This window comes from Pipistrellus kuhlii, unplaced genomic scaffold (genome assembly GCF_014108245.1).
Source record: "Pipistrellus kuhlii isolate mPipKuh1 unplaced genomic scaffold, mPipKuh1.p scaffold_m20_p_7, whole genome shotgun sequence".
NCBI classification, from domain to species: Eukaryota; Metazoa; Chordata; class Mammalia; order Chiroptera; family Vespertilionidae; genus Pipistrellus; species Pipistrellus kuhlii.
The window spans coordinates 30,016,186-30,085,774 of record NW_023425573.1 but is presented as its reverse complement, the minus strand read 5'-3'; the positions used below and the strand labels follow the sequence as shown (position 1 = coordinate 30,085,774).

The 69,589-nt window shown below is 48.9% G+C and overlaps 3 protein-coding genes across 4 annotated transcripts; all 3 read left to right on the top strand.

The window, feature by feature from the left end:
* The first annotated feature begins 1,134 nt into the window (after positions 1–1,134).
* OTOS (otospiralin) lies at positions 1,135–2,580 on the top strand. Its single transcript, XM_036421131.2, has 4 exons — positions 1,135–1,252; positions 1,504–1,612; positions 1,717–1,743; positions 2,341–2,580. The coding sequence occupies exons 2-4, from the start codon at positions 1,540–1,542 to the stop codon at positions 2,523–2,525; spliced, it is 285 nt and encodes a 94-aa protein (XP_036277024.1). The 5' UTR covers positions 1,135–1,252; positions 1,504–1,539; the 3' UTR covers positions 2,526–2,580.
* A 2,258-nt stretch (positions 2,581–4,838) lies between these two features.
* On the top strand, positions 4,839–9,408 carry COPS9 (COP9 signalosome subunit 9). Of its 2 annotated transcripts, none has more exons than XM_036421133.2 (3): positions 4,839–4,970; positions 6,512–6,584; positions 9,180–9,408. In XM_036421133.2, exons 1-3 carry the CDS (start codon positions 4,842–4,844, stop codon positions 9,215–9,217), a joined length of 240 nt encoding a protein of 79 aa, XP_036277026.1. In that variant the 5' UTR covers positions 4,839–4,841; the 3' UTR covers positions 9,218–9,408. The 2 variants fall into 2 exon arrangements, with proteins under 2 accessions (XP_036277026.1, XP_036277025.1); XM_036421132.2 differs by lacking the exon at positions 9,180–9,408 and adding an exon at positions 7,294–9,168.
* A 10,010-nt stretch (positions 9,409–19,418) lies between these two features.
* Positions 19,419–48,635, top strand: NDUFA10 (NADH:ubiquinone oxidoreductase subunit A10). Its single transcript, XM_036421130.2, has 10 exons — positions 19,419–19,574; positions 20,887–21,055; positions 21,756–21,971; positions 23,462–23,548; positions 26,898–27,019; positions 28,059–28,138; positions 29,874–29,928; positions 32,081–32,166; positions 40,734–40,842; positions 48,220–48,635. The coding sequence occupies exons 1-10, from the start codon at positions 19,500–19,502 to the stop codon at positions 48,286–48,288; spliced, it is 1,068 nt and encodes a 355-aa protein (XP_036277023.1). The 5' UTR covers positions 19,419–19,499; the 3' UTR covers positions 48,289–48,635.
* Positions 48,636–69,589: the final 20,954 nt, after the last annotated feature.

The window sequence follows — 69,589 nt, the reverse complement described above, 5'->3', positions numbered from 1 at the left end:
GGAGAAACCTTCCTACCCATCTGGGGGTCAGTCCCCCCTCACCTGAAGAACCTGCATAGTTTCCCCCGAAGTACTTGTCTTGCAAGGGGCTGCTGGTCCCCCTTGGCCCAGCCCATCATATCTCTGCTTGTAGATATAAGACCAGCTCCTTGGGTTTAGAATTGACCTAGAAGATGAGGGACCCAGAGTCACAACATGTGACCATTTATGTGAACAGAAACCCAGGGAACAGATATGGGGGGCCAGGGTGGAGGTGATATAATACTGCATGGACCTGAGGGTTGGCTTTGGTCCGCTCAGCAGGGATTCTGAATTTCCTTGTGACAGGGAGTGGCTCATTGACAAGGGGGCCGATGCAGAAGGAGGCTGAGAGGCCAGGCTGTTTGCCCCTGGAGGGGCAGGTGCCCAAATGCTTGTGGAGCCCAGGTGTGTGCTGGATGGATCTATCACCTGGGACCTGCTTGCCACCCTTCCCCGCCTCCCCCAACAACATGCCGTGCACTGTGGCTGTAAGAAGCACGTGGGTGAGGGAGCCCTCTGTGTGACGCACTGATGCTGGGGACTGCTGCCCTGGACGTGCTCCTGGACTCAGTGGGCGATGGGACCCCTTGGGCAGGGCGAGGAGGCGTGGCTACCATCGTGGGTTTAATCAGAGCAGCCGGACCCACAGAGACCCTGGGACCGCTACCCTCCCGACACAGATTCAGTCACTGCGCTTACATAAGCAGGAGGCGCCGGTTGCAGATGCAAAGTTGGGTTGCACACCCCCACTTCCTGCCTGGGACTCTGCTCAGCCTGTTCTGAGGGGGGGTCCCTGATCCAGGGCTCCCTGGGGGTCCCGTCCTGCCTCCCGGCCCCCAGGCCAGCTCTGTGATTACCCTGCTCCTGTGGGGGGGGGGGGTGTCAACCCCAACGTCAAACTCAGAACATCTTCCTCTCTTGGCACAGAGGGAGTGGATTCATGAGTGCCAGGGTTGAATTCATTCCTAAAATCCTCCAAAGGGGCCTGTCCAAGGATGTTTTCCTCCCAATTTCATCTTTGGATGAGACTGCAAAAGTGCCCCCGTGGGAGTCCACTGCCAGCAGGGTCACAGAAGCCCTCAGTCCTCTGGCAGGAGATGAAATAAATTTAGTTTGACGGTTCCCGTAGGTGACGTCTCCGTCCTTGTCCGGCCTTTTATAAAGAGGAGCCTGTGTGCTGGTGGCTGACGCCCTCGAGCTGTGGACGGAGGCTGAGGGACGGAGCGGCCAGGTAACCTCGGACAGGCAGCTGGTTGGGGGGGGAGGGGCTGCAGTTTTTAAAATTGTTAAAATTAAATAAGGCCAATGAAACATGGGCTAGTCTCTGAATAATGGCTGGAAGCCACTGAAATTGCTGTGAAAACACTGGGGACTTGTCCTTTCACTGGAGCTTTTTTCCAGGAGCTGCCACTTTGGGGGTGGCGGGAAGAGCTGGGGGTCTGGGGGTGGGTGGCCCCACCTCTCTGCTTCCTCCTGCGGCAGGTGGACCTGACCCAGTCCTTCGGTCAGTCGGTGGGGATGTGCCTGGGGAAGATGAAGACCTGCCTGGTGCCTGGGGTGGCCCTCTGCCTCTTGCTGGTGCCTCTGGTGGGTGAGTGGCTGCTCTGTCCCTCTTCGTGCCCCTCGGGGCAGTGGGTGCACGGCAGGGCCCTGCTCGGAGGCGCTCCTGCTGATTGCTCTCCTTTTTCTTTGCAGGGGCCAAGCCTGTGCAGGATGAGGGAGGTATTGCATCTGCCTCCAGTTTCTTTTCTCCTGCTGGTGGGGGCGGGGGGGGGGGAGAGAAGGGTTGGGTGGGCACTGCTTCTTATTCTGAGAAGATGAAGGGGAGCCCTGAGTCAGCTGGAGGTAAAGCCCTGTCCCTTCCCCAGACTGTGCCTCCAGGCCTCTGGGGACACACCAGGAAGGAGGGAGCCAGACTCTGCATGGTGTTGTAACCCTCCAAGCCCCTGAGGACGCAGACATTTCACCCCAGTACAGTAGCATACAGACTCTGAGGGTGGGGATTGGGGGTGGTCTCCTTTGATATCCCACCAAGAGTCCCCCACAACCTCACCACAGTGACCCCTCCTTGCTCAGTATGTTTGGGACAGGGGCCAGACTCCCCTCCCCCTTTCCCCACTCTCCTCACCAGGAGTCAGGGCAGGCTAGCTCATCCCGCACCAGGAGGCCCGGGATGACCTGGGCTGTGCTCCTAGCTGGGAGGGTCTCTTCACTGCACTGGCCCTGCTGGGCACCTCCACCTGCCTGAGGCCCCCCCTGGAGGGCAACCAGGGCAGGACCAGGCACAGCCCCTGAACCAGGCTGTCACATGTCTTGCAGACCCATATGCCGAGCTGCCGGCCATGCCCTACTGGCCCTTCTCCACCTCTGACTTCTGGAACTACGTGCAGTACTTCCAGACACTAGGGGCCTACCCCCAGATCGAGGACATGGCCCGCACCTTCTTTGCTCATTTCCCCCTGGGAACCACCCTGGGCTTCCACGTCCCCTATCAGGAGGATTGAGGGGTTCCCAGCCTGGTGCCCCGGCCTCATCAATAAACTCCTGGCTTAAAATGCACAACACATGCTGTGGCTTTTTTTTTCTTTTCAAGACACAGCTGCACTCGGTACCCTTTTGCCTTCTCACCACATCAGAAACCGATCTAACAAGCAGCAACTAGCTTTTCCATTGAAATAAAATAATAGAAAGGACTATCTATTTAACTGTAGATACTAGTATTTGGACCAGCATCTAACTACAGAAATTGTCACACCCAATCAGAAACGTAGGGCTCTGTGAAACGTGTGTGTTATGTGTCATGTTGGGTGGGATGGGTGATGGAACATGATTTCATGCTCCGAGAGGCGTGGCAGGTGGTTCTTTACGATCACGGCTGCAGCTGCCGCTCTGAGCCTCACACAAGTTATCTCAAGAAGCTGGGAGATTGTTGTGTTAGTTCTCACAGCCACAAGGGCGGGGTGGGAGGGGACTCTCCCGGGATCCAGGCATATGCTGTGAGGGACCTGGAAAGGGGAAAGGGGCATTGGGCCCAGTGTGCAGGCCTGATGCCTCCTGTGGCCACTAGCTCCATACCTAGCTCCATACCTCCATGGGGCTTCCTGCCCTCTCACCTTCACCTGTGACTTCTCCTCCCTGGGCTCAGGTTAAATTCTCCAGAGGAAGACTCTGTTGGCCGAGCTGATCCTGTTGGGAAAAGCTCATACATTCTTTGTCTCTCTTTCCCTCCCTTGAGCTAGTTTGAATTTGGTTTCTGTAAATTAACTGCAAATTTTTTTTTAAGTCCTAATTCCTATGACAGCTGGACATGAGGGTTGGTCTTAAATTCCTACTGGGGACAACTAGGCCTCAACCAAACATATCAGAAAAAAGACATCCTGACAGGAGTGTCTCCGTACCAATGACTTGCTTATCAATGTGTGTGTGTGTGTGAACATTTACGTTCCACCGAAATTCTTGTATCCCCAGTTAAGACAAGCATTATGGAATGGAGTCCCCAGCTGCCTCTCCATAGGCTGCCCTAATGACTGGGAGCCTTTCCAGGCAGACTCCATGGCGCCCTAGCCAGAACTATGCCCCCCATGGGGTGTCAGCAGCATCCCAATTGCCCACAGCTGGGCTGCATGTATGGGTTGTAAAAAGCCTTAGCAGACCCTTCTTTTCTCAGAGGAAAAAACCTCCACCCCCAGGTCACTCTCAGCAGATCTCTCCTTCCTCCCCTCCCTACCCCTGCCAATAAATAGCAGGCTGCCTACCTCACAGCCCATTGGGATACCTCACTCTGGTGTTTAGGACTGAGATTTGGCTGTGACCCCCTCTTCATCCTATTTCTCATAACAGGTTCAGTTTCCTTCTATGCAACCCTCTCTTGGTTTCCCTGTTTAGTCAGATCCACCTCCTGACCCATGTTCTCAGCCCCCTTCACCCCTCAACATCACTGGTACCTGATGGCTGTGGGGACCATAATCCATGGTGATGGTTACCTGAGCTGCTTCTATGTTTAAGCTATTGTGATTGATGCTGCTGTGAATATGGGTGTGCAAATTATCTCAAAACTCTGCTTTCAATACTTTTTGAGTCTATACCTAGAAGTGGAATTGCTGGATCTCACGGTAACTCTGATTTTAATTTCGGAGAACCTCCATACCCTTTTCCACCACAGCTGCGCCATGTAGGTTCCCACCAACAATCCTCAGAGCTCCAGTTTCCCCACATCCTCCTGACTCTGTTATTTTCTGGGGTTTTGACAGCAGCCATCCTGATGGGTGAAGAGGTATCACTGTGGTTTGATTTGCATTGGTGATCAGTGCTGTTGAACTTCTTTTCATGGGCTTTTGGCCATCCTTGTATCTTTTTTGGAGAAATGTCTATTTAGGTCCTTTACCCATTTTCAAAGGGGGTTATTTGTTGTTATTGTTGCATTTCAGTTCTCCATACACCTGATTTTAATTCTAATATCAGGTATATAGTTGGCAAATCTTTTCTCTCATTCTGGGCTGCCTTTTGACTCTCTTGAGAGTCTTGACCATCCACATTCTTTAATGAGTATTGCTTGGGCACTCTGTGCCTGACCCTTTGGGCTGACCTGTCTGTGGCCGTGGGCTACCTGGATGTCACTGAGCAGCTCCCCTTGTGCCCTGACAGGCAGGCAGGCGGGAAGGCCCATCCACTTCAGCGGGGACTCAGGGCCAGTCCTGTGGGCCCATAGGGAAACATAGAGTCGGTGGTCCTCCAATGTCTAGACATACCAGATCAAATGGAGGGAAAGGGAAGGGGGAGGGGAGAAATACCATAGAGTCGAGCTCCTTCGGCGTCTAGACATGCGTACGGAAGAGGCGGTCCGATGCCCGGAAGTGGGCCAGGGACACCCGGAACGCCTAGGGGAGATGAAGCCGGCGGTGGACGAGATGTTCCCCGAGGGCGCCGGGCCCTACGTGGACCTGGACGAGGTGAGGCGGGTGGCTGCGGGGCGGAAGTCGGGCTGTGGGGCGAGAGGAGGCGCCGGTCCAGTGAGAGGTGAGGGCCGTGCGTGTGTGCGGGCCGGCGTCCCCGGACCCGACCGAGCTCTCCTGGCTGACGACCGCCGGTGCCTGCAGCCAGAAGTCGGATCGCCCTGCACGACTACGGAGGCCGCACGCGCGGGGCCGCGGGGCACGCGAGGGCAGTCGGGGTGACGGAGGGCGGGGCTGTGCTGTCGGCAGATCTCATCTCCTGGGCGGGAGACCGGAGTGAGCCTGGTACCGCACGGGAGCTGGGGGAAGGGCTGTTTAGCGTTCAGTGACTCTGCCCTTTGATGGGACGGTCTGCTCCCTGACCCTCTCCTGCGATTATACGGGGTATGAAGCAGCCTTGCGCGCGTATCACCCCATCGCGGTGATCTCGTCTTCTGCCCGGCGCAGTTCCCGCCGCCGGAGGTCAGAGCTTCATTTTTTAAAAGTGTTGTGGGAAACACGTGACACCCCCCCCCCAACCATAAAATTATTTTTGTTGCTACTTCATAACTGTAATTTTGCTACTGTTAGGAATCGTCATGTAAATATCTGTGTTTTCCGATGGTCTTAGGCGACCCTGCTAGCGGTTCTCAACCTGTAAAGCCTAAGACCATCGGAAAACGTAGATATTTACATTACAGTTCACTAACAGTAGCAAAATTATAGTTATGAAATAGCAACGAAAATAATTTCATGGTTGGGCGTCACCACAATGTGAGGAACTGTATTAAAGGGTCACCGCATTAGAAAGGTTGAGAACCACTGCGATAGGTGGAGATAGGGACAAGCCTCACACCGTGCATAAGGGGCAGAGTCCACATGGCTTGTGGTGATGGGGGAGGAGGTGGAGAATCCTGGAAATTTCTTCCTGCCTACTGAGAGCCAGGAAAGGTGCAGCAGAAGCCCAGGGGATGTTGGGAAGCCAGGCACAGCAGGGACTGGGGGCCAAGGTACAGAATGCTGCCTTGGAGTTCTCTCCAGCCGTCACCTGCGATGCTGAAGGAGACTGCTGATCCTACGCTCATCAGGTTGCCCAGCTCTGGTTGTGGCTTGGTTTTCCTGCCACCAGAGAGTTCTGGCACTTGGGGGTTCTGAACCCGTCAGCAGGTCGGTTCCCGGGAGGAAATGGTTTAGTTCTCCGAAGGAGCAGAGAGCAGTCCAGAGCAGAGCAGTGTTCAGACTCAAGCGTTGTGGGCTTCTGGCCTCTGTGGCAACGCCCAGTAGGATTTCAGAATCTCTGCTGGAGGTTTAGGGAGAAGTGGTGCTTAAGGCAATGGCAGACTCTGAAGGGCAAGGGGGAATTTAGGAATGTAGGCCCAGAGAAGACCAAAAACATTCACACCTCCATCCACATACACTTCCTTCACCTGGAACAGAATTTGGACTCTAGCCTGGGCACTTCTCTGTTCCTCGCCTTCTCTTGTGTGGAGTGGCACAGGCCCGGAAAGACCGTTCTCTCCGAAAATGCTGCTGTCACACCTGATCTCTCCCTTCTGCAGGCCGGAGGCAGTACTGGGCTTCTGATGGACTTGGCAGCCAATGAAAAGGCAGTTCACTCGGACTTCTTTAATGGTAAGGTGCAGGGTTGGGTGCCAGTTTTAATCAGGACATTTCTTCTGCAAGCTGTGCAGTGGAGCGACTTGGTGACACAAGTGATTTAGATCATGGAACAGTAAAACCCAGATTCTGTGCCATTCTCATAACAGCACAGTTTATATAAAATAACAGTGTGGCTGTTACCACTGGCAGTCAGCCCTGTTTTTCAGAAGAGGAAAAAAAAAAAAAAGCATAAAATTGCTCCCAGTCTTACATTCCAGCCATTGAGTTTGAGTCATAGATACACTTTTGCACACACGACGGGCATCTGGGTTTGGACAGTGACCTGAGTTGCAAGGCCTGAGGACCTGTCTGGCTTTCTCATTGCACTGTCTCCGGATGGCTGGTTTTCCCGCTTGTTTGCCACTGGTCCTATCCCTGCGCTGCTTCACAGAGAAGCAGCCACTCTCCAGCCTCACCCACCCCAACCCCAACATCAGAGACCATTGGTATTTAGACCTTCGTGGCCAGGTACCACAAGCATGTATGCAGTTTTAACAAAACACAGTGAAGTCTTTATATGAGATCTTCAAGTACATTAGAGGAGCTGCTTTTCTTGATCTCTTTGAGTGTTCCTAAGGTTATGTGAACTCTTACTGAGGGTTCAAGTCATCAGGAGTAACATATTATAGTTACTTAGGGGGTGTGAGTGGTGTTTTCTCCCTTTGTCATCCTTTATCCCAAGGTGTGTGCTACTACAAAGAACTTTTTTCATTAGTTAGTGGCAATTAGGACATTATCTTGTCCGTCACATTGGTTTACAGGGTATTAAAGGCCCTCAAAAGCAGAGTCCAGGCTATTTTTTCTGGCTCCTTTTGAGCCACCCGTTGCCTGAAAGGAGAACTAGTCTGCCTAGTTAGGTACAGACTTCCCAGGGAGCCTGGCTGTTCCCCTGAAGCAACGTCCCGGCTGCCACCAACTCGTGTTGGAACTGGGGGAAGTGACACTTGAGCCGGGCCTTGAGAACAGAGTAGCATTTGTCTCAGTTCTCTAATCACGGGGGCCTGGGAAACATTGTGGGAGGCGGGGCCTTTCCTGAACAGCCTGGGCAGAAATGCCAGCCCACGGCATGGCCCGGCTTCGGAGGTCCCTAACGCTGGCCCCGTAGAAGTGTAACCTCTGACTCCTAACACCACTCATTCTGATGACCTCCTTCAGAGCCTGATGCATCCCCCACCAGCCTGTAGCTGTAAACATCATGATGTTTCAGTGTTCAGTATTTCCAAACATACTTCTGATGAGAAAGCATCTGTGAGGGCCCCAGGCTGCCTTGCCAAGTGGGCATTTATCAACAGCAATTTAGGGCCCTTACATCCTTGAGTCAGGCTAGAGAAGAACATAGAAGGGCTTGTGCTGTGTCAGAGGGCCCTCCAACTGTTCACAGGTGCACACTGCCTGTCAGCTTGTGAGCACCCCGTGCTAAGAAGCCATCACTGTAAGAGGGCCATGCGGGCTTTAGATGGGGCTTCTGAGTCCTTTCTGCTCGCTGACTGAGGTTCCGATGGCCTGTGTCCCACAGGCAGTGGCGTCTAACCATGGCCGAGGCTCATCCTCTTTACTCACTATTTCACAAAACAGCAGCACCAGACGGGGCAGGTAGGGACAGTTCCATGACAAGAGCCCTGACAAGGGTGGACAGCATTGTTTCTAGGAGCTGACACCTGAGCAGAGGTTCGGAAGGTGTGAGGGTTAGGTAGGGTTGACGATGCGAGCGCTCACAGCTGCTGGACATCCTGCAGGCCAGGCAGTGAGAGAATGCAGGCATTGGTGGGACTGACCGTCAGGGTGGCTGGAGAGGCATGAACGCAGGGTGAGGGGATGGGAGTGGGGCTTTAGTCCCCTGGCACCTCGCCCACCCTCTCTAGCTCGTCACCCCTGCATCTTTTCAGTGCATAGGCCACATGAGTGGGCTTTGCACAAATTTTCCCCGTTGCAAAAAGATACATGTCTGTGGTAGGGAATTTAGAAGAAAATATATATTAAAGTAAGTGAAAGGGGAAAACGAACATGGCTTTGTCCACCTATCGCAGTAAGTAGTGTGCTGTGAAAAGGCAGCGTTTCTGCCTATGGGAATGGGGCTTAGACTGTTTCTCCAGCTTGTCTTCAGTCTGACTCCTTTAAAGAGAGTCATTCTCACATGGCTCAGGCCTTCCACCACCTCTCTCCCCATTTCCTTCTCATGGAGAGCAGTGGGGGGCTTGTGCTCTTCAGCTGCCTGGCCTTACCTCCATGTCACCAGAGTGCGGCCTTGGCTGAGGTGCTCACAAATGGGTGCTGACATGTCCTAGTGCTCAGTCATGGCTGGGAGATGGTCACCTTGTGGTCGGGAACACACCCTATTGCATTTCTTCAGCTTGTCATCTGAATAGAAACATGAAAGGTTGCGTTCTAGACAGCACTGCCCTTGAACTGCATCTGAGCCTGGTGGGTAGAATCGAGTCTGTCCTAGGAGAAGGCCCTTTATGTTATTAGATTGTCCAGTGTTTTCTGTGTTTGAATGACTACATAATTCACTGTGAAGTCATCTTTCACCTGTGCCCAACTGACGCATGGTTTTGTTCATTTATGTAGATTTTGAAGATCTCTTTGATGATGATGACATCCAGTGAGGCGCTGTCCCATGCTGTGTGTGGTCAAGCCTTTGCTGCGTGAGCGTGTGGTGGACCCTCAGGACAGTCCCAGTGGTTCTGCAGAACGGCGGGAACACCTGAAATGAGGAGATGGTTAACTGAGAAAGGACGGTTTCAGCCATCTGGGTGAGGTCATTCCTCACTTCAATAAAAAAAAAGCAGTCATCACTGCAGGGTGATTTTCATTCTCGCATTTCTGAGTGAACATTGCAGACCCTGAAGCTCCCTTTGTGCATGTGCGTGCACGTGTGTGTTGGCATGCTGAGAGGAATGCGACGGTGGCACAGAAATCAGTGCACTGCTTCCTGTATGCAGTACTGAATAACTTGGATGGTTCACGGAGGGGGAGTTAGTGTGAGACCCGTCAGAAATTTAGGGCATGCAGTGGTCCTAGTTGCACTGTTGTGACAGGCTCTCCCTCTCCCCCAACCAGCACGTGTGCCACCTTCACATTAGAGCAGCTGCTGTCCCCAAACCTGAGGTCTGAAAAAATTAGGACAACTAGCTAATGACAGAAAGAGATACCTTCTACATGGGAAATGCGTACATTGGTCTATTACTAAGGAGAATGTATTATAACATCTAAGGGGATTAAGTTATTTAAAGTTTCTTATTGGTCCAGTTCAGCAATTCATAATGACTGTAAAAATTAAGATTGCTATTTCAAATCAATCTCAAAGTAAAGACATTTCTTCGCTGGGAAATACCCCTACCACAGGACTTAGTAGTCAGTCCCTATGTTCAGAGTTAAGCAGAGCCACTTAATAGGTGAGTCAGATACACCAACCTTTTCTATGAGAACGTACTGACAGCATCGCCCTGATGGCCTCTTGATGTGAGACATTCTCACTGGAGAGGAGGGGAGGTTTTACACAGGGAAGTGTTACCTCGGCCTCATCTGTGAGTGCTGAGTGAGCTTCAGTCTGTCCTGTGACAGTGCACCTGTCCTGAGAGGCCGTAGCAGCCCCACGCCCTGGAGCAGTGCGGACTGTGTGTCTGAAAACCCTTCACCTGGAGCTCACTTTGCCCTGCCTGGGTCGCAATGGAGATTGCACCTGTGTCGGTCTCCCCGTTCAGACTTAAGGCTGGAGTGTGCAGCCTGGTTTCAGAGAGCGGCGATTCTCAGCCGTGTCTTGAGGTTACTTCATGAGCAGTTTTTACAGTTTCCTAATTGGGTTCCCAAAACAGGCCTAGGAGATTTGGTAGGGGAGCAAGTAGGTATTTGGGTAAATTCCTTAGTGACCAATGATTACCCTATGGCAACAATTTTCAACCTTTTTCATCTCATTGCACATAAACTAATGACAAATTCTGTTGCACATCAAAAATGTTCTTTGCTGATCTTACAAAAAAATGGCTATACAGTAACTTTGATTCATTCACACTGGATGGCTATTGATTGTTGTGTTTGCTGTTGTCTTTTTTTTTTTTTACTTGAAAAGTAAAAGAGGTCAGTGCCCTGACTAAACAGTCAGGTATTGCCTGCTGTAAAAATTCTTACGGCACACGGTTGAAAATCGCTGCTCTACGGTCATCATTGGGAAATTTACAAGAGTCTGAGAATCTTGCACTGCACTGTGGATACAACTCAGACCTGCCAGTGGCCCCCATTTGTCCTTGTGGGGTCCTGGGGATCAACTCCCTCCTGCTTGAGCCTCCGTTTCCGCATTGGTAAATGAAGCTCTTGGCCCGGGAGGTTCCTTCTATTCAATAGTTCCCGGGCCTCTTGTCTACGGCAGGAAGGAGTGATCAAGGCCCTGTGTTTCCTGTCCCAAGACTCCGAGTGCTCATCATTCTCACATCAGCGCACTGGACCTCCTAGCGTCTGCCTTGGGATCACAGCATTGTGCAAACATGCCCCTCTGCTGGGGCTGCCCCCCCCCCCCCCCCCCCCCCACACACACACATGATGCCTGTTGCCACCCCGGGGACAAGGAACCTGACGGGTCCTTGGTCAAGAGCTGCATTCCCTGTCCCTGGAGATCATGGTGCTGGGAGACAAATGGCAGACTTGGAAGGAACACTGGGCTCACAAAGGGCTGGGGTGTTCATAGTTACCGATGTGGAGAACTTAGAATGGCATGAATCAAATGACATGCGAGAAATGAATGGGCACAGGACACTGAAGACAGTTTACAGAGAACCAACCCGAAAGGCCAGTACGTGGTGGGGTGTAGGTGTACCAGTACACTTGTGAGTACAAAAAACAAGATTATTCTTTATTTCCATGTGAACAACTGTAGACCTACTTTGCTCAATCCTTACATATGGCATGTGCATATATATGTACAATTCCACTTGCCTTCTCCTAGATCCCACCTTAGCCCACAGACTGATGATACATGTGTGTGTGTGATCATGTGTGTGAATTGTTTCACAAAAGTTCGGGCTCATAGTCCCATGGGTGGGACAGTAAATGAATAGCCTGTGCAATCCCAGTGTGAAAGTTGTGAGCAAGGGGCAGGGACAGGCCCCACCAGAGGATTCCCTTGGAGGTGAGCTGCAGCTGGCAGGAGGAGGAGGGAGAATTAGGAGAGGGAGAGAACAACCCAGCTGTGTGCAAGGTTCAGGAGCAGGGGCAGGTGGGTGAGGGGGTCCCCCGCTGGGGTGTGGGGTGCTGGGTGGAGGGATGGCCTTTCTTCCCGTCTTCTGGGTCTGCCCCAGTTTGCCCCAGTTTGCAACTAATGCAGAGAAGGAAGGCCTACCTTCCAACGTCAAGGGCCATTAACTCACAGAGCTCCAAAGCAGAGACTGGTTTCTTTGCTGAGTCCCCGAGCTTGGAGAGATTGTCAGCCAGGGTCTGGCAGACCCACAGATTGGGGTGCAGGTTTCCCTGAAGAAGGTGAGCTGGGCTCTTCCAGAGATTGTGCCTCTCTTCAGCCGGAATCAGCCCCGCAGGGCAGTGATTTCGGTGCAGCTGGACTTCACCTGCGCTGTGGCAATAGAGATGAATTTGCACAATCTGAGGGTCATTTGTGAGTTGATAGAAGGGATCTGCGTGGGGACCCAGGGTGACTTGTTCCCACCACTGTCCTTGGAAGGTGGAGTTGGTTTGGTTTTGTTTATTTGTTCTCTTTTTCCTGTTGAATCAACTTTAAACATTATTTTGCTGAGACTTAATTTATCCTGTCACTTGGAAAGCTCACTCCATCCCCAACTGTGCCCAGTGCAATTAAGTCAATGTTGAAATAACCTGCTGGAACTTCTGCTGAAACAGGAGAACCACTGAGCCTGCCATGATAACAACATTCAGAGAGTGAGCTGCATTTTTTCCTTAGCATCTTGCTGACGATTGTACTAATCCCCAAAGATCCGCTCACTGAAGGCCAACTTTGAGTTCAGCACTGTGTCTTCAGCACGTTCTTGGGGGGTGGTGGGTGGGGGCGGGGTAGATAGTGCACTCAGTTTGCATATGAACCAACGACCTCACCGAGGACCGGGCAGAGGAGGACACTCAGGCCCAGGCCATGGTTCCACCTCCAAGACATGAGACCTGAAGGAAGTTACATAACTTCCCTGCCTCTGTTTTCTATCCACACAAATGAAGGCTACACTTAGCTCAAGAAAAAGTTAAAATTTTCTGGTCAGCAAAAACTATCATGGAGCCCTGGCCAGTTTGGCTCAGTAGTTAGATCGTCAGCCCATGGATTGAAGGGTTGCGAGTTCAATTCTAGATCAAGGGCATGTACCTCAGTTGCAGACTCAGTCCCTGGCCCAGTAGGGTGCTTGTGGGAAGCAATTAGTCAATGTATTAAAGATCCATGGAAAAAACTATCTTTGGGTGAGGATTAAATTTAAAAAAAAACAAAAAACTGTGGAGGAATTGTCCAGCTGCAGACTGAGGAGAAGGACAGTACCCATGGTTGCACCTTGCCCTGTGTACTGAGGGTGAGTAGCCAGAGGAGTCCAGGTCCTCTCCCATTTGTATGACATCCCAGTGCAGACAAAGCTCACCCTGGGGATGCAGGTCAGAGAGTGGTTGCTTTGAGTTAGTGGAGGTGGCAGGGGAGGAATTCACTGGAAATGTGGGGGGATTACCTGGTTGTATTTAACTGTCAATACTCATCAAACCAAGTGCTTGAGATCTGAGCATTTCATACATGCACACTGTACAACAATTTTTTAAAAGAAAAGTGTATCAATCAGCTCTGGCTGCCATCATAAAGTACCACAGACAGGGCAGTCTGAACAACGGACATTTATCTCATCAATGTTCTAGAGGCTGGAAGTCCAAGATCAAGGTCCTGCCAGGATTGGTTTCTGGTAAGACCTCTCTCCTTGGCTTATGGACGCCACCTTTGTCCTGTGTCTTCTCATAGCCTTTTCTCTGTGCAGGGGGCTCCTGGTGTCTCTTCCTCTTATAAGGACACCAGACCCACTGGATGAGGAGCCTACCTGAATGACATCATTTAGCTGTAATTCCCTCAAAGGCCCCTTCTCTGAAACACAGTCACATTGGGGATTGGGGTTTCAACATAGGAAATTCGGGGAACATGATTCCATAACAAAAATACTTTTATTTGTTTTAGTTAATTAAATCTATTTTTTATTGATTTCATGGAGAAACTTGGGGATTTTAGTAAAAATAAAACATAGGTTTATAACTTCTCCCTGCTCTAGGTGTCCTTAGTCAGAACCTAAAGGAAAAAAGATGCTACTCCTGCTCTTTTCACAAGGGAGAAAAGAATTTTCAAGAGGTTATTTTCTGCCCAATCAGCATGGCTCAGTAGTTGAGCATCGACCTATGAACTAGAAGGTCAATTTGATTCCCAGTCAGGACACATGCCTGGGGGGTGAGGGGGGAGGTATGCAGGAGACAAACAATGATTATCTTTCATCTTGATATTTCTATTTCTTTCCCTCTCCCTCTCCCTCTCCTTCTCCCTCTCCCTCTCCTTCTCCCTCTCCCTCTCCTTCTCCCTCTCCCTCTCTCTCTCCATCTCCCTCTCCCTCTCCCTCTCCTTGGCTCTCTGAAATCAATTATATATATAAAGAGGTTATTTCCTTGTCACTAACTTTATTGAGATGCACTTTACATGCAGTAAAATGCACCCATTTTAAGTGTCAGGCAGTGTTTTGGCAAATGTTGGTATCCTTCTAACTTCCGTTACATGAAAGACACAGGACATTTCCATCACTCCAAACCCAAGTGTTCTCTCTTTTGTAGTAAGAAACCTCTCCATCTGGCCCTGGCCAGGTGGCTCGGTTAGTTGGAGTATTGACCTGTACACCAAAAGGTGGTGGGTTTGATCCCTGATCAGAGAGTGTATGGAAGGCAACTGATTGATACTTTTCTGTCTCTCCCTGAAAAATCAATTTTTAAAAATATCCTCAGGTGAGGATTAAAAAATAAATTGGTAATGGTAAAATATACATTCTAAAACAAAACACAAAAAAACAAAACAAAACAAACAAACCCTGCAGATGCTGCCATCCTCTTGCTCAGTCAGAACTGTGGCCATCCTTGTCTAATTGGGAGAAGGCACCCCACAGAAGGGGGGACAATTAGAGGCCTCTCCTCAGTTTTTGAAAGCTGACCAGAACAGCAACTCACAACACCTGGAAGAGGATAACTGGGAGATGTGAAGTATGGACGATGTTGGCAGCTTTCTCCGCTGTATAGACAAAGACCATCTGGAAGAAGAGATCAGCCTGAGTTCACAACACATCCAACAAGTGACCAAGCCACCACAAGGGTATTTCCACCAAGGAGCTTCCAGGTGTCCCACTTAGAGCTGAATCTGCCTTTCCCACGTAACACATACATTCTAGCGCATAACTGAGATGGCATTGCTTTCACCTGCAGCAGGATCTTTGGGTTTGGTGAAATGCAGATGGCTAGTAAGAAATCTGAATGATGACTGAATGTTTGATCTTGGTTGTGGTCATAATGCCGAACTATATTAATTTGATAAATTTTACATTTATAAATAAATAAATAAATAAATAAATAATAACTCCATAAAGTATCAGAAGGAACATTCCATTTAGAAAAACCTACAGTAAACATATTTGATAAGATATTAAAAACTTCTCCAAACACACACATTTACTCTAAATTAATTTTAAAAAATTTCCATTGTTCCATGATTATTGTAAAAAAGACTACCCTTTCTCTATTTGACACTTTTCTCAAAGATTAATTTACCATTTATTCATGGTCAACTTTAGGTTACAGTACATTCTGTTTATATATAGTTTATTCTTTTTATAGTATATACTATATATCTATCTTTATGCCAATCTCATGATAACTTGGCTGAATTTACAATTAGGTAATAGATACCCTTCAAACTTAGTTTCTTTCTTTTTCTTTTTTTTTTAAATATATTTTATTGATTTTGTACAGAGAGGAAGGGAGAGAGATAGAGAGTTAGAAACATCGATGAGAGAGAGTCATCAATCAGCTGCCTCTTGCACACCCCCTACTGGGGATATGCCCGCAACCAAGGCACATGCCCTTGACCGGAATCGAACCCAGGTTCCTTCAGTCCCCAAGCCGACGCTCTATCCATTGAGCCAAACCGGTTTCGGCCAAACTTAGTTTCTTTTTTAAAAACGATTTTGACTCTCCTAGAACCTTTTCTTTCTATAAAAATCTTAAAGATTTTAAATTCCTAAAGCCTGCTGGTATTTTGATTGTGAATGTTTAAAACTTATAAATAAATTTTGAGAGAATTAGCATCTTAACAACACTAAAAAAATTAATCCATAAACACGGTATATCTTTCCATTTAATTGTAGGCCTTTGTTATTTTCTTTTAATAATGTGTTATATTACTTAGTGTTTCTCTTATCAGTATTTTTCAGTCTTCAGGATGAGGCCTGCAAAAGGCCAGGGTCTTCTAGCTCAACCCTTAGATGGGAACCCTAAGGTCTATGCATGTGTAGGATAATGGCCAGAGTTTGGAGAAAAATCTTTTCTGGTACTCCTGGATGTGAAAGCCCAATGCTGTAGATCTGTTTCCCATTGGTAAAGTAAAAATGGGAGATATAATTGGATGGGGAGACATGGAGCTGGACTGGAAGGCTGAGATTAAGGTGGAAGTTATAAAAACTGGAATGTTTGAATGCACTTCATTGGAGTGACTGCATCTCCTCTGCATGAATGTATTATTGAAACAGATACTATGTCTGATCAAGGAGCATATCCTTACCTAGTATTATAAAACAGCAGGCATGGATGTTCACCCTTCGGTCAGCATTAATTAGACATACTATGTGGGAGTCCATAGGCTTGCCTGAGCCTGCACAGGTTGTTAATTTGAAACAGCATAGGAGATTAGCACTTTAATAAGCAACATGTTAGAACCACTTGAGGGGCTGTCAGGTTCTGCTGCCACATGGGCATTTGTCCTATGATCAGCTCTTGATTGGCCAACGAGATGAGGGTTCTCGGTGGAAGGACAGCATGTTTGGAAGTTCAGCTATCCTGTGACCAATTGAAGCTGGAATGCGTGTTATCAGATTCTCTGTGTAACAGTGCCGTGTGGCCTATGGGAAAAGCAGAGGCTTCTGGAGACTGACAGCAGACTCTAGGCTTGAGTCAGCAATTCTCCTGTTAGCATCAGCAGTTATTACAGTGGCTTCAATAGTGCAACACTTACAGCACACTAAAGGAGACTTGTATCATGGGCAGCCCTCGAGAATGCTTTTCCTCAGTCTCAGGAAGGAGCCAGCCGCAGCTCGGCTTCATGTGGGAAGGATCCCAATGCACATTTATCAAGCAGCCACATAGCTCTCAGAATTCACCAGCTTACTGTCGTAAGTTGGTTAGAAGATTGGACTTGATGCAGGGTCTGAGGGTAATAAAACACTACGTTGATATCATGATAATATCAGAAACTGAAGAGCAGGTGGGGACTGACTTAAGTCAGTGCTGATGCAGGTGACTAACAGCCTGTTTGATAAACCAGCAAAGATACAAGGGCCCTCCCACTTGCTGAAATCCTTAGAAATAACACAAGTGGAAGCCACCTTCAACATCCCCCAGGCAACTGAAAATAACTTCATCCATCGCCTCTCCCTGGAATAAGGAAGAAACAGTGTGTGGCTGGGTTGTCTTGATTTTGGAGGTTGCACGTTTCACAATTGGGAATGTTGCCAGATCCCACCCCTCCCCAAGAGGAGGCCAAATTCGAGTGGTGGCTTGAACAACAATAGGTTGTCTAAAGATCTCTATGGATGCCCTTGGCCCTGATGATCCCCAGCAGGTGTGATCTGGAGGTACCAGCAACTCACACTCCTGGGGCTCTTGCTCAGAGCTAAAGCCCGTGAGTGCCATCCAGTGGCAACCACTGGGATTTTGGAACAAAGTATTTCCAGGTGCAGGGATATGATGATGTTCACTATTTGAAACACAATTACTAGCTTGCTATTAGGCATTAATTGAAAGTGCCCCTAGGACTGAGGACAGAAGGTAATCTTGAAACCCAAGATAACCACCATGTCTTGGGGGATGTTAGAGAGACTATGATAAAAAGAGCAGTGCCCAGAAGGCGTGTGAGGGGTTTCTCTCCGGTTGACTTCAGAACCACTTGAGGGGCTGCCAGGTTCTGCTGCCACATGGGCAGTGTCCTATGATCAGCTCTTGATTGGCCAACGAGATGAGGGTTCAAGGTGGAAGGACGGACTGCATGTTTGGAAGTTCAGCTACCCTGTGACCAATTGATGGAGAACTCTGGTTGAGGAAGGCAGAAACCAGCTAGCTCAGTGGGGCTGAACTGCATGCTGGTTTCCTTGCCATGATGGAAGAATTAAACAGTGGATATCCTGTGTGGGAGTGTCCACTCACTCTCGGGCAGGAGCCAATTGCCCACCTACCCGGCTCTGTGACCAGGGAGGTGGGCAATGGGAAACTGGACTCTTAATAAGCACACCCCCTACTGGGGACTGAGCCCGCACCTCGGGCATGCGCCCTTGACCAGAATTGAACCCAGGACTCTTCAGTCTGCAGGCCAATGCTCTATACACTGAGCCAAATCAGCTACGGTAAAGGGATGCTGGGATAGGGAATCTCTCTGAAATGTCACTGAAATCTCTCTGAAATGTCACTCTTCATTACTAAATGCATATCCATCCACCCATTCATCCTCATTTTTTCTGGATTCCTTATTCTGCCCATTTGTCTGTCTATTTCTGCAGCATGCTATGCTACACAATTACTATAACTTTTCATGTATCTTGATATTTGGTAGTAAGTCCTCTGTCATTTTTCTTTTTCTTCACCATCAGGCTTGATTATTTAGCACTTCCTAAGTATGGGTGAGGGTATGCATTTTAGAATCAGCTTGTTCATTTAAACAAAATAAAAATTAGTTGGATTTTTATTGAGATTGCACTGAATCTATACACCGTCTTTGTTGTCTTTAAAATTCTGAGGACAAGGCAGATATCCCTCTATTCACTTAGACGCGTAAATCCATCACCACCAAGATACTGAATAGTTCCAATACTACAACGACTCTTCTGGCATTGGGGACTAGGAATCTGTACCGCAGGCCCCTGACTTCCCATTAGTGTGGAAGCGCTACACGTTCAGTAGAATCCATACTTGGAATTTTGACCTTTCCCAAGCTGGTGATACATGGTCTAGTGTTTGTGATGCTGGGCAGCCATATGATCAGGAAGGTCAACAACTAACATTGGATTATGCTCTTGTTCTGAGCATCTTTAAGGCGATTTAGGCTCTAAAGTTCAATGGGTTGGTTATACTACATGCATTTTTTACCATTACCTGGCTGTAACCCTATCGTAAGGTAAGGAGCACCCCTATTTGAGACTAGCAGGAATTCTCACATCAGAGAAACATCTATCGATAGCACCTGCGTTTGTACATGCGGTGACTGGGCGGGAAGGTCCGTCTACCGCCCCTCGTTCCAGCGGCTCAGGCGATCCGGCTCCCTTCCCGGCCAGTCCCAGGCCGCCTGCCCTGCCTCGGTGGTCTCCGAGCTGTAGGCACTTTGAAGGAGGTGATGCTGATGCCGGCTCTGAGGGCCTGCAAGGGCGGGAGCGTCCCCTGTCCGGCAGCCAGCACGGAGAGGGCAGGACGAGGCCGACGCTAAGGGCGTGAGGTCGCGCGGGACAGAGGGCGGGGCCGGCTCCCTGGACACGCTCTCCGCGCCTGCGCTCTGCTTGATGTTCCCAACAGGCACCTCAAGGGCATCCTTATCGTGACGTCACGACGGCGCGCCGGCCCCGAAAGAAGACCCCGCGCGACTGCGTCCCCTCGGGTCCTTGAGCCGGAGCCGACGGCGGAGCTATGGCCTTGACACTGTTGAGGTTGGCTCCCGTGCCCGCGTCCGCGCGGGGCCTCGCGGCGGTGGCCCAGCGCTCGGTGAGGCGGCGGCGGGCGGGGGGTCTGGCCTGTCCTCCCGGTGCCACCCCTTCCCCTGTCCTCGGGCCTCTGGGCGGCGGCTCTCGGTGGAACTGTCTGGGGACACCCTCCTGTCCGCTCACCCCCCAGATCCCGAGTCGCTGACAGATCTCAGGGGCTGAGCACTTTTCTCGGCCTCCATATCCCAGGGGCACGAGGCGAACCGGCCGCCTGCTGCCCTTGGGTGGGAGGCCGGTCTGCAAGCCCCGTACCCCTGGCAGGTGTGCGGTACGCGGACGTACGAGCAGGTGCGGTGAGCGCCTAAGAGCCTGGCACGCACTCCCTGATGCACCCTGTCCTGTAGCAGCTCTGACAGCCAGCCCGGGTGGTGGCCTGGCATAGAGCGGAAGGTGTCTGGGTTGGATTTGGAAGGATTGCGGGAACCCCTGTGGTAGCGAACAGTGACGGATGACATTGTACGCGGAGGGTTTGGAGAAGCAGAACTGTGACTGGAAACCTTAGGGATATATCACTGTGTGGCTGTGGCTTTGCTAGTCACTTTTGCCTTTCGGTTGTATTTGTGTGTGTGTGTGTGTGTGTGTGTGTGTGTGTGTGTGTGCGCGCGCGCGCGCGCGCGCGGGTTGTTAGGAAGATTGTTATGGCTTTGGTGCAAAAATAAATTGGGTATATTGGAGACAGGAGATGAGGCAGGTTTTTGCATTGTAGGTGAGAGAGGTAAGGGCATCTATGGATCTGTGGGATAGGAAGGTGACTCGCTCTAGAGAGATTTAAGACTCAGGATCAGTAGGATTTTGTGAGTGATTGTGGAGTTGGAGGAATGAGGAGAATATGAAAGATGACTCCATGCTTGCACTGTTTTCCTTGGTTGGTGGTGGAAAGAGAGCTTGTGAGGGAGCAGAGTTGGGTATGGGGTGTGGATGCGAAATCTCGGTTTTAGGTCTGTTAGCTTTTAGGAATTATCAGGACACTTGGAGCTGTTTGAAGACAGTGAGATGATCAGGACAGAAGACTAAGACTAGAGAAATGTTCTTTATTTCCTTCCTACCTTTCTCCTCCCACTCTCCCTACACTCTGCCTTACTTTCATCTATCCAGTTTTTATTAAACATAGTATGCATAATCTTTTCAGTTAATACCCCTGTCCTTAAGAATTTGCCTTGGGGGTGGGACAGGGAGACCTGTAATTAAACAAATAGGTAATAAAGTTGTAGATATTGGCATTTTTATAACCAATGGCCTTCTTGGCATTTTACTTAATAGCTGCTCGTGCCTACAGAAGCCAGCATGCCCACATTTGCTGTTGTGTTTTTCAGGGAGGAATCCATACGAGTGTACAGGGCCAGAGGCGGTTTGGCCCTTTGGCATTCATATTTGGTGACAAAACAACAAAAAAGCTGACAAAATTAAGCAAAGTGATAACCGTCGAAGGCAATATATGTTCTGGAAAAAGCAAGCTTGCAAAAATAATAGCAGAGAAACTAGGTATGAATCTGTGTCATGCAGAATGACAATATCGTTTGAGATGTCTTGTTGCTTCCCTGGGGTTGATGTTACTTTAATATTGGCTAGGTAGAATTGGGCTAAGGTGGGTATTTTGCGCTTAAAAATATTTATTAAAGAGCTGTTTTTAATTTTCATATTTGGAAAATTAAAAAATCCTTGCCATTCTCAAATTGATGGAAATGGAGCACTTTGGCATGAGCTGTCTTATTTGAGCTTTATAACAGCCTCTGAAATGAGGCATATAATGACAGTCATCACAGATGGGTAAACTCAGTATGAAGCTGAAGGCACACAGCTGTTTAGGGCAAAGCCAGGTGCCAACCCCCTTTCCTACTCCCGGTGTGGGTGTTTGTCCTTAATGAGCACCTGCCTGCTTGCATACGGGGCTCCCATAGTTGTGGGCTGAGTTCATGTGGGGTGGGGGTACAGGGGGACCTGTTGCATTGAAACCTGTGAGCTGACATGCTTCTCTCATGCCTTTTTTAGATATGTCTTTAGTGTCTTCAGTGCTCCCTTGAGCAGCACACCTGTGTCTGGTGTGCAGGTTACTGCCCCCAGGTCATCACCAGTGAGCCTCAGTGATGGTATTCAGATGGGCGTGGTTCCTGTTAGTGCATGCTGCTTGCTGATAGGGTGTGAAGCACCCACCTCTCTTTCCACGTGGTCTGTCTCTCCTCAGGGTTGAAGCACTTTCCTGAAGCAGGAATACACTATGCAGACAGCACTACGGGGGATGGAAAACCTCTGGATATGCAGTTTAGTGGCAACTGCAGTTTGGAGAAGTTTTATGATGATCCCAAAAGTAATGATGGCAACAGTTATCGCCTGCAGTCCTGGTTGTATGCCAATCGCCTCCTGCAGTACGCAGACGCCTTAGAACACTTGCTGAGCACAGGTACAGTATCCATGGCCACGTAGCTGGTGAGCATGTTCTTCACTTGAACCCTGTTGTGAAGCTCAACCACTTTAGATTGCCACTGTCTATGTTCTGGCAGGTTCCATATATACAGATTGCACAATGAGATGCAGGATAATGCTCTTTATCTAAATGGTGTCAGAGGGTCTAGTTATTATCTTTTCTAATATGTTATTAGTGATACTTTTTCCTCTATGAATGTAAGCCCTGATTTTGGTCAGCTCTGCTCCTGACAAAAAAAAATGTGGCTTTGATGCTCTGTGCCAGAACCAGCTCACAGGAGCCAAGTGGAGCCTGCAGTCAGTAGTGACACTCCATTCACTCCAGGTTCTTCCTGAAGCATACTTCAGCCCTGCCTCAGGACTTCCATTTCTTAAAAAGAAATCTTTTAATTGAAAATGTGTTTCCTTTTGTGCTACACATATTTATTCATTAAATATTTAGTGAGTGCCAGCTGTGTTCTAGAAACTAGGTGCTATCACAGGAAGTCAGTCCCCACCCCTGGGGCTTACATTTTAGTAGGTGAGGGGCTTACATTTTAGTAGATGAGACACTGAGTAAAAGGGAAAAATTGATGCCATGTCAGGTAGTGCATGGTAGGTGCAGAGAGGAAGGGGTTTGGAGCAGGGCTGGAGGCTACTCTTCCAGATGGGAAGGTCAGGGGGGCCCTTGCCCAGCACTGCAGGGCTGAGTGCAGGGAGATGGGCCGGGAGCCCCTGGGGACCAACACTCTGAGCATGGAGAGCCTCTGTGTGCTGTAGTGACAGTCAGGAGGCCATCATGTGGGAGCGTAGTGAATGAAGCTGGGAGTTGAGGGGGATGAGGTCAGAGAAATAGCCTGGGCGAGATGGTCAGTTGTTGGTTTTTCTCCTGAAGGAGAGGAAGCCATTGAGATTGGAGTGGAGGGGTGACAGGATCTGGCTGCAGTTTGGAATTGCCTCTGTGGGTGAATGAGAGCAGCCTGAGGCTGGGGGTCAGTTGGGGCTGGAACTGAGCTGGAGCCTGGCCTGCTCAGAGGTTAGGAGGCTTGTACTGGGAGGGTCACTGCAGAATTGGTGCTAAGTAGTTAGATGGGAATGACTTTAGGAGAAAGCTGGCCGTTATCTGTGAGTAGGGTATTGGCCGGAGGGGAGCTGAGGAGGAGCCTGGTCTCACCAGGGTTGGGGCAGAAGTAGGATTGTGATGGGCTTGGTGGGTGGGGAAAACTTTGGTTTAAACTGGAAACACTTTCTAGTAATCTGATGCTTTTGTTGCAGCTGGCACAATGAATCAGTATGTTCTCTTGCCAAACCAAAAAATACTTGTTTTAAAACCAGTTCCCACTTAGAAGTGTATCTATGTTTTTTGGTTTTTTTTTAATATTTGGAATTGTAAACAACTTTTTCCCCCTTTCTAAAATGAAATTACACATTTCCAGTGCTGTAGTTATCGTGTCTGATTTTTGGTGTCTGTTTCCCTCCTTGAAACAGGGCAGGGTGTCGTGTTGGAGCGCTCCATCTTCAGCGACTTTGTGTTCCTGGAGGCAATGTACAAGCAGGGCTTCATCAGGAGGCAGTGTGAGTCCCATCTCGAGCCATTCCTGGGTTGTCAGGGCTGTGATACACCACCTTTAGCTGGTGTGCATTCTGGGAGCATCTGCCATTATTTAGTAACCTCATGGGAAACAAATGGCTCCTCCACCCTCTCTCCCCTAGGGTTACATCTACTGTGAATTTGGAGTGATGTCCTGGGCTAGGAGCACACAGCTGAACCCCCAGCTCCCTCACGGCCTTCTCCAGGAACCCCCACCCCTTACCCCCCCCAGCTCTCTGCTCTGTCTAGCAGGACACCGAAGCTATTTTTCTTTGGTCAATAGATTTAATTTCCCTGAAATATGCACTTTCTAGTATATTATTTAATTAGGTGTCTTTCATCTCCTGTGCCTGCACCTGGTGACAGCTGGTATTATCACCACCCTTTTCTCCATCAGGGTGCTGCACTGAGGCTTTTAGGGACAGTAGCTCTGTGTGGGGGTATTGTTAAGTGACATGTGAACAGGAATAAAGACCTGGGTAAAGGTCGTCTGACCACAAGAGGTGATAGAAGCTTGCCCTGCAGGGTGTTATTGTACCAGGAGTGTGCTGGGCGGGGTGGGCAGGGCAGGGTGGGGCTGGGAAAAGGCCATGTCAGCGTGCCCATGGACCTTTTCCTGTGTGCTCTGCCTGCTGGAGGGGAGGTGGGGGTGGCTCATCTCTGGAGGGCAGAGTAAGCATTGCTGGTTAGTGAATGGGGGGTGGAGGCATACCAGTGATGAGTGAGGCCAGGCTGTCTGCTCCTGTATGCCTACCCACCCTGCTGTTCAGAGTGTCCACTGCATGCCTGTAAAAGAAGCAGCAGGAGCCCTGGCCTCTGACCATGGTACCGACCCCCGCTGGACATACTGAGCGGTAGTTATAGTCGGTCTGGAGGGCAGGCTGTGTGCAGGCTCTATCTCAGGTGCTAGGGAGATGAAGGTGCCAGGGAGATGAAGCTGTATCAGAGGCTCCTCTGAACTGCAGTGTGGAGGCAGTGTTAAAGCAGCACAGGCGGCTAGTTGCAGTAAAATGCATGTGTGTCCTTGGTACTGTCCGGGTGCTGTGGAAGCATACAGGATGTCTAACCAGCTGGGACATGATGTGTTCTGTCAGGTCCTTGGATAGTGAACCCTGGCGAGCCATGCTCAGTGCAGCAGGATCATTGAGGACAGGGCATGAGGAGGAGCTGCCCCTCAGCTAGGCTGCTAGGACTTTTCCTGAAAGGACTGAGGAGCCCCTGTAGTGTTTTAGGCATGTGAGGGATGTGAGATTTGAGTTCATGTATCTGGAGCAGGCGTCTTCAAACTACGGCCCGCGGGCCACATGCGGCCCGCAGAGGAGTCTGATCTGGCCCGCCAGGTTTTTTGGGCAGTGAGCGCAGCCGAGGTGTTACAGTAGGAATTAGTAGTTCATATAGTCCGGCCCTCCAGCTCTCTGAGGGACCGTGATCTGGCCCCCACTTTAAAAAGTTTGAGGACGCCTGATCTGGAGGGATGTCTGGTGAGAGGAAATTGAGGAGGAGGAGTGTATCGTAGGGTGGGGGCCACACGGGGCAGTGGGTGGTAGGTGCAGAGCCTGCTGAGGTGGGTGGATCTGAGACAGAGCAGGTGCATATGGCAAGCTTGGGGTCAACCTGTGTTCTTGGGCTCAGAAAGTGGGGAGAATAAAAGTGGACCTGCTTGCGAGGAGGACCCGCAAGGGCAGCAATTGGGCGTGCCGAGTCAGATTCTTGTGAGAGAGCTGTGGCAATGTCCTCAAGCAGCTGCGTGTCTGAGCTGAAGTCCTGAGGGTCTGGGCTGGCGATGAGTGTGGGGAGTAAGCACTGCAGAGCCCACAGAGTGAAAGGTGAGGCCTGAGACTGGAATCCTTTGGGGCTTCCAGGTTCCAGGAAGGAAGGCCAGTGCAGAATTGCGTCTGAATGGTCAGAAATACACACAGGGCCAATAGGGTAGTGTGGACAGTCAGTGCCACCTAGCAAGAGGCATTGCAGTGCTGGGTTGGGGGAAAGAGATCACTTGCCGGGGGGTGGCATACAAGGAGGTGAGATTGCCTAAGAAATCAGAACATGAACAGGAATATAGAGGAAGCTCTAACCTGATGGTGGGAGGGATGGGCCTGGTTCCAGGGTGAGTGGATGGGAAGCAAACTCAAGGCCGAGTGTTCTCTGCATGGACAGATGTGAGCTGGTTAGGGTCAGGGAGCAGCATCCACAGGGAGCCGTGGCCATTCACTCTGATTCCACCTCATCACGAGTCTCGTGCTTCCCAGCTGCCTTGGACCAGCGGCCTGTCCTGAATTGCCTTGAAAACCAGAGCTGCCAGGAGTGGTCACCTGAGTGTTTGCTTTACAGCAAGATAGTTTTCTTTCCATGTATGTTAGTGTGATCACAAAGTGTGTCACTTTTGGAAGTTTCCACCACATGACAGTGTGCAGACCATGCTTTCTTAACAGTGCTCCTGTGTGGGCAAGGGTGGCGGCTCCATTCTAGTGACCTGCAGTGTGCCCTTCAGTGGGTTTCTCTACTATCCAGCTGTGCTCTTCTTCATAGCAGCAAGCATATTCCTTAGCATCACAGTCCTAACAGGCATGCTATCTTCAGTTTATTCTCTGCAATGACAGCTAGCATGGGTAGCTCTGTATAGCTGAATAAATTTACTGAAACACACTGAGCCCGAAGAAATGTAGCGACATTATTTCAGTTGAGTTATTTGAAAAACGAAGTATATGAAGTGTCTTTTACTCCTTAGAGAAGATCTTTTATGATGAAGAAATAAATACACATATAAGAGGTGTATATGACCCATCCCTGTTGCCTAGGAAGTAAAGGTGGACCCTTAACACATTGCAGACCAGTAGTTTTATTGCTAGCTTTACCCTATGGCCAGATAAGTTTCCATTGAACAAGTACAAAAATATTTTACATAAATGTTAAAGGCACACTTTAAAATTAAATACCCCTTGCATTTTGAAGTTATTTATTACACGTTCTTACAAGGTAATATCTTTTTAAAATATGATACTTTGTAAAACACTGTGTAATATGAAGCGAGCATTCTCGTGATCCGTCGGCAATGTGTTAAGTGAGTCCAAGACGCATTTAAAAAGCCTAAGGCTGTTAAAGTCAGGGTGATCTCTCTGGGTGGTACTCTAGGGATGTGGAAGTGCAGGGTTGCTGTGCGAAGGTCCCTGGCACCTGCAGAGCCATCCCAGGGCCGGTGTGCAGTTGCACTGACAGCTGACTGGCTCTGAGAAGTGCATACGCCTTTGTCCTTGTATTTGAAGAAGAGTATGTTTTAGAAACCTCTACGTTGGACTGTTAGATGACAGATGGTGCCTCTCTTATGTTTGCCAGGTGTGGATCACTACAACGAGGTGAAGAAAGTGACCATCTGCGATTATCTGCCTCCTCACCTGGTGATCTACATCGACATGCCCGTTCCAGAGGTCCAAGCTCAGATTCAGAAGAAGGGAGATGTAAGTCAGCTTTTCATTGAGGCCTATTTCTGTTCTGCACCCTCCTTGTCTCTCACAGCGACATCTGCAGGAATCAGAAATGACTGCTGGGGCTCATAGGGTGGAGCACACATGGCCCCAAGAGAGCAGGCACTTTCACAAGGACTGAAGGGCCCCTGGCCAGTCGCTGCTCTCCACCAGTGCCCTGTTGTCCTCTTGGCCTGCATCTTCTAAACCAGTAGTCGCCAACCGGTGGTCCATGAGGTCCGAAAGGTTGGCGACCGCTGTTGTAAACCATTCTGTAGGACAGAAGATCGGCTAATAGGACTCCCCTCAGCCGTGTACCTTTTGCTCTCTAATGGGGATTTCATACCCCTTATTTTCCTATGAATCAAAACTGATTTCTGCATCCCACTACTTTCTGTTTAACTCTTTTCCTGCTTACTGAAGAGTAGAATTGTCATCTCAAATATATCCATTTATTCTCTGTGGCCTTGGTTGGGACCGGGTTAGTGGGGCTGGCTCTGCAGTATGATGGGGACATGGATAACTGATAAAGACCATGTGCCCTGTGACTGCTTCCTGTTTGGAAATATCACTCCCACAGGGAACATTTTCCTTGGGAAGAAGGACCTTGTTTCTTTTTAAATATATTTTTATTGATTTCATAGAGGAAGGGAGAGGGAGAGAGAGATAGAAACATCAATGATGAGAGAGAATCATTGATTGGCTGCCTCCTGCATGCCTCCTATTGGGGATCAAGCCTGCAACCCAGGCATTTGCCCTTGACTGGACCCGAACTGGGACCCTTCAGTCCGCAGGCCGATGCTCTAGCCACTGAGCCAAACCAGCCAGAGAATGGCCTTCTCTTTGACATTGAGATGAATATGAGAGTAATCCTAAGTGGTCCTAAGGCCACTTCCTATCACCCAGAGTCCCTGCAGTGCCCAGCACGAATTCTAAGAAAACACTGGCCACTGATTGTGTCCACAGTTCATACCTGCACAGGTAAAGGCAGAGAAGGCTGAGCCTTCACACCGATACTCTTCTGTTTGTTTAGCCACATGAGATGAAGATCACCCCTGCCTATCTTCAGGACATCGAGAACGCCTATAAGAAGACCTTCCTTCCTGAAATGAGGTGAGCCAAGGATGTGACTATTTATGAGACCACAGTCCCTGCCGCCAAGGGAGCTCTCTGTGTGCAGGGATGTTGTCTGGGTGTTTAATCTGCTGTTAAGCAAGAATGACAGCATACTTTCAGTGTGATTTGGCGGGGTTTTTGGTTGGTTGATTGGTTTTTTGGTTTGCTTATTTTGTGAAAACATTTCTTGTTAATAGTTTTAAAAAATTTTTATGCTTTACTGAAGCTCTGTTTCATCATGGGTTTCAGCATGAGAAAACTTACATATTTTTACTTTAGACGGCACTTACACATTCATACTGACCTAGAAGGGATGTTTGGTGGTGTTCAGGGAACTGGTATGGACAGGTATGAAGATAAGCAGTGTCTGTGGATACTTTAAATGGAATCTGAATCGGTGTTTGGGTTAAGTGGCTCCTGTAAATTCATATACCGCTGGGCGGAATCAACTTCTTCCATGTGCAGACTATCTGTTCAAACAACAGTGTCATGAGGGGAAACACATGCAGGAGGCCAGTGTGGACAGGAGGGAGTGTGAGCAGCAGTGGAAAAGTTAGATCACACACAAACACACACACACGCACACGCGCGCGCGCGCGCACACACATACACACACACACACACACACACACACACACACACACACACACACGTATGCCTACAGCAAGTTCTTATAACACAGAAGAAAAACAATGAATCCAGCAGCCTGTTGACCATGGTCTGCGGAGGTGGTGATGTTTGGCACCTTAGTAGCGGGTCTCATGTGGATCTTGGTTTGAGTATAGCTTGTGAATTCTTGAGGTTATTATTCTATAGGTTACATCCCATGAATAGGATGGTGCTCTGGAGTAGGGACGCCTAAATGAGAAAATGTCCCTGTGTCTGTTGTGGATGATCTGTGGGAAGCATAGTCTATCCTCGGCATTCTGCTGTCCCCTTCAGGAATGGGCTCTAATGGGTGGCCTTGCAGGCCTCTGGCCAGATGTGGCCTAGGGTTTCCATCTAGTTGGTCTGGAGATGGAAGGAGGCAGCCTCCTTCACTGGTAAGGTATAGTCTTACCAACTTGCAGCTTTCAGTCATCTCCTGACTGGGTGAGCAGGTCTCTAACGGCCCTGTGGAGAGGAAGTGGGCAGAGGAAATGACTCTCTGTTGTCCCCTTCTCTCCGGGATCCAACCATGGTTTTGCAGTGCCAAGGACAATGGGAAGGGAGTTGCTCTCCTGTTGCACAGTTTGATTGAAAAAGCTTATTTTGATGGTTCAATTGCCTCTGAAATTCTAGATTTCAGCAGCTCAGGTAATCTGTGTGTGTATCCACCATGACCACTGGGCTGCTTGTCAATGCATGTGTCTCACTGAGGCCCTGGCCTCCTTTGTACTTTCCTGTAATGAGTGCAGCTGTTGGAGATAGTCTGCATAGCAGTGCTGGTGACTTGTGTGCCCTGCTCTCTGTAAAAATACAGGTGGCTCTGGTTTCTCACCCTCATGGGATGGAAGCAGCAGGGAAGGCAGGAGCAGACCTGCTGTTGTCACTATCCAGTCACAGGCACATTCCTACTTGTAACTTGTCCTCCTGATCCAGGCAGGCCATGGGCCAGTGCAAGGCCCAGCCCAGAGCCCAGTTCAAGGATGTGTTCTGTTCCTGTTTGTAATGGCAACTTCAAGGTTAAGTGCTCATTTGTACAGTAATGTAAGCTTGGAAAATTTATACTGACTCTCCTCTTTTTCTACAGTGAAAAATGTGAAGTTTTACAGTACAGTGTAAGGGAAGCTCAAGATGCAGTAAAGGTAAGAAAAGACTGAAAAGTTTATGATTATTAAGTCCAATTCATGTATAAGCTTCTTGCAAATCAGATTATTAGTTCAGTTCTCAGTAGTCTGGGAAACAGCTGTGTTTTACAATCAAAGGGAATTCCACACCCATCACACTCTTTGGACATTATTTTCTTGTAAAGAATTCTTCTTCTGTGATCTTAAAATGATGAAGTGGTGGATACAAAGAACTGTGAGTTACCTGTTCCAAAATATACAGAAGGTAACACTGAAACTTGATTTATTAACAAGGAAGATTTAGTATGTCAAGACACCAGCTTCCCCCAAATAAGTAGGTGCATTTTATAAAAATTCAAGTGAATCTCAGTATAATTAATGAGTAATGGCCACAAATTTTAAAAAAGAGTAATATAAAAATATTTGCCCTCCCAACTACAAAAGCATATTACAAAATTATGGCAATGAAAGCACTGTGGTACTAATACTAGAATAAATGAATAGATGAATGGAACAGCACAGAGTCCAGAAACAGGTGCACATGTGTGCTCACATGTGTGTGCTGTGTGTGTGTGTGCACCTGCAGTGTGTGAAACTTGATTTGGTAAAGACAGTATTTTAAAGGATAATAAAGTAGAGGAAAACACTTTATTTCTTGAAAGGAATTGAGGCAGTTGACCATTCATTTGGTAAAAAAGAAAAGTACTATCTCACTTATATATTAAGCACAGCCCACCCAGTGTGGCTCAGGAATCAAGAAGTCACCGGTTCAGTTTCTGATCAGGGCACATGCCTGGGTTGTGGACTTGATCCCTGGTAGGGGTGTACAGGAGGCAGCTGATTGATGATGTTTCTCTCTTATCATTGATGTTTCTGTCTCTCTAGCCCTCTCCTTTCCTCTCTCTAAAAAATTAGTAAGAACATGAAAAAGAGCATTAATTACTAAAAAAATTAAGAATTTTAGAAGAAGAAACAGATTTTGTGATCTGGGATTGAGCTGCAGGTGGTGACATACCAAGGATCACAGACCTGCCTGCTTCCCTGTGAAACACCCTGAGCTGCCTCCAGGCTTGGAGGAGAGAGAGCAGGGCTCTCATGTGGGAAGCCTGTGTTCAGCTGGCTTTGGGTCAGCTTGAGAGTTCCTTGTAGGTTTTATTTATTCTGCTCTTCACTGATTCAGCCACATTTCATTCCTTCCCAGCCTTCTGCGTTTGTAGTGCTGACTTGTTTTAGGTTTTTGTGAAATGTTTGATAGAATAGATGGCATGTGTTTGAGAAGAAGAGTGATGCATTTTAGCTCTAAGACTGTCATTATTTGAGTTCTTATTGAATACTAGGGGCCAGGTGCATGAAATTCATGCACTTGAGGGAGGGGGCAGTGTCTCTCAGTCCGGCCAGTGCCCTCTCACAGTCCAGGAACCCATGTCCAACTGACGGCTTAGGCCCCCTCCCTTGGGGAGCAGGTCTACCATCCTGAGCGCTGCCACAGAGGCAGAAGAGGCTCCCACCGCTGCTGTGCTCCCCAGCGGGAGCCTGATTCAGGGCTTCTGGCTGAGTGACACACCCCTGTGGGAGTGCACTGACCACCAGGGGACAGCCCCTGCATTGAGCGTCTAGTGACCAGCCATTCTACCATCTGGTTGATTTGCATATTAGCCTTTTATTATATGGGATATCCAAATTCTTGAAACTTAGATGACTTTTCCCAGTTGGGTGTGTTTGGGGAGAGAGTGCATCCTAAAGGTGCTCTTTTGGGAGGCCAGGCTGCTCCTGGCTGCAGGCTTTGGGCTGAGAACGTGGGTCATGGGACTTTTCAAAGGAATGCATTCACTTTCTTGTTATTCTGTTGCTCCTGGAATGAAGTTGCTTGAGAGGAAGTGAGTAGTCTGTCACAAATGTAGGTCTCCTCCCTAGTCTTGACTCCTTCTTACCTGCCTCTTTTTCTCCCGGACTGTCAGGTAATGTCTCCTGTGTCAGCTGGGCAAGATGCCCACATTGAGGGGTCCTCACTAAGTCCCCCGCCTCACTGAAGGCCATCTGTTTTGACTCCCTTTCTTTTTCACTTTTATGGTGTGATTCTTCCTGCCAAATATTTATAGTTTTTGGTGTATTAAAGTGTTGTGTTATTTAAAATTAGATTTTTATTAAAATTGGAATTCCCACTGTCCAGGTGGTGGAGGACATTGAATACCTCAAGTTTGACAAGGGGCCGTGGCTTGACCAGACTGACAGTACCTTCTACCATCTGCGAATGCTGTGAGTATGGGGACATTGAGAGCGGCCGGGACGGGGAGGGCTGGTGTTTGAGTTTGATATGTTGTCTGCTGCAACATGGATTTGTGAAGCAATTATGTTTCAAGTTAGGTATTAACAGGCCAACATGTATTGAGGCAGATTTCCTCTTTCTTTTCAAACTGGCTGTGACCTGATATTGAATTGATTGATTGTGTTGTTAATTCAGCAGCTACTTTACCTTCACTATGTGCCAGGCACTGTTTCAAATGTAAAGGAATTAGTATCAAGTAAAACACCTCATCCCATCAAACATATATTTTGTGGGGGAGATAGAGTACCCACATCAATAGAACTGTGTTGGCACTAAAGGCTGAAAGAAGGCAATCCTGGGTAACGGGACAGCAAGTGACTGAAAACGTTTTTGGGGAAGATGTGAGAAAGGTCTGTTTTCTGAAGAGGCCCGAGTGATGCAGGGAGTGGGTTTGTGGTATCTGGGGGTGAGCATGGGACAAGGAGGGCGGGTCACAGATAAGTCCTGGGCTGGAACTTGGTGGGAGAGTGTGCCCAGCAGCCCAGCCAGTGTGGCTGGAGCAGAGGAGAGTAGAGGAGTGAGTGGTTTAACCTGGTAAGGAGGGTGAGGGACACTGAAAAGATGGCATATCAAGGGATCAGAAGTCAAAGTCACATCCACTCATAATGGAAAGCTGGGAAACTAACGCCCATATTACAATGAAATCACCTGTTTCTGCCACCACAGAAACCAGTGCTAGCAGTTTAATGCTGGTTCTTGCAATCTCTCTCTCTCTCTCGCTCTCTTTTTAATGTGTATGCTTATATATTTCTAAATAAAAATTATCTTGCATATATCTTTTCTATTTTTAGTATCATGAGCATGTCCCTGGTTTATTAAGTATTTAGAATTTTGATTTTAATGGCCTTTCATGTCTGCTATTGAATCTATTGGCTGAGATAGAAATCAGGGGTGGCAAATCCAGCCCTGGGGGCCAAATCCAGCTTTGGGGGCCAAATCCAGCCCTCAGCTGCACAGAGTGTGCCTCACATTTTTAAAGTAAATTACATTACAGTAAAGGATTACTCACATTACAGTAAAGGATGGTAAGGAAAAAAGTCTTCATGACAGCAATTATATATAGTCCTCAAAGCCTAAAATACTTACGGTGTGGCCCTTTACTGAGAGAATTTGACAGCCCTGAGATACACCATTTCTTAAATATTGATCTTTCCAGTCATTTCAATTTCTTCATATCCATAGTACAGTAATGAGCATATTATAAACATTTTTGTCCCATTTCAGGTTACTCGCTTAAGGTATAAAAGTGGAGTTATTGGCTAGATTGTATGAATGAATGCATTTTACAACTCCTGATATAGTCTAAAATTATTCTCCCGAAAATGTGTGCCATTTTGCAAGCTCATATCTGTCTTCTGAAAGTACCTATGAAGACAGTATCTATATATGTAAAAAGCGAGTGACCTGAATGCTGTAATGGAACCAACAGTTGCTATGATGCCCACTAGTTGCTATGATGCCCACTACAGCTAGCAAACTGGCCAATGAGGGTGGGGTCCGTCGGCCAATCTTCCATGGCCCTCCCTCTAGCCCACATGTGTCAAACACAAGGCCCGCGGGCCAAATCCGTCCCACCAGGCCTTGCAATGTGGCCCGCACCGCGCTGTCATCACTGCACTCCGCTGCATTTCCATCACAATGACAGTTTATGACTGTTGAGTAAACCATTCGGCCCGCGATTTAGGCTGGATTTTAGATTTTGGCCCCTTCTCTGATTGAGTTCAACACCCCTACTCTAGCCAGTCCCACCCCCAGTTGCTCCCCTTACCCCAATAGGGGATGGGGCTGGCTTGCCAACCACTTGTGGCCCCTCTCCCTGGATGCCCCCATTCCCAATCGGCCCCCCTCACACCATGGGCTCATGGCCCCCTACTCCGATCAGGGGCAGGGCTGGCCAGCCAACCACCCGCTGCCCTTTCCCCAGCTGACCCCATCCCTCATTGACCCTCCCCCACACACCAATCAGGAGTGGTGGGGCCGGCCAGCCAACAACCCACAGCCCCTCCCTCCAGCTAGCCCCACCCCCTGATTAGCCCTCACCACCCCAATCGGCCTACAGCCCCTCCCCCCAGCCTGTTCTGACCTCGATCAGTCCCCCGCCTCACCCCTCGTCCTATCAGGGGCAAGGACCTCAGCTACTGCCCACAGCCCCTCCCCTGATTGCCGGCCAATCACCCACAGTCCCTCCCCCCAGCTGAGCTGGCCCTGATTTGGCCCTGATTGGGGTGGGGTCCCGATCCACCTCAATTCGGAGCCATGCCTGCTAGACCCCACCTGTGCATGAATTCGTGCGCTGGGCCTCTAGTAGTTCAAATAAAAAGCAAACAAAATCTTGTGATTTTGATACCAGAAAAAATTATTTGCTTTATTTTGCACTTTACAAACTCTGAACTTCAAATAATTTATATTTTTATTTGTCCTCTATAAATTTTGTCATATTTATTGATCTTTTTAAAGAACCCACTTTTTGTTGATGTTCTTGATTATTTTTCTGTTTCCAATGTCATTGATACCTAGAGTTTTTATTACTTCTTTTTCTTTAATCTGCTTCCTTTAGGCTTCAGTTGCCCTTCTAGCTTTAGTTTCCTAAGATAGAAGCTTAGAAGATTGATTTCAAGTCTTTTTTTTACTATATACCTTTAGTGCTATAAATTTCTCTAGTTTAATTTCATTGTGATCTGAGAACTTGCTTTGTATGATTTCTTCTCTGTTGTATTGGGTGAGATGTTCTGTGTGATCTTGATCGGTGTTCCAGTTGAACACGAGAAGGTGAATTCTGCTGTTACTGAATGGAATGTTTTATAAATGTGAGGTGGGCTGATGGACAGGTGTTCGGGTCCCCCGTTTCCTCACTGCTTCCTGTCTGCTGGGTCTGTTAGACACTGAGGGAGAAGCATTTAGGTCTTCAGCTAACATATCGGGCTTGTCTTTTTCTCTTTTGAGTTTCTCTTTCTTTTTGTTAATTTTTGCCTCATGCATTTTGATGCCAGGTTGTTAGGTGCATGGGTGTTTAGGGTTGTATTTCTTCTTGGAGAATGAGCTCACTTATCATTACATAATGCCCCTCTTTATCCCGGGTAATTTTTCTAGTTCTGAAGTCTGTTTGTCTGAAATTGATACAACTATTCTAGCCTTTGATTTGCGTAGGTAGGGTCTGTCCTCCTCCATCTCTTCACGTCCAACTGAGCCTTTGTATTTAAAGTGGGTTTCTGGTGGACGACATGCAGGGCAAGAATGGTGGTTTCAGGCACTTCACTTCTCAGAGCTGAAACTGGAAATCCTTTCGTTTTCTAAAGCTCTGTGGTCAGCTTTCTCTTTTGTTTGGATGATAATATTAATTTTTTTTGTCTAGATGTTTTTGTAAATGTCCCTAAATGATATTTTATACAGTATTAGTCTGAATCTTGTTTTAAAAATCTACATCTTTTCTTTAACTGCTGCATAGTGTTCTAGCTCTAGGTCTGATGTCTTGAGGTCTCAGCCTTAATCATAGTCACTCTTCTTGTCAGCACTGTATCTCGAAGGTGTTTCAGAAACTCTTGATTCCACAGCTCTCTTGCCAGGTGGAGCTCTCCTCATTTCACAGGTAGGGAAAACAGGTCTCAGAGCTCTGACTGGCTGTGGTCATGTGACAGTGGTCCGGAAGGTGTGGTGTCTGGCTCTTGGTACCTCCCTGTGGTCTTATGCATGATCATCTTACCCTCCCTCGAGGCTCTCATCAGCTCAGGTGTAAGTCCTGGTTGAATGTCGCCTCCTACTTCAGCTGTCACTTGCCTGAACTCTGCTTTCATCTCCTGGTCCCATTCCTTTCCTGAAATCCCACCCCAAAGTCATGTGTTTGTCTCCAGTGATTTCTTTCCCTTACATTCCTCTTTCATCACGTCTGCTACTGTTGGGGTTTGATCCCCTCATTCACCATTTGCAGTCCTCCAGTCAGTTACTCCTTCATCCCATCATCCCCTCTGCACACGCACATCAGGTCAATTTTCATCAGAATGTCATAGGGACACTTTTCTCCTTACATCAGGTCCTGAAGTGGCAGAGCTGTGTTTAGTCAGGGGGCCAAGTCTCACTTTCTAGGATTAATTCACAGCCCTAACCTTCTGGTCTGCCCATCAGGGTGCCTCACAAATCTCCCTCCCCGACCTGCCCAGGAAATATGTGAAAATCTGAGCTATCTTCTAAGACTAGTCACCTTTGTTTTTCCTGGAAACCTCCCCTCAACTTTTCCAGGCTATTATTGTATGTGGATTTATATGTGATTCTTGATAGTATCTGTTGGGCAAAATATGTGAAATCTTTTTTTAAAAAATATATTTTATTGATATTTTACAGAGAGGAGGAAGGGAGAGAGAGAGCGAGCTAGAAATGTCGATGAGAGAGAAACATCGACCAGCTGCCTCTTGCACACCCCCTACCTGGGATGTGATGTGCCCGCAACCAATGTACATGCTCTTGACTGGAATCGAACCTGGACCTTTCAGTCCGCAGACCGATGCTCTACCATTGAGCCAAACCAGTTTCGGCATAAATATGTGAAATCTTATATAATAAAGAGGTGCTATGCAAATTGATTGTCATGTCCTCACAAGATGGCTGCCTACAACCAAGCCGGCAGGGGGATTAGTGTGGACAACCAAATGACTGAACAAGCAGGCTGTGTGGGGTGACCAGGCCAGCAGGGGGTTAGTGAGGGACAACCAAACAACTGAACAGCAGGCTACGTGGGGCGACCAGGCTGGTAGGGAGGCTGTGAGGGGTGACTAGGTTAGTGGGGGGAGAGAGGGGGCAGCTGGGGGCAACCAGGCCAGTAGGGGAGGTAGTTGGGGACGACCAGGCTGGCAGGGCGCAATTAGGAGCAACCAGGCCAGCAGGAAGGGGACAGTTGGGGGCAACCTGGCCAGCAGCGGAGGGCATTTAGGGGCAACCAGGCTGGCAGGGAGGCCAGTAAGGAGTAAGTAGGCTAGCGTGGGTGGAGGTAGTTAGGAGTAATCAGGCTGGTAGGGAGGGGCCTTTTGTGGGCAACCTGGCCAGCAGCAGCGGGTAGTTAGGGGCGACCAGGCTGGCGCGCAGAGCCAGTGACGGGCTATCAAGATGGCAGAGGGTGTCAGTTAGGGGCAACCAGATGGACAGGCAGGTGCACAATTAGGAGCTAGCGGTCCAGGATTGTGAGAGGGATCCCGGATTGGAGAGGGTGCAGGCTAGGCTGAGGAACCCCTCCCTACCCCCTGTGCACGAATTTCATTTTCATGCATCAGGCCTCTAGTATCAAATAAGAGAAGGTGACTCTCCTGACATTCTGTGAAGACTGGGCCATGTGCAATCACTTTTTGAGTCTTTCCATTAGTAATACAGTGTCATTTTTTGAATGCAATCTGGAATCATTCTAGACTGTGTCCAAAATTCCTGTCTTATAATCATAATTTTAGTAATTACTTAGTTGTGTGGTTATCAGAGCATAAAAAAAGATCCTATAATTCCCGCAAAGCTCAAAATTATAACATTCAATTGTTTCAGTTCATTTATTGCAAATGTTCTTGTTCTATCCTCCTCCCAGTTTGTGCTCCTCTGCCCTCTCCCCAAAGATATTTCATAACAGTTTACAGTTGTAATAGTATTTGTTTTCCAGTGCCACTTTTAATTTGGGAGACTCAAGTGAAAATTATGACCAATTCTCTGAGATAGTTACTGTAAACATGCCATTTACTAGTGATACTCATTTTGTCTAGAACTTGACCAAATTACTGGTTAAGAGCAATGTTGTACTGTCTCAGTTACCTGTGTTGGTATGTAATTATGTTTGTGTGTGCTGATGCGGAGTGGTAACTGGTTTTCAACCTTGAGAGCACTCTGTGCTCTTAACTGTGATCCGTAACTTGCTGGTGCCCGTGCTGTCAGCTTTACTCCTGTGCTGAGTGGTTATAGCCGGGCCTCCGCCTTCCTGCTGCTCCCCCAGAGCACTCCCTCTTTGAGTCCTGTGTTCCGTGGCTCCTGGAGGATGTCTTTCTGAGGTGCCTGCCCAGTACTGCAGAACTGAGTTGCGAGTGTGGGATCAGAAATGTAGTGCTCTACACAGGACTTCACACTTAAGGAAAGTCTGAAAAGGTGCTTTTTATGTGCCTTAGGAGAAAGTATAGACATTCTGTTAACTGAGGAATAGTTGAGTCATAAAACATAATTTACTGTTGTTGTTTTTTGTCTTTTCAAATTTTGTTTTAAAATATGTGGTCTAGCACCTCCTATAATCGATATAAACCAAACTTGAGTACATTTAATCTCATTTAAATGCACTTTGGCTCATGATGTTAAGAGGCTATATTACTCTCAGCCAGTTTCAGTTCTCCTTAATCAGACTGAGTGCTCTGTGAACAGAACGTTTTGTTTCATCGCTTTTGCTTCCTGGGTCATAAAATTATGCCTTCCTGTTGTCCTCATTCCTTCCTTATCTTCAATCTGTCTATAGATGATTAGAGATAAAGATATCTTCTGAGGTCACAATTCAGGCTCATAGTGAGGCACTGAAGGAGCAGTATAACAGTTTAAAAAAGTCTGAACCATCACAGATACTTTTTTAATCTTCAAAAACAGTTTGAAGGGTTTTTGTCCAGGTCCACCCCCTTGGGGAGGTTATGTGAAAATATAGTTCTGCCAAATCAAACATAGATGGCGCTGTTGTTCTGTCCAGTCCTTTAAGATCTCAGGCCAAGCCAAGCCAGTAAGTCCTTTAAAATTTTCCACAATTTTTTTTTTTTTTTTTTTTTAGGATTTTCAAGCTGTAGAGAAAACCAAATCTTACATACCTTGATATTTGGATATTTGTTAACATTTAAACATATGAACTTCATTTTTACTTGAAACTGTTTATTGTGAGGTCACTTTAAAAAAAATAGTCCTTGTATAATAAGAATAAAATCTATTTGTGTAAGATGTGTATTTATACATTATTGATATATGCTTATGAAATGTATTCTAAAACCAATTCCTGTTAGAAGAGAAAGATTCTGGTCTGAGTTGTGTGCACCACACCATGTGCATGGTAGGCGAAGTCCACATCGGGACCCTAGACAAGCAGTCAGTTATCCTGGCAGAATTTCCGGAGCAATATCTGGTTGGGGATTATTCAGTCATTGCACGAGTGATGTGACTTTTACTGTGACACCTGGGTATGCCTTTATCTGATGTCCACACACCTACTGTGAGTCCTGGTGCTCTGTAGCCCTCTGTGGGAAAGGGACAGGATCCCTGAGCCCTGGATCAGATCAGGCTATTCCGAATGCAGTGAGGCCTGCTCGTGGTGTGGGGACAGGCTTGGGTTTGCCTGGTAGGTCTGGACTTGCTCTCACTAAGTGGCTGAAAGCCAGAGTCATTTAAAAAACTTCCATTTGGACCATTACAAGCAGAAACATCTGCCATTATAACTCCTTAATGGAAAAGTGGCCGTTTAAAATAATTATTTTCTTTGTTTTGAGCCCTTAAAGAAAGGAGACTTTATTTTAATGTTTCTTTCTAAAAGCCCCAAAAATGCTTTTCATCTTCAAGTATAGTGGTTATATTCAGACTAAATTTAATTTAAGCAAATTACAGAAGTATAAATATTTTAGCATCCAGCAAAACAAAATGGAGAAACAAGGAGATGACCGTATGATTTGTATTTATCAGTGCCGAGAAGGCAGAGAGCTAGACCTGCCGTGAGCACTGGCGCAACAGCCCATCCTGTGTGGGAACACACCCCACTCCCCAAGCCCTGAGTCTCAGAGCCCTTATCCTGCAGATGGTGTTGGCCTTTGGGAGAGTGGCAGGCATGATGCTGTGCTGTCAACCCGGTGGACCCGCCTGATTTAAGGCTCTTTCTCTCAAAACGCATTCATTTTGCAAGTTTTTAATGAGTACTCTGTACATGACATTGAAATATATGGTATTTGCTGTTACCTTTTTATTCCTGCTATGCCTATATTTAAAGCACACTATGGGCCCTGGCTGGTTTGGCTCAGTGGTTAGAGTGTTAGCCTACGGACTGAAGGGTCCCAGGTTCGATTCTGGCCAAAGGCACATGCCTGGGTTGTGGGTTTGATCCCCAGTAGGGGGTGTGCAGGTGGCAGCCAATCAATGATTCTCACCATTGATGTTTCTGTCTCTCTCCCTCTCTCTTCCTCTCTGAAATCAATAAAGAAGAATATTAAAAAAAAAAAAAAAAAAAGCACACTGTGGCTCCTTTTTTATGTTTCCAATTTGTATCCATTCCCAGAGATAGTCATTTGGCCACTGAAGCTTTTGAAAGACTCCACTGAGGCTGTGAAAGTTGTTCCAAGAGCAGCGCCATGAAGAGCAAGGGTCTTTGGGGTGAAAGTTGTGCTTCAAGATGACTGCTTAGGAATGAATGGCATTTATTTGAATGTATTAATTTTTAAATATGGATGTGTTTAAAAACCAGCCTTACAACTTATTTCATTATTTATGTTGATGGTTTAGTGTGACCAATGTTTGTCTTATTTCCTAGGGTTCAGGATAAGTTGAAGGTGCTGAATTACACGACCATTCCAATCTATCTCCCAGAAATCACGATTGGAGCTCACCAGAGTGGCCGAGTCTTCCGTGAATTCCATGAGGTGAGACCTTTGAAGCAGAGAGCTGACCTGCTGTGGGTCTCAAACAACTGGGAACGGCATCTCTTCTCTGAAAAATGATTCTGTTCATTGTTTTGATTTGTTTCTTTTCAGTGAAAGAGTTTTCTTTTCATTGAAATTATTCTCCTTTTCTCCCTTTATCCTGGTCTGTAAAGCTGACATGGCTCCTCAGACGGCCAGGCCATGAAGAGGAAGATATTCTGGGCAGTGTGTGCGCAAGCGACATTCCTCGTCAGCTTGTTATCTTGGTGTAAAAATGTTCTGGGTTCCTTAGCTTTATCTCCATGTCATTAATACTAACTTTGACTTCTGCTGTTGCCTCGCTCTTCATGGTTCATAAGTAGTGGAGGGGTGACCCAGTTGGACAGCAGTGAGGGCAGAGGTCAGGTGGGTCAGCTGCTTTATTGGTCTTATCTGATTTCCATACCTTTTTAGTGAATTATTTTCACAATGGTTAGGGGAGTCATTTCAGGCAAGATTCCATGAACTTAGAGAACCTGCATCGGTTCTGGTTTGAAAACCAGTGGGTGAATGAGACAGAGCCTTCTCTGGAATGCTGGTGCCAGTGGAAGAGATGGAACATGAACCCTTTCTCCATCAGCTGTGGTTGGGGTTATTAATGGCAAGCGTGTGAAATAATTTATTTAAATTAGACAGGCTAAGTAGGCAGCATTTGGGTAAGTATGTAAATACTTTTGCACAACTATAATTCTTAGAGTTGAGGCTTGCAAATTGCTTGAAGTGATTGGGTGTCCCAGTATGTCCCACCACTTCCTTTCTTACTTGAGGTCCTTAGCATTTTCTTTTAAGTAAGTTCTTCTAGTTGTTTTGGAAGTGATTTTATTCAGTGGAAATTTTAGGAAACTCAGAGTTAGCTACAGTGGGTATGTTTATATGTTTGGTGCTGGCCTCTGGGTGTGAGTACTTGCAGAGTCTGCGTCTGTCTGAGGGGAGCTGTGCGGGTCTACGGTTTGGTCGTGGCAAGGCTTAGCTGTGCCACCTCTGCCACTTGCAAAGGCCAGGAAACCTGCTTGGCGATGTTCCCACTCTGCATTTAATGGCTGTGGAGTCCATCTTACAAATGGCTTCGTTTTCTTCTGGCATCACAGCCACGCCTCTGTGCAGCCTCCATGATCTTACTTCAGTTTGTCCTAAAGCTTCCTGCCTGGCCCAGCCTGACCTTATAGCCCCTCTTTGTAATATGCAGAGGCAGCTGACCACACAGCCCTTCCTGGACTCAGACCGAGTTCAGATCCTGTAATGTGCTAATCTGGCTCCTGCAGAGTCTGCTGTCATCACAGCCCGGAGGGCATCTGTGGTCGCTCAGTGCTGTCTGTTAGTCCAGACCACTGGGGCCTGGGGACTCAATGTGCTGTGCAGAGAGAGGGTTTGAAAACATACATAAATTACTAGTGAGAAAGTTTTGCCCTTTAAATTAAAAAAATTATTCTGATTATATCTTTAGCATCTGGCCCACTTCTGATGGTCTCACTTTTATACAAAGGAACAGGGCAAGCTCAGGAATTTTGTAGTCATTGATGTGTGTGTGGAATTAGTAACTTAGCTTCATTTTTATAGGTTTTTTTTTTCATGCTCTATTGTTTATAATGAGGATACTGGCTGTCTACTTGCATTACTGGTGTGAAGTGTCCTTTTAAAATAAAATAAAAAAACAGTGGCACAGAGGTCTGAAGCTGTGGCCCCGGTGGAGAGGTGACTCTGGATGATGTCAGCAGCCACACTCTCCTGATGTCAGGTTTTGTAGGCACTAGGCTCTTCCGTCTTGTTCTGTCACACATTTGTGCCATTGTTCTTTATCTCAGTTACTCATTTCACATGTTTATTGAGTATATACTAGTGTCAGATTGTCTTAGACACTGGGGACAGCAGTGCCTACGATGGGCAAGATCCTGGCCCTTACAGAGCTTACATCACAGTGGAAGGAAACAAAACAAAAAGTTAAAAAATACAACAACAACAAAAGCCAGTTGAACGGTGGTGACCAGTGCTGTGGACAAAAATTAAATTTTCATCAGAGATTAGAACAGAGCTACAGTGAGGGGAGCTAAGCTTAAATATCTTGGTTGTGGCCCAGGAAGGCCTCACAAGGAGTGTGGGCAGAGATGCAGGAGGTGGGAGTGGCTGGGGCACTGAGCGGGGAGCCCCAGATGCAGGGCCGAGGGGAGGCTTCTCCTGCACAATTCAGACACAGGAAGGAGGACTGTGCTGGAACAGAGGGAGGGAGGGGGCAGGGAGTAAGGGAGAGATGGCTTGTCCTGGGTAGGATATGGTAAGAAGGAGGACGTGTGTTACACACTATGTCTTGGGAATGTTCTGTCTCTAACTTGAGAGAAGATTGGCCAAGGGTGCAGGGGGAGCATCAGAAGGCTGTTCACAGAATACATGTCAGAGGGCAGAGTCATCGTACAACTTTGGAAAAGTCATATTGGGGGTAGAACCCCCAGGATCTGTTGAGATTTGGTGTTGGAAAGTGGGAGAGAGAAGTGAGCTGACTGCTACATTAGGGCTCAGAAACTGGAACTCTGGGTGGGAATTGGTTGATATTAGACAACAGAGGTACAGGCTTCAGGGAAAAATTAAGAATTCACTGTTGGACATGGTATGTTCGAGACACTTAGTATCCCCATGAGGAGATGTTGAGTAACATGTCTAATGGGTTTGGAGTCTGGCAGTAAGTGAGGGTGTAACTATGAATTTAGAAGTCGTCAGCATGTAGTTGACATTGGAAGTCATGGTGCTGGTGACCTCTGTAAGAACAGAGGAAGTGGAAAGCCTCAGGTTGAGAAGTTGAGGAGTCCCAGAGAACCAGATTAGTTATGTCTTCATGGAGCGTATGTTTCAGTGTGTGTGCTTCATTGATTATAACTGGGCGACAGCTCGTATCTATAGGAGTTTTCATTTCTTCTGTTAATATGTGCCTATCTATGAAGTATAGATTGTATTTCTCTCAGTTTAGCAAGAAAGAGTAAGCCAGATTACCCCTGGAAAAGTAGACCTGGTACCCAGAGCAGGGGAGACTCCATCTGGTGGTGTAATCGTGTGGGGATGCTCCCAAGAAATGCAACAGACTGAAGAGCTAAAAAAGAGCCGATTATATAGACAGTGCCCTTCATGTGTGGCATTTCTAGGTGACCCTGCTCATAGTTGTAATGACGCTGCACAGTCAGGAAAGTTCTATGAACCAACAGCTAGGCCATCGTCTGACAACTGTGGCAAACACAGGATGTTTCCAATGTTAACTCTGTATGGAATATGATTATTCAAAAGTCCCATGATAGAAAAAGAAAAATGCAGGCCAGCAAATAACCATTTTATCTGTTAATCTCATTCCTCCTTTTTACTTTCCTTGCCGAAAGTAAACATCTAGTTCATGCTGAGTGGAGGTTGTCACAGTGCTGTCCTGTCTCGTTTCTGAGCTCATGGGGAGAGTTTGTAGGGCCCACCAGTCAGTGTCTGCTTGCTGTAAGTTAGTTTTAGATACACTTTCTCAGGTGAGGCAGTCAGACTTTCTGTCAGTCTGGTACTGAGTTTACCACCCCTTATCTGCCCTGGATGATCTTTCTCCTCTTTCTGTAAATATGGTCAGTTATAGGGACTGATTTTCTGAGGTGAGGCCACACCTGTGGGCACATCACTCTCTTCATGTATAGCTGGATCTAATACACACATTTAATTTAGGGTTTTGCATCTATGTTCCTGAGAGGCTGGCTGGTAATTTTCCTTTCTCAAAGTAACCTTGTCATATTTACAGAGAATCCTTATCATCATCCTGCTAGCATCATACACTGAGCTGTTACTTTTATTCTCTGGAAAATTGAGTAAGATGGGCGTGCTTCTTCCTGCCATGTTTGCAAAGATTCACTAGTGGGCTCTGTTGGAATATTTTAAATTATCAACTCATTTTCTTTAATAGTCACAGAAAATTTAATGTTCAAGTTACATTTTTTAAGTCGTTTGCCCCGTTTTGTATAAATTTTCTGATTTCTGATTTGTTGGCATGAAGTTTTTGTCTTTTATGTTTTTAACTTGGTCATGCCTGCAAATAGCCACTGCCCTGCTCTCCCTCCCCTTTGGAGGGAGCTTATTGCCCAGGGAGCCAGCTTCTTGCTTGGCTTTATCTGCTATACATCCGACTCACTGATCACTGCTCTTTTTCCTCTTTCGTTTATTACTTTTCTATCTTCTTAAGGTAAAAGGTGGGTCATTGATTTCTGGCTTGTCTTACTGTTCGATATATGCATTCAAAGCTGGACACGTTGCCCTCCAAACTTAGCTTAGCTAGATTTCATAATGTTATCATTGCATAATCATACAATTTAAAGTATTTTCTAATTATAACCTCATTTCGTTTTTGACCAGTATGCTAATTTGAATTATTCTAGATAACTTAAAAGCAGTGGGGATCTTTCTAAATATCTTTCTGTTACTGATTTCTGGCTTAGTTCCATTCCAGTCAGATTATACTTGTTACAATTTCAGTCCTTGGGGTGTGATTGAGGCTGACCTTCTGACTGTGCATGTGGTTAATTTAGGAATGCTCCCTGGTCCTCAGGGAGAGGGTCTCCTTCCTACACTGTGTGCAGTGCAGTGAAGTCTGTTTGCCACATTCTTTGCACTGTCTTCCTTCTCACTGGCCTTTTCTCTCCCGTCAGCTTGTGGTCAGAGATGTGGAGATCTGCCTCTGTGAGGATGTGCCCTTCTCCGTCTGTCCAGTTGTGCTCTGTGTGGATTGAGAGGCTGTGTCATTAGAGGAAGGAAGGTTTAAATTACTGTCAATTCTCGGTGGAGTTACTGTTTTATAGGTTCTGAACTTTTTCTCACTATCTTTGGTTCTTACCTAAAGTTTACTTCTTTTAATGCTTAGGCAGCATCTGCAGTCTTCTTTTGCTTAGTATTTGCATGGTAGAGTTGTTTTTCTGCATCTTTTAATTTCAACCTTTTTGTATCTTCATATTTCCAGTGGGCACCTTGTAACCTGAAAACAGTTGTGTTTTACTTCTGCTCAGTCTGAAAGTTGGGAATATTTATCTGTTCACACTTAATGCAATGACAGATACATTTATGTTTAAGTAGTAGCTTACTTTATTGCATATTTTATCGATATATTGTTCTTACATGTTTTTTTTTTTTCCTGTCTTCTTTTGGATTAAATTTTTAACCCTATTCTTCCTCCTCCCCTCCCATTTGTTTACTAGTTATTCTTTTTTCATGGGTTTTAGTGGCTAACATGGTGATTAAAATAGTCATCCTTGATTTATTAAAATCTAGCACTAGTCATTAGTTATCTCATTCCAGAACAGTGTGGGATCTCAGGAGACTTTTCCTCCACTTACCCAGCTCTTGTCACATCCATTTCTCCGTGTGTTTGAAGTCTGGAGACGTGGCCCCTGTTTGATGTGGCTGGTGCTCTTTCCTCCCTGGGCTCATGCTTGCCCTTAGGATTGGTCCTTGGCCGGAGGATCCTGCTGACAGTCTCACTATGTTTGCAGTGGTCTTTATGTCTTTATTCTATTGATGTTTCAAATTTACAAAAATAACAAGAATAGGAAAATAACTTCTCTGAACCTTTGTGATCAAATGTGCCAAATATCGGTAGCCTCAAACATTTTAAAGCTGAGGTGTTTGGGTATGGCTCCTGCACAGCACCTGCTGGGCACTCCTTGGGAAAACCGGCTCTCAGGTCCCAGTGCCAGCCCAGGATCAGGTCCTCTTGGATGAGCCAGTTGTCCACTGCCGTGATGTCTGACTCTTAAGGACAAGGACCTTCTCCGGCAGAGTTAGGGGACTGGTGTTCACATGTTGCTGTCACTAATCCCAGACCCGGTTCCAGGGTGATCAGTCACCCCAGTAATGTTCTCCAGGGCAGAAGGGCCCCTCCCTGGATAATGGATTGCATTTGATTGTCTTGTCTCTGTAGTCTCTTTGAATCTGATAGTTCCTCAAACTTTCCTTGTCATTTGAGACCTTTACACTTTTGAAGATCACAGACAGGTATTTTTAGTGTCCCTCCATCTGACGGTTCACTTGCTGTTTCCCATGATCAGATTGAGGCTGTGTTTCAGTTTTGTTGGCCTGCCACAGAACTCCTTGCATCTTGTCAGGTGGCACTGGTTCCCATCTGTCCTGTCACGGGTTGTATTGACTTTGGTCCCTTGACTAAGATTGTGTCTTCACTCTTCGTAATTAGTAAATGTTTGAGGGGCATACTTTGAAACTGTCAATGTCCGGTTCCTCCTCAAGCTTTCATTCTACCATTCATTGATTTTCTTGGCTAAATTATGAATAGGATGGTTGCCAAATTATACTTTTCCTGATTCTGTGAGTCCTACATCATAAGTTAGCATTCTGTTGTGAGGACTTGCTTTCTCTTCTCCCTGCTGCGTCATCTAGTAGTATTTATTTATGTCACTAGGGAACCACCTGACCTTCCTCCCACACTGTTCCTGCCCTTCTGTGTCTCCCAGGACTTCCTGAGCCCTTGAGACCCATGGAAGCCAGATGCAGGTGTCAGTCACATGGACCCACAGGGAACAGCCCTTCTGGCCCAGTGACCCCCCTGTGGTAGCCAAAGTGTGTGTTGGAATCAGAGAGCTGAAATGCAGTGCCCTGACATCTTCCTGCCCCTTCTGGTCCTATAGCCCCAGCACCTGCACAGGAGCGGTCCTGCCTCGCTGACCACCGTCACAGCCATGGTCACTGCGCTCTCATGCAGGCTCTTCTGCCCATGGGAACGCCTGGTAGCTGCTGTTCCAGGCCCACCTGCCTGTGCCCCGGGAGGCCAGACTCTGTGGACTGTGTCACAGGGCCCCCTTCTCCCCAACTGCCACTAGCAGGAGCAGGCATTGGGCTGTCTGTCCTCCAACATCAGTGCTGCCGTGACAGCCCCTCCCTTCCTCCTGCAGCGGCAGCTCTGGGTTCTGGGCAGCTAACAGCTCCCTCAGTGGCTCCTCCTTTTTTGACTTCTTCACCCACCCGCACTGACTGAGGCCTCGTGTTAAATGTAGCCCAGTGCTCCTACTGTGCTTCCTCTGGACTCACCGGGACTTCATCAGTGCGTTTTCGCATGGTGCTGGGCAGAGCACAGGAAGGAACATGCTGTCGCCCTGTTATCTGCCAGGGTCGCTCCCGTCCAGTTCTCACCCAGGTGTCCCCTTCGTTGCCTCGTCACTCTCCTGACAGGATGGGGACACTGGATTGGGTTGCATTTATAGGCCCCTGCCAGGACGGAAGCTCTCTCTGGCAGAGCTGTGCTGTGCACGGTGCCTGTGGAGCCCATCGCTCACAGCAGGGTGGAGAATGCAGGGCACCCATGCTCACCTTGTCTGCTTTCCCCCACAGCTGCCAGGCCGCAAGTACTGCCCCGGGTATAATGCGGACGTGGGCGACAAGTGGATCTGGCTGAAGTGACAGACCACCCTCTGCTAGAGCGGTATTGCAGTGACGAAGAAGCTTCCAGTCTGCTGAGTCTCCTGGCCTCCTCGTAGCTGTAAAACTGGGGGGAAGTAAACGATCTGAAAATCGCACCGTGGGAGAAATGGCAGTCCTCCCTGCAGTGCAGTCAGGGTGGACAGGAGCATCGGGGCCTGCAGCTTTATGTTGTAGCGTGTAATTATCATGGGGGCAAAGGAAGTCTGCTTGGGGGGGGAGGGGGGGACCGGGCTTCACTAGAAGGGTTTCTTCTCCCACCTGTGTCCGTGCTGTGCAGGCTGGTACATGGCTTCTTCAGACTCGAGAAATAAACTGCTTCTGTGGCACTTGTCTCCATTAGACTCTGCTCACACACAGGCATGTCGCACATGTGCCCACACTCATTTGCCATTCCGCTCACCGCTTACTGTGATGTAGTTTGCTTTAATTCAGAAACATACTAAGATTTAACCATTTATTCTGCTTGTTCTAACAGTCTGTTAGAGAAAAGTAAAAAAAGTAAAGAGGGAATACCAAAAAGTGGAAGGAATTAGCACAGACTATAGAGCAGTGTGTTTGGGAATTCTGTGTGATGAGCAACACCCCTGGGCTCATGAGTCCATCCTCTGAGGGACGATCTGAGCTCACAGTGTCGGTGGGATAAAACAAAAGCAAATAACGTGCTCTCCACTCTCCGAGAATCAGTTGTCAGTGGAAGAGAGGAGAGGGTTCGAAATCCCATTTCCTCCTTCACCTCCACTAAAACTTAGAAAACTAGGTGACATGCCTTGTAAGCTCATTGCAGAGTTCGGCATTTTAGTTCAGGGGTTAAGCTGTACGTTGTGAATTCTATTCAGTGAGTTTTTCTATAGAGTCCCCACTGTGTTAAATGTAGCTTCTAGCCACGTGTGACCATTACATTTAATGAATTAAAATTAAATGCAGCTAATTCAGTTCCTCAGTTCACACTGGCCACAGCTCAAGTGCTCAGTAGCCACATGGCCCTCAGTTCCATGCTGCACATCACGAGGGAGGTTCCATCAGGCGTCCCCACCATGGAGCGTGCCTGTGCTCCCCCAGTCCTTTCTCTCTGTGTGTGGCTTTTAAGAATTGATAATAAAGTTTCCCAGCAGTGTTAGTTGGAGTTCAGATCTAAGTGGCCAGAGTTTTGCATTTCACTAAGAACAAGCAGCTTCAGTGATTGAGAGAGCAGCTAGGCTCCAGGCCAGCCAAGGGAGTGTCTTGGTCTGAATGCCTCCCAAAGCCATTAAGGAGAGGAGGAAGGAAGGAGGAAAGCATCTAATTATCTGGGCTGCTCTCATGTCCGGGTGGTGAGCAGGCTCTGTACTTCGCACCGAGAGTTCCTCAACAGTATGTGAGGGGTCTGCTGTGGGTCAGCTTGTCAGACACAGGGCAGATCCTGGTACAGGTACCACCTTCAAACTTGTACCTGATGTACCTCCCCTGGTTGCGTGTGCTGTTTGTCATTTGTGCTGAGGGAGCACATCTCTATCATTTCACGGTGTTTTCTGAGAGTACTGTGCAGAGAAAGCAAATGGTGTCCAAGTCTCCAAACTGAAGGGCTGAGGAGGCAGCCCCATCTTTTTGGTTCAGAGTAGGACATGACTTAGTTCCCAGGAATGCCTACAACCCTTAAAAGAAACCAGGGTTGAAATAAAACTTCATTCAAATGTTTTTATTTTTTATTTTCTTAGGAAGGGAGAGGGAGAGAGTGAAACATCGATTGGCTGCCTCCGACTGAGGACTGAATCCACAACCTAGGCCTGTGCCCTGGTGGGGAATCAAACCGGCAGTCTTTCGGTGCATGGGATGATGCTCAACCAACTAAGACACACTGGCCAGGACAAAACTGCCTTTTTAATATTCCACGTTGGAATATTTGATGCTTTGAGGGTCAGGAACCGAGCTTGTAACGTGTAGTTATATGTCTTCCAGCCACTTGTTCACATTCACGAGAATTTTGTGTTAAGGAGAATCACAGGCTCCTGGATGAGGTCGCAGAGCAGAGAATGTGTTTGGAAACAAGACTCCCACTGTCGCAGCTCCCTAGGGCTCGGGACAGCAGGGCACATTTAAACAAAAGCGCCAGCCTCCTTGAGCATCATGCTAGCTCTCCCATCTCACCAGAGGAGAAGCCCCCGGTGGAACACCATAGCCTTTTGCTGTCCCCAGGAGTGGGCATGTGTGTCCCTATCAGGGAGGCATCTATGCCTTCAGGAGAGGACGGTCTGGGGCTGCAGGGAGGGCCAGACAGATGGGTGGTTCACAGTGAGATCGCTGGGCAGCTTCCCAAACGGAGCTGGCTGCCATTCTTGTTTTCTTGTCCCCTCCAACCTCTATTTTGTGTCTTATTTGTCTTCTCTTCTTTGTTCTCATGGTTCGTGGAGTTCATATGCTCTTCGATTTGTTTGAAAACAGAAGTATATAAAAATACAAAGGGTCTCCTGTGCCTGAAATACAGGCGCTCCTTTACTCATGTTGGACTATATCCGGATAAGCCCATTGTGAGTTGAAATGCATTTAATGCTGTACGTATGTTCACGGGCGAATGCAACCATCAGCACAGGCAACTCAGAGCGTTTCGTTGTCTTATAAGGAAACCTGGCCTCCTGTAGCTGTGTGCGCCTGCCTTCCGAAGCATGCTCCACGGTCCCTGTGCTTTGGTAAACGATGACGTTAGCACACACTCCATGGTACCTTGAACCTTGTGTGTCCCCACTGTCCAAGTCAGGTTCAGGGGAGGCATCGGCTTTCCTGGGGTAATGGGGCAACTGGTGTTGGAGTGAATGTTCACATGTCCCCTCCCAGGGAGTGTGACCTCTAAGGCCAGATGGGACATGGGGCAGGACCTCCATTTTCCCAAAGCTGGGCACAGTCACTGTCTTGGGTCATGGGAACCTAGCTCTGTGTGCTGCCGCTCCACGGCTCCAGGCTTCAGGGAGAACCAGGAGCATACGGCCTATCCCTTTGGCCCTGCTGGTTTGCTGTAGCTGCTGGTGTTTAGGGAGAGTGTTGTCATCCGCTCCAGGAAATTTGCTCTGGGGCGGATGCACTTACTCTTGCTAGTTTAGGGAATCAGACTCGGTTGTGATTAATGGAGATCCATCTGCCCATGAGAAGCTAAGTTTAACAGAAGTTTCGGCCCTCAGCTTCCGCATGACACCCCAGCCACAGGCAGACGGTGTGTTTCTGTTGGCCAGGTCCCAAGTAACATCAGCGCTGGAGAACAGTCCCCAGAAATCTGAAAAAAAATGTTAAACAAGGAAGGAAAATGTTCAATCAACCAAAACAGAGATACAATCTCAAGGCCCTGGGTGTTTGCTCTGCTGGATCTAGAGGCTGAAAAACGAGAGGGCAGGAGAACGGTGATAAAAAACGCGCTCATCCCTGATGATGGGACAGGTGTGTCATTCAACTCTTGGTTCCAGGCTGGGGAAGGCCTGCACCTGGGAGTTCCCTTCCACATTAGCTCCGTTGGGGAACCTTGGCCCTGGAATCATACAGTTATATGTGTGCGATGGAGTCATCTCAGCCACACAGTGAGACGGCTTAGTTACCTCATACAAGAGACAAAAATTGGTGTTTCCGGGTCAGCAGGAGCCACTCTTTAGACCACAATGACAAAGTTATTCCATGTGCACTGTCTGGAAACCTAATAAGTGACATTTAGCAGTAATAGTTACTTTTATATAATCCAGATCTATGAAACACTACCTTAAAAGTTGTAATCTTAGCAAGTCTCCCTGTGAGACAGTGTGAAGTCACTTACACAATAGAAATAAAACCAAAAGAAAAATGTCAAAGTTACTTTAGAAGACCGAATTCTGGCTGTGTTTCGGGGTTACATTAGTGAATTTGTTAGCAATAGCAAAGATACTGTTATTACTCTACTTACAGATAGGATTGAACGTAAGCAACTAACAGTTATCTAAATGCGCTGCAGTTGCAGAACATTGTCTAAGAATTATCAACTAAGTGGTTTCCATTCAGGCCATTGATTAATCACCCCATAGCAATAAAACTAAGAGAAAAATCAGGATTATTTCAGTAGAGAAGTGTCTTGCTATGGACCTGGACCTTCAGAAGCTCCCTCGATGGGGCAACTCGGAGGCAATCCACTTCTGTCTCAGGCTGTGTAGACAGCTCAGTGTAGACTCATCTATAGCTCAGAGGTGGGGTGTGGGCGAGGGAGCCTTTGGTGAGCAGGAGTCCTAGGCAGTGTTTTCCTGGTGTCCACAGTCCGGAGAAGGACAGTCCTCTTTCTGGGAGCTGCCTCTGCCTGAGGGACAGGGGGCAGAGGGAAGACATCTAAATAATAACCTGAGGGTGTGTGACCAGGACCAGGGGAGGGGTGGGTATCACCATTTAATAGTAATAGTTGCATTTACTTAATCCACTGGAGTGACTAGTGACCATTTCTTCTCCCCTCATCCAGGAAGACTTTTGGGTCATTGATGGGCTGGGCCACCCAGAGAAAGGGCTCAGGCTCCTGAAAGTGAAACCAGGAAAATAACCTGTCATCAGGTCTGGAATGCCTGTTGCCCTGAAAGCCAAACTCACAAGACAGGGGCTAAGGCGAAGAGAAGAAGTTTATTCCAACTGCCAGCAACTGGGGAGATGGGAGACTTTTCTTGTCTTCAAAAACCCATCTCCCCCTCTCAATGCACACTGGGATTTTTTTTATTTTTATTTTTTTTTTTAAAGGAGAGAGGGAACGCAGAACAAAGAAATCAGAGTAAGGGAATGTATGTAGGGAGTACAAAGGGGTTCAGGTGATTTGCAGTCCCAGAATTTGAGTCCCTGTAAGGATCTTGGGTTTTGATGAATGTCTTCATTACTGGTCCCCAGCAGGTTCACATGGGTGCTAGACAGCTGCAGACACACCTTCCCTCCCACAATTCATCCTGATGTTACGAGTCAGTCAGAGGTGCACGAGCCCAGGTGTGATGAGGAAATGGAAGAGTCGGGTCCACCACATTCCCCCTCATCCGTGTCCCCATCAGCCTGACAAGGGCATCCATCATTGTCTCCTCCAGCTGTGTCCAGATGTCTCCACGATCAGGACTCAGTGAGAGGCAGACAGAGGCACCATCTCTACTCTTGCTGCTGATGTTGAAGAGGCTTTTCTCCTTGTCAGCTGAATCAGAGGAAGGAGGGACGCGTGAAGCAGAGGAAACAAATGGGAAATGAGCAGCTGGACAGCAAGAAGAGTGACAGAGAGATGCTGTGGGGGGAGGAGGTGAGAGCACCTGGAGAGGGTGGGGTGGTTGAAGGGGGAGTCCAGAGGCCGTTCATCTCCTCACCACCCAGCTCTGGACACATACTACTGCCACCGAGAGCACAGAACTCCCTGTGAGGATAGAGAAGAATCAGACTGGAGGCTGAGAGCAGCAGCACAATCCTGTCTGAAGTCAGGGCCCACTTTAAGAAAAGTGTGGGGGCAAAAGAAAGTCACTGATGACTGAAGACAAATAATCATTTTGTCAAAATGCAGAATGCAGAATGTGGTCTGTCTCTGGGGCACCACCCAGGCAGGCCTTGGAGGTGATGTCCCCTGGAAGCCATGTTTCCCTGGAGGTCATGTCCCTCTGAGGTGGCGCCCCTTGGAGGTGAGGCCTTGGTCCACTCCGGAGCAAGCCCAGGACTCTGCCCTCTGGGTGGAAGCGCTGCTGCTGGGTGCCCCACAGGACAACCTGGCTGTGCGACCCCGGCAGCCAGACCTCTGACCCTGCCCACCCCCCAGTGCAGATCTGCAATTGGTGTTCCTGCTTGCCTCTGCCCACCTGCCCATACACCCTTCCCAAGGCTGGAGCTCACCTGTCAAGGCCATGGAGCCCCCGGCCCAGAGATGGTCTCTTCCTGTGACCCCAGGCTTTGGAGCTGTGGAATCTGAGCCCTGGAGCTGGCGGATCTGAAGTAAAACCTCCCAGCAGTTGCCGGCACCGTGAGCCTGGTACTCTCTCCCTGGGGTCACCAGCAGGGCCGGAGAAATGGCCTCATGTGACAGTGACCTGACAATGGGCAGAGGCTGGTTGGCAGTACACTCTATCCCTGACAGGGGAGAAAAGCAGGCTATCTTGGGTCCCTTTGCCGATTCTCTTTTTTGAGGGGAGAAAAGCCAGCTGTGAGCCTCACGCAGCGGGAGATGCAGCTCCACTGATCCCGCTTCCGCCAATCTGATTGGCTTTGTGGTGTTTTAGGTGGTAAAGCCCTGGAAGGTCCCCTTTGCCACCAGAGCCTTGGGAACAGGGACGTGAGTGAGGGTAAAATGATCTGAACTGGAAGGGAAGCATGTGCAAAGGCACCTCTCATCTGCAAGGGAGAGATCACACGACTGGCAGCCATGAGTCTGCATGTGACAGACCAAGTAGACCAGAAGCCCAGGTGAAATCTGTGAGGAAACCACATTGACTGTGAGAACAGAAAAAGAAAGAAGAGGGAGAGACTCTCTGATCAGATATGTTCCTGGTCTCTGCTTGGTGGTGACCAGTGTGAGAACTGGGGCGGGGACTGACCCAGCACACTGACCCCCACCCAGCTGGAGTGAGCCCCACTCACCAGGAACGGCCTGCTCTTCAGCAAACAGTGCCTAGTTAAGTGGCATGAAACACATACCAATACTTCTCTCAGTTTTATTAGGATTCTCTGTAGTTTTATTTTCTAAATAATGTTTGAGCTAATGGTTTGACAAATGTGAAATCAGAGTTCACCAGCACAGACAACAGAAAATGTCCACGCAAAACCCACAGCTTTCTGTGCACTGGCAGAAACCGGTTAAAGATTATAACAGAAAAGCAGGCTGCATTCAGAATCCCTGCAAAAATCTGCACGAAGGAACAGGCCTGAGAACAGCTGTAGGGGGAACGTCACAGAACATGGCTAACAGAAGCGAGGACCTGAGGACATTGGGAACCACATCCTGCTAAACAGGCTCACACCATTAACTCATCAAGTCAGCACAAGTCTAGCTGCAACTCACACGTGCAGCAGGAAGATTCTCGTGCAACCTAACAGTGATGCTCAAGTTTGTTTTTTGTGTGTTTTTTAAATCTTTATTGTTGAATTTTTTTAAAAAATTATTTTTTTATTGATTTCAGAGAGGAAGGGAGAGGGAAAGAGGGACAGAAACATCAGTGATGAGAGAGAATCATTGATTGGCTGCCTCTTACATGCCTGTCACTGGGGATCGAGCCGCAACCCGGGCATGTGCCTGACCAGGAATAGAACTGTGACCTCCTGGCTCATAGGTTGACGTTCAACCACTGGGCCACACCGGCCCAACAGTGATGCTCAAATCTGAGTGGAAGTGTACATTGCAAACAATTTTTAGAAAAGCAAAGGGTTTTCGTAAGAGCTGTGAGAGCACAGGAGTCGAGGGCCATCCCTGCCGGGCCCTCATTGCCACGGGCTGACCAGAGCACCTCCTTCTTATCCCCAGTTGCCCAATCTGTCAGATAGGGCCCTGAGGCCGGGCTGTGCGTGGGTCACAGAAGACAGACGGTGGTTGGTTTGAGGATCTGAAGGCACATGTGTCAGAAAGGTTGCTGTGGTCATCACTGGCCTCAGAGCCAATGGATCACTTCCTGGGAACACCTTCTCTGCCCGTCCAGATTGGCCACACCCTCAGTGTGGTGCACCCTGGGACCTTGGGGGCTTTCAGAGGCCTCATGCCCAGGAGCACCCACTTAATGGTCCCCTGGGGATGCAGCTGATCTCAGGTGTCAGGAACTACAGCCCCACCATTTCCCAAATCTCCCTGCTGGTGAGAATTCCCTGGCGTTCTCCTTAAAAAACAGATTCCTGAGCCCCTTTCTAGACTGGCTAAGAGAGAAGCTCAGTGGTCATCCAGGGCCCATATGCTCATGGGAGAGCCTGGGACATGCTGTTTCTATGCTCAGGTGCCCCCTCACTCCACGTGGGCTGTCCCAAGCCTTTCTGGTTCTTACCACTCACGGCTGTCAGCCTGCATGTGCTGAGACCTCCTGCCTTCCTCTCTGAGCCTGAGACCAGGTCTGACTTTGCTCAGCTCTGAATCTCAGCACCTGGCCTATGGTGGGTGTTTGTTGAATGAATCAGTGACCTAGCTATGAGTTTTAGCAATTATTTCTGTGTTCATTTTCTCAATTTGTGGTAGGGAATCTCCCTCATGGGATGAGGGTGAGTTTGTATGTAAAAGAGCTTCATGCCTATTAATGCTCTCACTAGGATGTTAACAGCACTGACACGCAGCCTGTGCCCCTGCGCCAAGCGGCCTCCTCTGTCACCCACCATGTGCTACCTGTCAGCGTCTGCCGTCTGCATGTAGCTCTGTGGCCGGGGGACCGTGTGCCGGGCCCAGTGAGGAGCTCTCCCCCTTCAGCACAGGAACCTCGGGGGTCCCTCTGAAGGGACTGGCCAGGAGAGGTCTCCCGGGGAACCAGCTCTGGCCAGGGTCTGACCCTCTCCCACCTTCCTTTCCTGGGTCAGTGGCCCCTTGAGGAACATGGGGTTGGGGGAGGCAGGGAGGAGGAGAGGATGTGCGGCAGGGAGGGATCCGTGTTATCAGCAGAGCAGCCCGTCTGAGGAGCCTAATCGCCTGCTTCCTGTGGACCATTGATCCTCTAATGGCCTTCCCTAGCTTTAGGCCAGCTGTCTGCCATTACGGGTGCTCACAGCCTTTGGAAAAAAAATTATATTTTCATGGTATCAGCAGGAAAATAGGAAATGGCTTGGAAAACAGGGCGACATAAAACAATGGTTTAAGGAGACCCAGCTTTGGATAAACAGTCCTGGTCGCCCTTTGGAATCTAGAATTTAAACACACTCAGGAATGTGCTCTGAGCCTAGAGATAAACAACCTCAAAACAACTAGGCAAGCACTTCTGCCTGGCAAGCCTGGCTGGTTGACGCAGGGGACGCCTGGCTGCTGTTGGCAGAGGGAGCTTCCCCCACCTCCCCCAACACACACACACAGCTGCTCCCAAAGCCAGGGCTCATCCTGCGGCCTCAGCAGTGCCACCCGCCCTCGGACAGGTGTGCCGCTGTCCAGGGGCCCTGCATGTGCTGTGCCCGTGTGGGGACTAGGGGCCCTGCCAGGTGGCCTGTGGTCCATGCCCACGGTGCCCTGCTGCCAAGGGCGTGTGTGTCGTGGCCTGTCTGCTTCTAGGATCTATCTGAAGGCAGGCTCCAGGATTCATTGGGGGAGAAGGGTTGGCCTTTGGACAGAGCTCCTGTGATTTTCTATAGGATTAGGAAATTTTTGACTTGGTGTTAAAGATAAACTTTCACAAGGAATCTGCCCATTGGCTCTTCTGCAGTGAAATTTAGGATGGCCTGCACAACTGGAACTGAAGGTGACCCCAAGTTAGCAATATATTCAACACTCATCCTGCAAGCTTTGCCCCCCACCATCGTATTTGACCCTTCGGTCATCCCCACATGATGGGGACCAGCATTGCAGTCTAAAGGAGGTAGGTCCAGGGGTGGGGGTGGGGGGGCGGGTACTGCTCAGGGAGCTCGGATCCCTAAGGATGGGCTCCTGTGGGAGCCAGGTGGATTCCCAGGGTCTTGCTTCCAGGGTTTCTTTCATCATTGGCCACCTCTGCTGTGTAGTGAGTACCAGGCTGATAAGCTCAAGGGGCATCTTGTTAGTCTGAAGCTATGGTCTGAGCACACCTGCACCCCCTCTGTCCACCCCCCCCCCCCCACTCCCAACTTTCAAATCAAATTCCAGTGTTTGCCCATTCTCACCTAAGCAGAAGCCTTTGCCAACAGTCTTGGGCTCCTTTCTTGTTAGGATGCTACAACAGTTCTTGCCCCTCAGCCTGCTCTCAACCAAGTCAGCCCACCTGGTGGTCTCAGACCCTTCGCCACCTGCCTTCCCAGTTCATATTCATGAACATCGTGGGGAAATATTTGCGAATAATAACATGCGGTACTTCTTTTAAACCTCTCGTGTACAGGGAGCTGCAACAGTGGCTCCTGCTCTGCAGTTCTGGCCCAGGGTTCTTTGTGACCCTTGTGTTCTGTCCACATGAGGAAGTACCGCTCCCTCTGTGAGAACGTGGCGGTTGACTGTTGTTGCTTACAGCTGTTTGCCACATACCCTCTCACAGTCAAGTTGTTTCAAATTTTCAGATCCTTGAAGATGTCCATGTACCTGAGTTTCCTTCTTTAGGATTAGTGTCCTCAGTTCTTGAATCTGGCAGAGCCTCTGAACATCCTCCCTGCTCCATCCCAGGTGCTCAGCTCTGGGGAGTCACAGTGGCAGCCCTGCAGCCCCAACTCACAACTGGACTACACTTCCCAGCATCCCGTGCTATTAGTGATTACAATTCCCAGCATCCTCTACTGTTAGGTACTATACTGTGCTATTAGGGACTGCTGTGCCATGAGTTCTGGTCATTGGAGAGTTGGGGAGCAGTTTGGGTTCCCTGAATACCCGGCTCTGGAAGCTCCTCCATACCCTTCCTCCCTTCCTGAGATAGAGTCCCCAGGGTGCTCTTGGAAGCTGCCTGCTCCAGATGGCAGACCCTCCAAGCTGGACCCCTCCATGCCCAAACTTGGAGCAAGAACTAAGCTTTCCTGGTATAGTGCGTCCCATACCTGGGGCTGGGTTATCACAGCCTGTCTCTGCCGCAAACATGGTCCCATGACCAGTAGATGGCAGAAGGCCAGAGGTTTTTGTCCCCCATGCACCAAGACCTCCATGTCTGTTCCCAGGGGGTTGTAAGCTTCACCTCACTCCAAGGAAGGCCCCTCTGGTGCCGTCCTGTTCTGGAGTCCTTCCTGGGGCACTGCTGCCTGTGGGTGAATCCACTCCCCACCCTGGAGCCTCTCCCGGAGCTGCTGTGAGCAGGTCTGGCAGGGCCGGGCGCTGTCCCCAGAACAGGCCGTGCTGCAGCGACAGCTGTGTTCCCTTAGGCTGGCACAGCTGCGGTGTGCCCGCGGAGAGATTAAAATTACTGTCAAACCAGCTGAAGGCCTGAGCAGCGGCCACATAGCTTGCGACTCCAGGAGACCGGGTGACAGCACCACCGTCCAGGCTCAGACTCTCAGTAAACACCGCTCGCTCCATGCACCACTTTTTCCTAAAAGAACACATTTCCCCTTGTTGGGCTTGTCCTGCATGAAAAGGAAGAGCTTTTACAGGGGCCAGCAGCCCGCCAGTGCAGAAAAGAGAAGTAACACAGCCTCCCCGCTCCCTTCACCTCACAGTACATCAGCCCCATTTTATGGCCAGTGATCTACAGACTTCATTTCCCATTAAGTGAAAACGAGAATTGTCTTGCGTGATGCATTATCTAGACAGTCCTGCCAGAAATGAAGTATGCTCAGGTTCAAAACAAAATACACAGGTGTCCTTGAGCGTGGGCGGTCTTCGAGGGCCCAGTTTCTGAGCTGGCCTGCCTCTCCTGGGCGGGTGGGGATGAAGACAAAGGACCTAGCCCCCTAGAGAGTCCACACTGAGCTTAGAGCCACGTGAGAGCCCCCGGGGTGTGTCAGGCTGGGCTCTTTCATCCTTCCAACTATTTTCTCTTCCCCAGCTTCTCCCCCACCCTGTCCCTGCTTCATTCCCTGCCCCTTTCCCACACCAGCTTCCCCATCCCAGGCCACCCAAGGAACCCAAATCAGGGTGGGTGCTGGGTGGTCGCGGTGGGGCAGGGAGAGGCCATGGGAACTGAGAGCCTCAGAGTGCTATTCTTCACCCCCCCCCCCCCCCCCCCCCATTTTGCCATCCCTCCTGTACAAGCTCACTGGCCAGGCCACTGTCTTGGGCCCCAGTTTTGCTGCTCAGACCTTTGTGGAATCGGAACCCTGTAGCAGTCCCCCCTTTGTGGCCGGCCTGGGTGCCTCCACCCCAGCAGGCTGCCTTCTCACCATCTGGAGGCTGCAAGTCCAGATCAGGGTGTCAGTGGGGCCAATTTCCTGGAGGCTGTGGGAGACTCTGCCCCGGCCTCTTCCCAGCTGCTGGTTTGCTGACAGACCCTCACTCCTTGCTGGTGGATCTCTGCTTTACCTGCATGGGGTGCGCTTCCTGTGTGCCTGTGTCCCCATTTCCCCTTTTATGAGGACAACAGTCACATAGGATTAGAGACCCACCCTAGACCAAGTTGACCTCATCTTAACCAATCACAGCTGCAATAACCCTATTTCCAAATAGGGTCCCATTCTAAGGTTCTGAGATTAGGGCTTCACTGCATGAATTTGGGGAGGTGGGGCCACAACTTAACCCACAGAAACTGAGTAGGTGAATGTGAACTTGATAAAACCATGACCTTCAGTCCTCACGACATGGCCCTTCTTGTTTTGTGGCTCAGGACATCCAAGTACACCACCCTTCACCCTCCCTCGTTGTCCCCGTGGCCCTCCTGACCAGCTCCTTTCCCAACCAGCCCGGGAGCTGTGCAAGCTGGTTCCTCATCTCTCCGCACAAATTCTAGGTGACTCCAGTCTAAATGGGCCACATACCCATCATTTAGCTCCAGATCCCTCAACTTTCTCAAGCATCTTGACCTTCACGGTTATTCAACCACACACATGGCCATGACCCTGAGCATTAACATGACATTTCCCAGAGTGCAGCAGTCCTATGGTCTGAACCACAGCCTCCAACCTCCCAGCTCGCTTTCTCCGTTACCGCGGACACCTGCTCTATCACCTGGCTGAGAGGTCAGCTCTAATGCTTTTTAGGCATTTGGGTTACAAGAAATAGAACCAACTTAAATGATTGAGGCAAATCCAGGAAGGTTTGAGGCAGAGCGGGAGTCAGGGGCCTGGGAGGCCGTCGGATCTTTTTATATTTCCCCCTCTCTTCCCTCTTCTTTCCCTCTCTCTTTCTCAATTTGATTTGACTTTGTTTTTCAAACAGGTGTCTCCAGCCACTGTCAAAGTGGCCGTAGGCCTGGATTCTTACGGCTTGTGATCTAGAAGGAAGAAAGATGACTTTCCTGCAGAGTCTAGACGGTGAATCTCATGGAAGAGCTTGGGGAGGCTGTGCCTGACCATCCCTGAAGGCCCCTCTGGAGCTGGGCCATTGGGCTCCACCTTTTTGACCCTGAGAGAGTGTTTGACTCCAAGCACATGAACCATCGTATTAATAAGACTTATGCTAACAGCTGCTGACGCTTGTCAAGGAAGCATTTCTGATGCTAATCCCTCTAAGCCAGTTTAGTTCTTGGATCAACTTTCTACACAGTACAGTCAACCAAATTGTTTCCATTTTTATTTTCAGTGACAATTTGACTCATCCATTTTGGGAGGATTTCTGGCTTTTGTTTTTCAACCATGCCCGATGTCAACAACTCTATCTTCTACTCTAATGAGCCTTCTTTTCTAATTATTAACTTCTGCACAGCCGCATTTCTTGAAAATTTGCTCCGATCTAAATTTTGGTAAGAATTTTAAATGCTTCTGTCAACCTGAATGTTAACAAAGTTGACCTGTATTTTTACATGCTGCCAGTTTCATTTTCTGTTGATTATTGACACTAATCTCCCGTTCCTGGTTCAGTTTCAGAGTTCTCAATGTTGACAGTGACTTTTCGTTCCATTTTTTAGCTGTAACTTTTACTGTGTGCAGCTTCAATTTGTGTTGGTTTTATTTGGTGTTATTTCTCCCGGTCATATTAATGTTGAATACAAATTAACCGTTTGTTTTTCAATCGTTTGTATTTCTTAGCTAGTCCTGGACAATGGTGAGCGATGGCTGCTAGAGAATTGCGCTTGGCCTCTCTGTTTTATGGCTCATTCCATCTTTCGTCAGTGTATCATTACTATGAACCATGAAGAAGCATCTACTCTGCCTGAACAGTGTTTACTGTGAGTCAAAATGCCTTCAGTTAAATGCAGCAAGGTCAGAGCCCTCCCTTGGTCCCTTGGAGCTGGGGGTCGCTCCTATAAGAAAGGCGATGAAAAAGAATGCTTGGGAATGAAGTGATAGCTTACATGGTCTCGTCCATCCACTTCTTGAGGTCTCTCATTCCCTCCAGCCTTCTCTGTTGGCTTTATCCAGCTTGTGACCCACAGTGTCCTTCTGTCCACCGACGCACCCTCCCTACCCCCGTCTGCCTGTGCCAGGGTTGTTATACAGGTGCAAGACAGGTGGCCAGTGGAGGGCTGACCCCACTCCCCCCTTCCCTGTACCTTCAGGCTGCAGGAAAATGCAGAAGCCTCCCCTGGGGCCTTCCTGAGCAGGTGGTGCTCACAGCAGTGGCCCAGGCTGCACAGGCTCCTAGCAGGTCCCTCCTCAGCAGGGATGGCAGGTTTTCCTTCTCTGCCCCTTCCCTCACTGTCAGCATCTGCTCTGGCTTCTCACTGGGCTGGGCAAACAGGAGCCTTCCTGCAATCTCACTGAGAGCCTTACCTGCATCCGCATCTCATCCTGTGCTTATCTTCTTTGTGGGGAGTAAAGCTCAATCACCGCCCCTGTGCCCTGGGATGAGGCTCCTAGCAGAGCCAGAGGCGGGGCAGATCTGTGGTGTCTACTTTGGTCCAACGTCCACCCTTCTAGGCCAGAGGTCGGGCTCCATGTCAAAGACCACCACTCACCAGCCCTGTGTCCCAGGATGCCCTTCACTGGGCTCTCTGCTGGGGTGCTGATAGCCTTGCCCCCGAACTGGGTTGAGTGAGTTGTTGCTCTTAAAACAGTTCACACAGAAGCCAGCTCAACCCCCGACCCTGTCTGCTGTAATGATGCGTGTTTCCTGCTCCTCCGTCAGACCCAGGCTTGTAAAGGTGCCGACACACGTGCTCTTCCTCCTGAATGTGTGTGGCCACGTGTGTTTTACACCCTCACAGTCCAGGCCTGAAATTAAAGAGGGAAGGAGGCCATGAAGCAGCCCACGTCTGCTCTGACTTCATCCAAACCCGAGGGGTGAGGCCCGGCCTGGCCCTGGGACAGGCAGACCCCTCTCCTGATCCCCATTCCTCTCAGAGTCACAATGAAACCTACACGCATGTCCCTAGAAGCCCCTCCTTGATCTTCAGGAAATTTCCTGGCAGCCACAGCCTCGCTGTGATTTAGACTAACGCACGCTTTGTCCGCACCTTCTCCAGCTCCTGGTGGCCCGGCAGGCATCGCGACGCCCCCTCTTCCTGGTCTGATGATCTATCCACAGGTCTGGGCCCGTTCGCCCCTCAATGGAGACAGAGCTAAAGCCCAGAGTTCCTACTCTCAGTGTGCAAATCCTTGAGAAAACAAAGAATGGGTCAGTTTAACATGGGGACAGAGACTGAGCAAAGGTGCAGTGAGCAGCCAGCCAGGGCCTCACCTGGACGAGAAATGTCAGGGGCCACTCAAGTGGAGAGGGCGGGGGGGGGAGCCAAGCAAGTGAACGGCACCGCGAGAGAGGGCACCAGCCCGTGCAGGCAGCGTGCGCAGCGCGGGGAGGGGGCTGGGATGGTGGCCGAGAGAGAAGGCCCCTGCTTTTAGCCCAGCACCAGGAATGAGTCGCACCTGCTTCCGGTGGGGGTGGGAGGGTTCCTCTTTCAGAAAAAAAGGGTCAGCATGTAACCCGACCAACATTGGTCCGTGCTGCCTGTGACTACTTGAGCCAAATAAACAGAGACAGGGTTGAATCGTATATGAGCGTTGATTCCAGTCCTGCCGGCAGCCCGGAGAGCAGCAGGACAGCCACGGAAATCTGCTCTGCGCCCACCATAAGCCCACTGCTCATACAGCAAAAGCACAAAGGAAAGTAGGCAAAGGGCAGTGTACAGACATGCAGCAGGACTAGGGGTCTTCAAAGGGCTCAGTGATGTGCAAGGGCTGGGGTTGCATGGGGAAGTAGCCGAGGGAGTGCCGGATGGGCAGTTCACAGGTGAGCAGGCTGGAGGTCTGCAAAGGCCTGCAGGTGTGCAAAAAGGCCCGGGAACTTCAAAGGGCTGGCGATCCGGGTTTCTGCAGCAACGTTGTCCATCTTTCCCTGGTAACAGGCAGCTAGCTCCATGTGGGGAGGAAGGGCTGCATCTCAGGTGAGCTCCCGCCAGGGTAGAAGTGCCTTGTTTAACCAGAATAAAACAGTCATGGTTACCAGAGCATGGTTAAGATTTCTTACATCACTAGCTGGTTCCCCAGATTCTGTTGCTGCTCCTTTTACGCCCTCTGAAGGCATACGGTGGAGGCCCTGGGCGGAGCAGCAACCTCTCCCAAGTCCACAACTGTTGGTTGGATCACATCTGTCGTTTTTCTAGTGTGACCTGGGGGCAGTCCTTGTTGAGGACAGGCTTAACACAAGGCCTGACACTCAGTTGGTGTCCCTAGTCTGAGACTTGACTCACAACTGGTACCTTCTATCACTTTTGTCAGGGGGTGGCCTACAGCTGATGAGGAAAGTAAGACATTTGTGTGTGGAAGGGGGGGAAGGGGACGGGATGCTAGCAGCCTGACTCTGTACCCCTAATGCACATTCCTGCTAGCCTATAGACTAGTCACTGCCCCTTCCTTAATTATCTGGTCTTGCAAGATGTGTTTTCCTAAATACTCCCATTTTACAGAGGCCATCAACCATGAACAATACACAATCCCCAGAGGGGGTTATCAGTGCTGGCGCCAGGCCAGGCCTTTTGGTGTGGTCTCACAGCCCCCATCCCAACACATGGGGCTTTGTGCAAAGCCTGAGAAAGTTCCAGAAGTATGATCCATATTTGGGAAACAAAGAAACCAAAGGGTATAAAGAGAAAGCTTCCTCCATATTGGCTTACTCAGAATTTGGAAACAGGCTCCCCTGATTCACGGTACTAATACATCTGGAAATAAATGGGTCTTTCCTGTGTCTTCAGGTGCTCCTGTGTATTTTTCGATCCCCTGGTAAGTTCTGTAACACTGCCGGGGGCACACCTGTGCCTGACACACACCGAGATGGCTGTTGCCATGGGGCTGACCACATGCTGTGGCTGCCGCCGCGTGAGCCTGTGTCCACGGATAGGTGGGCCCGGGTGCTGTGTGCACTGGGACACGTGCACCTGCTCATGACAGGGGCTTTGCTTCTGTGAGTGTGTGTGTGTGTGTGTGTGTGTGTGGCGGTGTGTGTGTGTGTGTGTGTGTGTGTGCCATGAGTACTCTCATGCTGGATTTTAAATTAGTTTTCTTTATTATTACTGAAAGTGGAAAATAATACACCTCTGCAATAGTATTAGCTCACCCTTCCACATAATAAATCTGTGCCGATGGCTTGTTTTTGTGCTGTTTGGTTGTCATGGCAACGGGCTGTGTTCACTAATAAGTTTGTTTTGAGAATTTTAACACCGGTTTGCCAAATGTTCTCTTTCTGCTGCGAGGGCTTAAGCTTCATAGGCTCTTTCATGGGGATTAACTTGGACTTCAGAATCCTTCAAGCTCTTAAAACGGCCAGAGCTTCCTCAACACACAGGACGGAAATGTCCCAGGAGAGACATTGTAAACACGCACAGATCGTGCGCTCCCGAGGAAGGAGCCACCCGGCCCACTGAAGCCTCGCTCTGGAGTGGAGGGCCTGCCTGTGCCAGCGCCTCTTCCGCTGGAGGACTAGGGCTGGAGCCTCCTACCCCCAGGGCCAGAGCAAGCCCCTGTCCCCCAGGCTCTATCAGCTGCCAAGACAAGGCACCCAATGAGACAGACGCTGGCAGGTGCTATTGTCTCGTTGGGAGGAGGACCAAACACACTTCCCTTAATCACTTTCACCACACCACCGCCCAGTAGCCACCGAGGCCTCCTAGACCTGAGGGAGGGCAGCTCCCCTAGGAATCCCCACATTGACCCAAAATGTGGAAATGTGGGCCCAGGGCTGGGACACAGGTTGGTGCTCAAGGATGTGGGGTGTGTCTCAGTGGGGAGAGGAGATGAGATTGACAAGAAGGAGATACCTTATACCGAAGGACAAACAAAACTCACCATAGAAGTGGCGAAGTCTCCGTTTATGGGTGCAGAACAGAGCGGGCCCTCAGAGTGTGTCCAGTGTCCATGGACCCGGGTGCAAGGTGGCTGCATGGAGGGAGGAAGCCTTCAGGGGATACTGCTGCCATTATCTACTCCTATTTATTTATTTTCCTAATGACCAAGTAAGGAAAATAAATAAATCAGCACATTATAAAATTCAAAGATTTCTTCCCCCCCAAAAAAAATGGAAAAAGAAAACCTATAAGTCTCAAATAATAAGAAAAATCCTAAAACAGAACTTTTTCTGAGGAGTGGCCTATTAGGACTGAGGCTGTGACCACAGCTCCTGTCATTGGAACTGCATGTGTGTGGTGCCAGCTAGTGGACAGACGCACACTCCACCAAAAGGTGGATTTTCAAACCAAGTTGGGGAGGAGGCACATACTTCTGAATCCTGCCTGACGACTATGCCAATTGTGGGGTCACTCCCTGCTAAATCCTGCTCACAGCGCTAATTGTGAGAGCAAGTTCCTTCTGAAACCCTGCTCGCTGTGCCATTGCCCTTGCATATAGTCCTTGGACACTTTGATTAAGATTCCCATGCTCAGAGTGGCCTTGGACATCTGGTGTATTCTCAACAAGGCCTCTGTGCTCTAATTGGCCTGGATTATCCAGCAAACTATGGCATGGTTCCCACACCAAGTGAGAGAGATTGGTTTTATTTCTCAATAAAATCTTTTGGGACAAGTGGCTTGGCACGTGGAGGAAGAAGTCCGAATCCTATGTCTTTAAAGGTACATCCATCCATCCATTATATCAGAGAATTAAAATAGTAAAACCCCAAATACAAATGCTTTAGATGGAGTGATGCTGAAAATGTCTTCTTTTGTATGTCCAGTCCAGGATCATAAGGGGAAGTATGGATACTCATGCCCACAGGAGAATGGGATCAGCCGTGAGAGAAGCACATCTGTGAAGTCCAAAAACAGAGTCAGAATTGGGGACGACTTCACACAACAGTCTGGCAGGCCCTGAAGTGTCTGGGCTTTTATGGGTCAGTCAGGAGACCAGTTGTCGCAGAAAGAGAAGTGGCAAAGGATGTGCACAGGCAACACAGATGCAGAGGAGAGGAAGAATGTGAGAGAGATGTAGATACAGCAGCAAGACTAGCAATCCCTGTGGGAGGCAGAAGGATGGAGCGTGTCCTTGCGTGGTTAGTAGACGTCTGCAATTAGAACCCTCGGGAGACAGGCAGGACATAGGGGTCAGTGGAAGACGTCTAGTCATTGTCATTGCTGTGAAGGAGGTAATCACACAGGTTAGAATAGGGACACAAACATGCCCTTAGGATGTTACTTACACAACAAAAGTAGAGAGAAACAAATGCTGTAAATGGCCCGCATGGGATTGGCTGTGGGAGCTTTGGGGAGTGCATTGGAATATCATAGGCCAGTGAAAGGCATAAAACACGTGGTGTGTGGCTCTGTGATCACACCGAACTCTTCCTATAATATATTGTTAACAACAAAACAACAAAATGGTTTCAGAGCAACCATGGTGATTGGGACCCAGTTTATGTAAAATCCTAAACATGCATTTTATGGACGAGAATAGATTTTTCTCTCATCTCAAATGTCGTCTCCCCCGGGTGTGTTTGGGGTCCTTTCCCAGCCGCCCTGCCCCATGTGTCCCCTCCTTAGCTCACTTGTCTCCCAAAGGGAGAGGGGGCGCTTCCTTCTCTGGGTTCGGATCTGGAGGGGTCCCGCCTGGCCGCTGAGCTGAGAGGAGTCTGGCTGTCTCTTCATTTTCTGGAGTGTTTGATTTTGTTCACTTGGGCATGTTTCGTTTCTACAGAAACAAGTAATACATTTTCAGAGATAAGGCCAGAGCTGGGTGTGGTAGCTGAGCATTCCTTCCCTCGGCTGTGCCTTTGAGGAAGTCAAGACATTTATCAGGCCCCGGGGGAATTTGAGAAGTGCGCCTGGCAGTCGGAGCCGCCAGTCCTGGGATAAGGGACCTTCCCATCTGCTCCCGGGTTCTGGCTTTCAAAGCCTCACACATCCTTATTGCCGTTATCACCACTATCATCCCGGGACCCTCCACGGCGCCTGCCGGGCAGCGAGGAGACGTGGCCTCGCTCAGAGAGGCCAACAGGGCCTCCAGGAGGCGTGGGCGCTGGGCTTGGGCCTGGCGTGGACGGCCAGCCTCAGGGACAGCCTGGGCCCACACCTTTCTGAGCTCCTTCCACCCCACTGTGACCCTGAGGCGTTACCCATGGCTCTGTCCCACTTTTCTTCTTCTTTTTTAAAAAAAATATGTTTTTATTGATTTCAGAGAGGAAGGGAGAGGAAGAGAGAGAGAGAAACATCAATGATGAGAGAGAATCATTGACTGACTGCCTCCTATGCGCCCCCTAATGGGGATGGAGCCCGAAGCCCTGGTGGGTGCCCTGATGCAGAATCAAACTGTGACCTCCTGGTTCGAATTTATGTCTTCGGCTCACAGTTCCCCCTCTGGAGCAGCCCAGCTTAGGTCCCTCGGGGACAGGCGTATGGACTCAGCTGAGGGCTGGGCTCCTTCTGGAGAAGGGGAGGCTGAGCTGAGCAGAGCACACCTGTTTCCTGCCCCAGACTCACCTCATACAAGGAGGGACAGGGAGAGGTGGGCTCCCTCCAGTGGGCAGGCAGCACCAGGTGGGAAGGGAGTGTGCCCTTGTGAGGCCTGGCTGTCTGTCACTTACCTGGTGGAGAAACTGATGACAGAGGCAATCCCCTACCCCACCCCACCCCCACCCTCAGTTCAATCCAACTGCCCCCTCTCTGTAAGGTGGGGGTCTGACCCGTACCTGTGAGGGGTGACTCCTCCCTAGGAATCACCTGGACAAGGTAGAGTGAGAAGGCTTTGTCCTGGGGACCAGGGCACCCACCCCTCAGCATGGCCCACCCCCCGCAAGTAAGGGGGCTGGAGGCCTGGCATCCCAGGAACCTCACCCTCAAATTGATTCCCTGGCAACCTAAGAGCCAAGGCCAAGTCCTTATCCGAGGCCTCTCTCTCTCTGCCTGAGCTCCCTCTGCTTATGTTTCCACCCGTCAACAGAATGCCAGCAGCCAGTCCTGGGGGCGCCGCCTGTGTGACTGTGATCTCAGGGCTTCCAAAGGGTCTGGGGCAGGAGTGCCGTCCTGCTGGTTTATGAGCGCAGGCGAGTTCAGAGGGGCTTCTTAGGGCCTGAGATAGTGTCTCTCATGGGAACATCCCGCGGCCGGTGGCCGTGTCGGTGTTAATGGTGCCGTTTATAAAAGAGGTTTTAATTAGGCGGTGTTCACCCACTGTGAGGCCCCCTGCCTGGGTCCTCATCCTTCGGATTAAGTGGCTGAACATGAGGGCTGCCCCTCGCTGCTGTCTCTGGTAACTCTGCTCTCCACAGGCCTGGCTTTCTTTCTCAGAG

Bases quoted from the DNA above. Each gene is read 5' to 3' on its own strand.
- OTOS (XM_036421131.2), top strand. From the start codon at position 1,540: ATGTGCCTGGGGAAGATGAAGACCTGCCTGGTGCCTGGGGTGGCCCTC. The intron at 1,613-1,716 runs GTGAGTGGCTGC...TTTTCTTTGCAG, and splicing joins CTTGCTGGTGCCTCTGGTGG to GGGCCAAGCCTGTGCAGGAT. The intron at 1,744-2,340 runs GTATTGCATCTG...CATGTCTTGCAG, and splicing joins GCCTGTGCAGGATGAGGGAG to ACCCATATGCCGAGCTGCCG.
- COPS9 (XM_036421132.2), top strand. From the start codon at position 4,842: ATGCGTACGGAAGAGGCGGTCCGATGCCCGGAAGTGGGCCAGGGACAC. The intron at 4,971-6,511 runs GTGAGGCGGGTG...TCCCTTCTGCAG, and splicing joins CCTACGTGGACCTGGACGAG to GCCGGAGGCAGTACTGGGCT. The intron at 6,585-7,293 runs GTAAGGTGCAGG...CTTTATCCCAAG, and splicing joins TCACTCGGACTTCTTTAATG to GTGTGTGCTACTACAAAGAA.
- NDUFA10 (XM_036421130.2), top strand. From the start codon at position 19,500: ATGGCCTTGACACTGTTGAGGTTGGCTCCCGTGCCCGCGTCCGCGCGG. The intron at 21,056-21,755 runs GTATGAATCTGT...GTCTCTCCTCAG, and splicing joins AATAATAGCAGAGAAACTAG to GGTTGAAGCACTTTCCTGAA. The intron at 32,167-40,733 runs GTGAGTATGGGG...CTTATTTCCTAG, and splicing joins TTCTACCATCTGCGAATGCT to GGTTCAGGATAAGTTGAAGG.